This window comes from Phoxinus phoxinus, assembly GCF_949152265.1.
Source record: "Phoxinus phoxinus genome assembly, chromosome: 9".
Lineage (NCBI taxonomy): Eukaryota > Metazoa > Chordata > Actinopteri > Cypriniformes > Leuciscidae > Phoxinus > Phoxinus phoxinus.
The window spans coordinates 22,674,311-22,746,399 of record NC_136884.1 but is presented as its reverse complement, the minus strand read 5'-3'; the positions used below and the strand labels follow the sequence as shown (position 1 = coordinate 22,746,399).

General features: G+C 38.9%; 3 protein-coding genes across 6 annotated transcripts; 2 read left to right on the top strand and 1 right to left on the bottom strand.

The window, feature by feature from the left end:
• The first annotated feature begins 17,214 nt into the window (after window positions 1–17,214).
• Window positions 17,215–49,086, top strand: LOC307004344 (uncharacterized protein). Of its 2 annotated transcripts, XM_079623489.1 has the most exons (4): window positions 17,215–17,315; window positions 17,735–17,817; window positions 18,373–18,528; window positions 47,093–49,086. In XM_079623489.1, the coding sequence occupies exons 3-4, from the start codon at window positions 18,444–18,446 to the stop codon at window positions 47,998–48,000; spliced, it is 993 nt and encodes a 330-aa protein (XP_079479615.1). In that variant the 5' UTR covers window positions 17,215–17,315; window positions 17,735–17,817; window positions 18,373–18,443; the 3' UTR covers window positions 48,001–49,086. The 2 variants fall into 2 exon arrangements, with proteins under 2 accessions (XP_079479615.1, XP_079479616.1); XM_079623490.1 differs by lacking the exons at window positions 17,215–17,315; window positions 17,735–17,817; window positions 18,373–18,528 and adding an exon at window positions 29,428–29,500.
• A 377-nt stretch (window positions 49,087–49,463) lies between these two features.
• LOC307003682 (uncharacterized protein) lies at window positions 49,464–57,354 on the top strand. Of its 3 annotated transcripts, none has more exons than XM_079622400.1 (2): window positions 49,464–56,419; window positions 56,699–57,354. In XM_079622400.1, exon 1 carries the CDS (start codon window positions 50,139–50,141, stop codon window positions 50,730–50,732), a length of 594 nt encoding a protein of 197 aa, XP_079478526.1. In that variant the 5' UTR covers window positions 49,464–50,138; the 3' UTR covers window positions 50,733–56,419; window positions 56,699–57,354. The 3 variants fall into 3 exon arrangements, with proteins under 3 accessions (XP_079478526.1, XP_079478524.1, XP_079478525.1); XM_079622398.1 differs by having other exon boundaries at window positions 49,464–55,817; window positions 56,346–57,027; XM_079622399.1 differs by having other exon boundaries at window positions 56,553–57,027.
• A 1,287-nt stretch (window positions 57,355–58,641) lies between these two features.
• On the bottom strand, window positions 58,642–64,043 carry LOC307004345 (uncharacterized protein). Its single transcript, XM_079623491.1, has 4 exons — window positions 63,595–64,043; window positions 61,252–61,706; window positions 61,019–61,156; window positions 58,642–59,697 (listed from the first exon to the last, which is right to left on the bottom strand). The coding sequence occupies exons 1-3, from the start codon at window positions 63,752–63,754 to the stop codon at window positions 61,025–61,027; spliced, it is 747 nt and encodes a 248-aa protein (XP_079479617.1). The 5' UTR covers window positions 63,755–64,043; the 3' UTR covers window positions 58,642–59,697; window positions 61,019–61,024.
• Window positions 64,044–72,089: the final 8,046 nt, after the last annotated feature.

Below are 72,089 nucleotides of genomic sequence, written 5' to 3'. Positions count from 1 at the left end.
AATGAATATTAATAAAATAAATCAAGCCACAATGTCTCACTTTTTTAGATATTTTTATTCAAAAATATTAATTTCTCTGCTGTGGAAGGACTAGCCTACTTCTTTTTTTACAGATAATTTCTCCAGCCTTTGGAAAAAATCCTCTCACAAGGGACACTTGTTGCTGGAATGCAAAGATATTTTTTAGCCATGACATACAAATGAGGAAAGATTACTGCTCTCTCTTTCCAGTAAGTTAGTGGATCATGAGTTCTGGGCAAATACGCATCGTTGATTTTTTCACTTCCACTGTGGCATCAGCTGTAGCATTGTGTATCATCTGGGTTTGATGGATACGAGTATCAAAAAGTTCCCATAAACTGTCCTGTGTTTCTACTGGTGTTGATGGGTCTGATGTTGACATTTCTATCCCTATCTTTAATCTATCTATATATGTATCTATCTATCTATTAATCTAGCTGTCTATATATATTTATATCTATGTATCTATTAATGTGTCACTATATACTCTGTGTATCTAGCCTATCAGTCAATGTGTTGTGTAAATTTAAATGTAAGCCTAAATATAACTAAACAAATCACACTATAAATGTCACTATATCACCAAAAATCCGCTATCTCAAAATCAAACTCATCTCACAAAAACCCACGAGGTCAATATGCGTTAATTTCACTTTTATACAGATGTGCGATTGTGTGGTCTGTTTCCGACCGTGTCAATCAAACGCTGATTCGGCGGATCACACCTGATGAAACACTTAGTGAAACACTTCGAGGCTTCGTTTGGCCATAGTCACGTGACATGGGTGTTTTGAATCACGCTTCGGATCAGTGTTTCGAAACATCTGCGCTTCGGGATCTCGCAAAGCTTCGGAACGACTGTTTCGCGTCAGCCATCCCTAGAATTAAGAATTAGGGAAAGAAGGAACAACAAATAGCAGACTCAGATTGAACAGAGGATACAACCAGTCTTTACAACGAATACTGCTCTGTTGCCGTTTTCTCTTTTGTTTTCTTTCTTCCTCTGTGCAGATACCACTGGATGACTGTCCTGAGACCCATATGCACCGACCTCCTCACCTGCGTATGAAGCCACAAACTTCCAGAAAACGACTCGACCCACTGCTGAGCCAACTATCACAAAGAAAAAGAAAAGAAAAAAAAACACAACGCAGAGACTCACATACGTTCCGTATGTCATCAGTGGAACCTTCAGTCATCCATACACGATCAAGATTGTCATACTAGTAACCATCATGGACATTGCGCAAAGTAACAAAATCCAACAAAGACATTCTTGATCTTTCAGCAAAATTCCACCAGATGACTGAAAGGTTCACGAACCCTAATTGCATGTTTGTTTCTGTGTCCGCATGCAATTACAGAAGAACTACACAGATCCAAAGCTATGTGCCTGTAACGATCACAAGTTACAAGAATGAACTTTTAAGTGTCTAAATTTGTATTTTGTGAGAGTTTTTAAGAACTCTCAAACGGGGGACTGAAGAATAACAAATTTTAGGAATCTATTTCAGATATGCTTTCTTCATTTTGCTGATTAATGCCCTTCTAAATTCAGAAAAATTTGTGCGTGCTGAAGGTAAGCTTTGAGATATTCTTTCTATATCTTTAGGAGCTAACGTTGAATTGACTGTTTGTGGCTGCATACGGAGGTTGCAGATGGAACTGCATCAACCCATTTTCCCCTATTCTGAGCCTTTTGTCTTGCTCCACAGACTTCAACTGCATTCACATCTTTATTAATGCTTTCATCTGACTGTTGGTCTTCAGAGTCACATTTGGTTGAGGCCTTGTTATGGCCCACCTTGTCTGTGAGACAGGACATTCGAGTGTGCTATTGTTTGTTCTGTTCATTTAATTTAGCAATACACCGAGCTTGTTCTTGGGCGATGGATAAGCTAAATTCTCTGTGGCAGCAAATTATTCCCTTGATGTTATTCTTCCTGATACATGCACCTAACACCTTCTTGCATTCTTTAATAGACCATACTTTTTCTGGGTGAACACCAAATTTCAATGTCAAATCCAATCTAACTGTCTAAGTCACTATGGAGTCCATGTGCTCTCCTAACAATGACTTGAACTCACTGTCTGACCAGAGAGGGGTAGCTTGTCCACCTTTCTCAGTTGTGGGAACCAACTTAGCATTTTTTCCAACCAGTTTGTGATGTTTCTTTGTTACCACACAAACAAATACTAAAACTTCTCTGATCAACAGACACCGCTTAGCTATTGTTAACCTTCCAAATTACCAACACTTCCCACTTCCCTGCCTACAATACCAGAGGAAAACAAAACAAAACATTAGCACGTAATGCTAACCTTCCCTGTCTGAACAGAGGATAGACAAAATAACTAGAACGTAATGCTAATCCTTCTCCGTGAACAGAGGATAAACCAAAATATTAGCAATTTACGCTAATCTTCCCTGCCTAACAAGAAAACAGAGGATAAACCAAAATATTAGCATGTAATGCTAACCTTCTTTGTGAACAGAGGATAAACAAAATAACTAGCACGTAATGCTAATCCTTCTCTGTGAACAGGGGATAACGTAATGCTAACCTTCTCTGTGAAACAAAGGATGACTTTCATCTCTAAAAGAAAACTTTAGAGGATAACTTAGTTAACAAAACCTTGCAGCTGTTTGTTAACGCTTCTCTGACGGCGCAGAGGGTACAAATTTGTACTGGTCTTGAAAGGTTCTTTTCAATTCAATTCAATTCAAATTTATTTGTATAGCGCTTTTCACAATACATATTGTTTCAAAGCAGCTTTACAGAAAATACATTTCAGTAATGTACATACAAAAATACAGTTAGTTAATCATAAATTTAGGGCATAACATATCGCCGGCGCTGCATTTGATCTGATTTAACTGTAGTATAGAAGGTATGAGGTGCATTATGTGAATGCTTGGCTAAAGAGATGCGTCTTTAATCTAGTTTTAAACTGGGAGAGTTTATCAGGAAGGCTATTCCAGAGTTTAGGAGCTAGATGTGAAAACGCCCTCCCTCCTTTAGTGGACTTAGTTATCCTAGGTACGACCAGAAGCCTCGAATTTAGCGATCTTAAAGAGCGCGATGGATTGTAGGGCGATAGAAGATCCCTTAAATACAAAGGAGCTAAACCATTTAGGGCTTTATAGGTCAGTAGCAATACTTTGTAATTGATACGGAACTTAATAGGTAACCAGTGTAGTGATGATAAAATTGGTGTTATATGATCATATTTTCTTGACCTAGTAAGAACTCTAGCGGCTGCATTTTGGACTAACTGTAGCTTATTTATTGAGGATGCAGGACAACCAGCTAATAGAGTATTACAGTAATCTAGTCTCGAGGTCATGAATGCATGAACTAACTTTTCTGCATCAGAAACAGAGAGCATGTTACGTAGCTTAGCAATGTTTCTAAGGTGGAAAAAGGCTGTTCTTGTGACATTTGAAATATGATTTTCAAAAGACAAGTTGTGGTCTAGTATGACACCCAGATCTTTTACTGTAGAGGATAAAGTAGCAGGACGTTCTTCTAGATTAAGGTTGTATTGTAAGAGGTTTTGTGGGCAGTTTTTTGGACTAATCAGTAATACCTCCGTTTTATCTGAATTTAATAGAAGAAAATTACACGTCATCCAATATTTTATATCTTTAACACACTCTGTCATTTTAGATAATTTAGTGTTATCATCTGGTCGTGATGAAATATATAATTGAGTGTCATCAGCATAAAAGTGGAAACTTATTCCATGTTTTCTTATAATATTACCAAGTGGCAGCATATAAATTGAGAATAGCAGAGGGCCTAATACAGATCCTTGCGGTACTCCATAATTTACTGATGTTATCTTTGATTTTTCCCCATTTAAATGGACAAATTGGTAACGGTCTGATAGGTACGATCTAAACCAGCTTAATGCCTGTCCCTGAACACCAGTGTAATTTTGAAGTCGATCTAAGAGTATTTTATGATCTATAGTGTCGAACGCAGCACTAAGATCGAGTAAAACTAGTATTGAGATACAGCCTTGGTCAGAAGCTAAAAGTAAATCATTTGTAATTTTAACGAGTGCAGTTTCTGTGCTATGATGTGGCCTGAATCCTGACTGAAATTTTTCATAGATATCGTTTTCTTGCAAGAAAGAGCACAATTGAGCGGACACAACTTTTTCTAGTATTTTAGACATAAATGGAAGATTTGAAATGGGTCTGTAATTTGCTAGGTTATTTGGATCTAATTGTGGTTTCTTAATAAGAGGTTTTATAACTGCCAGCTTGAAAATTTTTGGAACGTGACCTAAAGATAGAGACGTGTTAATAATATAGAGAAGAGGCTCTTCCACTACAGGTAACACTTCTTTCAGTAATTTAGTTGGTATAGGATCTAATAAACATGTTGTTGGTTTAGATGCAGTGATAAGTTTATTTAGCTCTTCCTGTCCTATAGTTGTAAAGCGCTGTAGTTGTTCTTGAGGGGCAATAATTGAGGCAGAATCATAAGACGCTGTCAAAGATTGTACATTTACAATTGTGTTTCTGATGCTTTCTATTTTCTCAGTGAAGAAATTCATGAAATCATTACTACTAAGATGTAACGGGATATTTTGGTCAGGTGACGTCTGTTTATTTGTTAGTCTAGCCACAGTGTTAAATAAAAACCTTGGATTATTTTGGTTATTTTCTATTAGTTTGCGGAGATGCTCAGCCCTGGCTGCTTTTAGAGCCTTTTTATAACGTGACATACTGTCTTTCCACGCAATTCTAAAGACCTCTAAGTTAGTTTGTTTCCATTTACGGTCTAAGTTACGAGTTTCTCTCTTGATAACATGCGTAGCACTGTTGTACCATGGTGCTTTAGTTTTCTCTCTAACCTTTTTTAATCTAATTGGTGCAACAATTTCTAATGTACTAGAGAAAATGGTGCTCATACTGCTAGTCATTTCCTCTAGTTCACCTGTTAGTTTGGGTTCACTGAGGAGCTGAGATAGATCAGGTAAGCTATTCAAGAATCTATCTACAGTGGTTGGAAGGATTGTTCTGCCTGGTCGATAACGCGGCGCAACATGACACATTTCAGCCGTACGTAGTATGCAAATTACCATGTAATGATCAGTGACATCATCACTTTGCGGTATAATATCTATATTGGTTGGATCGGTTCCATATGATATAATTAAATCTAGAGTATGATTAAGACGATGAGTGGGACCACTAACGTTTTGCTTGACCCCAAAGGAGTTTAATAAATCTGTAAACGCAGCCCCCAACGCATCATTCACGAGTTCACACTTACATATAATTTGAAGGGGTAAAGTTTAATGCGTATTTGGCGTGCTGTCCGGAGGGAGGGCTCCGAGCTCGGAGTTCGGCCCGAACCCAGAGTACTCCCCCCGTATGTAAGTGTTTAGGACTAGAAGCGTGGAGAAGGGGTGGTGGAGGGATGCTGCAAAAACTGTCAATGGGATGAGGTGAGACTGCTGAGTCTATATATACCTATTACCATTGATTGCTGAGTGCTCTCCACTTGTGTTAATTATCTGTGTTAATTATCTGAACGTGCTCCTCTCGAACCTTGTTAATAAAACATAATTTTGTGTTATCAACGTGTATGTTAAAATCTCCAACAATTATTGCCTTATCGACATTGACTAATAGATCTGAGAGAAAATCTGCAAACTCTTTTAGGAAATCCGCATAGGGCCCTGGAGGTCTATATACAGTAGCCAAGGCTAGAGATAATAGGGATTTCTTTCTTACATCTAAAAGCGTCACATTTAGCACAAGTACTTCAAACGAATTAAACCTGTGGCCTGTTTTCTGAGTAACATTAAGAATATCTCTATAGATTGTTGCAACACCGCCGCCACGACCAATCATACGGGGCTCATGCTTATAACGGTATCCTGGTGGAGTGGACTCATTAAGACCAAAATAATCATTCGATTTAAGCCAGGTTTCAGTAAGGCAAAGTACATCGAAGCTATTATCTGTGACCATTTCATTTACAATAACCACCTTAGGTGTAAGCGATCTAATGTTTAGAAGACCTAGTTTTAGACATTGTTTTTGTTCACTAATATTGAGATTTTCTGGTTTAATCACAATTAGATTTTTCTTAGATCCTGCAGTAGATTTATTGTTTGGCCTCACTAAACGAGGAATAGACACAGTTTCTATATAGTGTTCTACACTGGTACTTATATCACTTAATTTGGGACAGCAAAGAATATGATTTGGACTTTGACTTACTAGTCATATGGTGTGTAACGTCTTGGAGATGTTGTCCGACAGAACAGCCGCTCCGATTCTGCTGGGGTGCAGGCCATCAGCACGGTAGAGCCTAGGTCGCTCCCAAAACAGATTCCAATTATTTACAAAGAGCAGTCTCTGTTCATTACACCATGACATTAACCATTAATTTAGTGCAAACAATCTACTGAACCTTTCTTGTCCTTGTCGGTACGTGGGATGCGGTCCAGACACGACGATCTTTGCTTCAGGCAATGTTCTGCGTACCGTCTCGATCAGGCTCCTGTAGTCCCTCTTCAGAACCTCCGTCTGCCGCAGCCTGATGTCGTTCACCCCCGCGTGCAGCACGACAGCTCTGACGCGCTCGTCACCGTTCAGGATCTCGGGGACCTGCGCAGCAACATCGAGAACACGAGCACCAGGAAAGCAGTGAGTGCGCACCATACCTTTACCTGAGGTAGCGTGGACATGCCGGACGATGGAACTGCCGATGATCACAGCGTCGTCGCGTTCCATCTCGCGAAGGGGGGAGAAGCGGTTCCGGGTGGAGATCTCGAAGACCGGGAGGGGCGGAGAGGTCCTTGCTCTCGTCCTGGCACGTGTCTTCCGCTGTGGAATCATTCAGGGTCCATGGTGCTGTGTCGGTGCCGGAGTGAATGACACCAGGGAAGCTCGCGTCCTGTGCAGAGAAACACACGGCGTAGAAGAGGACGGAGTCGAAAAGTTACTAACCACTGACTTGTGAGGATCGGCGCGTGATGCTTCAAGCGCTGATCGTCGGTCTCGCAGCTCGGCCTGCCTCCCCAGCAGATCACGGATCTGCTTCTCCACGGACTCCAGCTCCAGCTGCACCGAATGCAGCTCAAACGTGTCCTCACCTGCACTCAGAGGTAGACACACATCCGATATATTCGCCATTATAACAGATGAACAATAAATTAGCAGTGATACTACCAATATCACTACTAATGTATGACTGAAATCTTTTGGATAGAGGTTAGACTCACCAAACCTTGGTTGTACAGAATTCAGTCTAGATATCTTTTTTCAGCTGGAAGTTCCGCTCTAGATTCCAAAAGATGTAGTCTGGAAAGCAGATCTTTGTTTGAGCTTGAAGTTTTCAATCTGGATTCAAGTTGGAGGAAGCTGGAACTCAGTCAGATCTTTGTTGAGCTTGAAGTTTCAATCTGGATTTAGGTTGGAGGAAGCTGGAACTCTATCCGGGTCACGGCACCAAAACTGTAGGAAACTTTTCCTTCTTCTAAGCAAAGACCAGGAGACGTTTGGATCACGTTCAAGCAGAAGTTATTCTATATTGAGCGCGTCTGCAGTTTTCCAAAACAGTCTGAATCTAAAGCAGATTACATTGAAATGTATCTCCATTCCAAGGAGGAGGGACTACTCAGAGTAGAAAGTAGGGAGGAGTTGATTCTATCCAGTGAAAACCTGTATTGCAGGTTATCTAGATTACTCAAGAGAAACCGAGCAAATCAGCTATTGTATTGCTAATCCAATCATCCTGACTTGATTGCTCAAACCTTAACATTATCATAGAGACAAAGGCACCGCTGTACCTTGAGCTTAATGGTCAGGAAGTGCATAAAGACAAAAGCTAATGTCAGACTCCTGAATTGCTTGACTTAATCTTCATCTATGCCTCAAATGCTAAAATCAGTATTCTTCACCGTGATGTTTATGTAAGAAAGCATATCTGAAATAGATTCCTAAAATTTGTTATTCTCCATGAAGGAATTATGGCTGATAGATGTGTGGCGCCACCTTCATCCAAAAGAGAGAGACTTCACCTTTATGTCACAAGTGCATGGAAGCTACTCACGGTTGGATATTTTTTTGGTGTCCAAAAAGGACACATACCGAGTTAAAAACTGTGTTATTGAGCCAATAACCACTTCAGATCATAGCCCAGTACAAATGACACTTGACTTGGGATTGGAGCCGTGTATGAGGTATTGGAGAATTAATGTTTCATTATTGACAGATGTTAATATAAGAGAAGAAATAAGGTCAGCAATAATGGAATATTTTGCTTTGAACGACAATGGAATGGTCTCACCTACTGTTTTATGGGACGCAGGAAAAGCCACAATAAGGGGGAAAATAATATCTATAGGATCAAAGTTAAAGAAAGACAGACTCAAAAAACAACTAGAATTAGAAACTGAAATCAAGAGATTAGAAAGAAACGATTATTAAATTAAAATATAACAAAACACCAACCAATCACCGACAGGGGCGGGTGTTGTGAGATTTTGCGCTCGTGCACGGCTGCACGCGAAGTCGGAGCTGAAGAAGAAGCCATGTCTATCAATGAACAAGAGAAATTGAACATGGCTGAGTCAATCCCCAAGAGGAGGAGGAGGAGGATTAGGGCGAGGGAATACCATCATGTTTATTCCAAGACACGGCTTCTTCTTCAGCTCCGACTTCGCGTGTAGCTGTGCACGAGCGCAAAACCTCACAACACCCAGCCCCTGTCTGTGATTGGTTGGAACACTGTTTATTTTGGTTTTGAGTTGTTGGTGAAACCATTTGTTTTTGTGTGCGGATCTCGGAGCCTAGGCTGCCTACAGAGACGCGTTTTTTTGACAGCTTGCTTATGGGGCGGGCAGCTAGCGGATTGTTAGGAAAGATTAGATGAATGTGATCATTTATTTTTGGGCCTGAAATCGCTGATACAACCTTTAAAGTTCATCAATACTACTGGTGTCAGGCATGGGATTGGAGATGAAGGATGCAGACGAATAACTACCACTAAATCAAAGATTTAATTTCCAGAAGGCAAAATACAACAAATGTCACTGCAAAAAATACTTTCTTAGTTAGTATTTTTGTTTTGTTTCCAGTCAAAATATCTAAAAATTCTTAAACCAAGAAGCGTTTACTAGAGAAGTAAAATGACATAAGAAATTCTATTTTGTTTTAAGATAAAAAGAAAGTAATTTAAGTAATTTTTGCTTAAAACGAGCAAAATTATCTGCCAATGGGGTAAGCAAAAAATTCTTGGTTTCCATTCGAATTAAGATTTTTTTTCTTGTTTTCCATTCGAATTAAGATTTTTTTGCTTACCCCATTGGCAGATAATTTTGCTTGTTTTAAGCAAAAATTACTTAAATTACTTTCTTTTTATCTTAAAACAAAATAGAATTTCTTATGTCATTTTACTTCTCTAGTAAATGCTTCTTGAATTAATAATTTTTAGATATTTGGACTGGAAACAAAACAAAAATACTAAGTAAGAAAGGCATTATGCTCAAATATACACCAACACTGAAACAAACAAACATTGACCGACAACTGAAGAGTGAAAAGGGAGAACTTAAATACACATATGATAATGGGTGACGACAGGTGACGGTGATGATGAAGATTGACTAATTAAATAAACACAGGTGACAGAACTGAACTATGAAGAAACTAATGACATTGAAAACAAACAGAAAGTCCATGAAACGTGACATAACTCCCCCCTCCCACTAGGCGTGACCCGCGCCGAAGAAGGACCAGGGAGGAGACAATGGAGGGAGGAGCCAAGGAGGAGCAGGATGAGGAGGCGGCCACGGTGATGACGGCTGAGCAGGGGGCCACGGTGATGACGGCAGAGCGAGGGTTAAATGAATCCCCGATAGAGCCGGCCGGACCCAGAGCCGAGGCGATACCGCAGGTCCGGAGGGCCAAAGCGACACCGACGACCAATGGAACCGAGGCGGAACAGGGGATCCGGAGGGCCGCGGCGGAACCAGTGGGAGTGAGGACGATGGAGGAGCAGGAGGGAAAACGGAGCCCGGTGGATCGAAAGGGGCGAATAGGAGCCAGGGTGACGGCTGACCAATGTGATGACTGAGGGACGAGTGAACCTGGTGGATCTGGAGGCCTGACGGGACACGGTGGGGTTGAGGGCACTATGGGTCGAGGAGGAGCTGAAGGGTCGGAGGAGCCAGGTAAAGTCAGAGGTGCAGGGGACATAGGTGAGGACAGGGGATCATCAGCCCAGTGTGCTGATGAGCTGGGCGTGACCAGCGATGAGGGCTTGGTGCTGGGCAGATCCAGTGATGAGGGCTTGGTGCTGGGCAGATCCAGCGATGAGGGCTTTGTGCTGGGCAGATCCAGCGTCAAAAAGGGTGGGCTGGGCGGGACCAGCGTCTAAGAGGGATTCTGCTGGACGGAACCAGCGGTGAAGAGGGCTCTGAGCTGGGCAGGACCAGTGAAGAAGAGGGCTTTTGAGCCGGGCGAGACCGGGGTGACGATCCGCAGTGACGGAGTGATTGACAGCTGCTGTCAGACTCGCTAAAATGGAGAGTGACTGGAGTGACGCAAGTAGCTTTGCAACAGAGCGGTCATTTGAAGTCGAGGACTTTTCTCCTCCACCTTCACCTGAAGTGGAGTGTTGAATTGTCTGTGGACACAGGGCCAGAGCCATATCAATTCCAGCCGCTGGCTTAAACTGCGGTCTTAACTCCCACATCGCGATCAGTTTTTCAAGGCGACCGTTATTTTGAACGTGTCACTTTATGGTTTCCATGGTGACGCGTCATTGCTTGTCACGTGACACACCGCAGCCACAACAGTGCTGAATGAATGATGATCTGCTTTTATGTCATTTTTACTTTTTTATTCAAAATATTCACAAATTTTTTAGCTATGGCATGTAATATCTAATATTGCGATTGTCAAATATATGCAAGTGGATGTGTTTTGTTGTTTAAACACCTTTATAACGATCGCGTTAGTTGGGCACTGCAGCTCACTGTCCCTGGTAGAGAATGTGTGTTGTAGGGAGATTTGACGGAACCAGATGCTTTTATACCAGGACAATTGCTTTTATTGCTTTTAATGCTTTTATTGGCTGCCAAGGGCGTGGTGAGCTAGAACCTGCTTACGTCACCTGCCACCGCTTACGTCACGTACCACCGCAAACATCCAATAGGAAAATTCAACTGCAGTAGCCACCGTTCAACCTGAAGAGGGCAGCACCATAGCGTTTTTACACCATATATTGTAGAATTAAAACACTTTATACCCAAATGTCAAAAAAGTTACTCGAATCAATGAACAGCACTAATAAAGCCCCATTCTTACAGATCATTAACTAAAAAAAGTTGGTTTAGGGTTTAGTTACCCTTTAAGGGTGAGGTTCCAGACTGTGCAATCCAAATGGGCAATAACTGTCACAACCACGCCAGACTCCACCCTCACACAATCACAGTGCACTCCCTCTCCTGATTACTGTTCACACACACCTGCACGTCATCAGTCCTGCAATCACCTCCAGCACTTAAGCCCCACTCTCACTCTCAGGCCACATCCACACGAAGCCAGAGCTTTCCCTATCCAATGTTTTTTTTTTTTTCCTCTGTCAAATTTTTTTTCCGTATTCCAATTTTTTTTTGTCGTCTCAAGAAATATATGCATACACACGAAACCACTGAGACCGACTCAAAGCGATGTAGTATACATCCCAGACCAGTATGTGGCGCTGTAATTCTGCCACAGAAATGCACTAAAACAGAGAAGAAGACTTAGAGCATGCGCATAAACCTTGCGCGCTGTAACTGTTATACAATAATATTAGGCACAGCACTAGCTTCTTTCTTTTCTTTTCTTTTCTTTTTTTACTTTTCTTTTTTTTTTACCAAGAACTTTATTAAACAATATGAACAACCATAAATGGCCTGGTACAAAATAGTGATGAGTCACGATATTCGATTAGTTAGCGGACGCATAAAGCTTGCCACAAAGAACCGGCAAAAGTATTCATTATGAATGTGTCAAATACAGCAAGGAGACATTTTAATTGTTTATTAATAAACTAGTGTTTTCTGTCAATCTCGGCTGCAAAGAGGCTGACGATGCTGAGCCTATAGTGCCTATAGTGCACAGTCACACTTCATACAGATTACATAAGAGAGTTGTCGTTTCTTTTCGTTTTGAATTATTTTGTTTAAAAGTAGACATTTAAGGCTTTATATATATTTCTGAGTTTCGGTTCATTTATGAGAACGAGCAATGCAAGTTATATCGCGCTGGTGCGTTCATGTCCTGATTTTATTGTCTATATTTTCTTCTTATTTATTAAACTCAGGCAATTAGTTGATGAAACATTGATTAAAATTAAGATACAATTTATACAAAACGAAATTCACCTTAAAGAAAGGCTTTATACTAAACGAAACGTAATGTGGTCAGCATTATGTCTCCCGATATAGGCCTATTGCGCATCTTATGATTAGGCTACTCATGATGTTCACTTTTCATAATCAACAGATGCAATTAAAAAATAACATTATTTAAACAAATATGAAACTAAATACGTTTTCTTTAATGGTCTACAACACGTAGGCCTACAGTACAGATAAATTTAATAGAGTGGAATTTGAGCGAACGCCGTTGTACCGGTGAGCATGTGGGGCAGGGGTGCGTTTTTTGAATAATAATAAAATAATTCCCTGCGAATGTCGAATATTATTTTTGCTTGAAATGCCAATCCCTACAAAATATGAAATGTCTTAATCCGATAACAGACAAGCATCATAGCATAAGAAAGAAAATATAAAGAAATAATGAAGTAAAATAAAGAAATAAAATAAAAATTCAAGTAAATATTAAATAAAGAAATAAAAAGAGGCTCAGTAGCTTCTGCAGCAGGAACACAAGCATGTAGATGGTGTTGCTGTTAGTCGACACGTGGGGTGATGACATCATCGTTTTACAAAATATATGGATTGGCTGTTCACACGAAAACGCAAGCGTGTCGGTTTCAGATTTATCCACTCTGGGACCTGGTTTAAAAAAATAGCGGTTTCAGTCTCCCAAAACGCCGGATCCGTCTGGACGAAACGCAGATACGATACAAAATTTGTACATATACAGCTAAACACGTCTCCGTGTGGACAGGGCCTCAGTCATTGTCCGGTATCGTTTGCATCTAGACGCTAACGGTGTGCTTACCTCTAGGACTCCAAAGCTATTTACCTGTTTCATTTACATCTTGTGATCTCTCCAAGTCTTCCTTGTTGTTCCTCGTCTCCAGTGTTTCCTCCTGAGTCTGCTCCATTCCTGTGTGTCTCTATCCGATCTCCATCTGCAAGTATACGAACTGTGTCATTCAAGTCTGAATCGTCTGGATCTCTACTCACCCACTTACCTTCACCTGCACTGCCGGTGCCGATCACTCATCTGGTTGTTCAAAATAAACTCTCATTACCCGCATCCGTGTGTCTGTCCCTTCTGTCTTGTAACAATAACTGACTGAAGGTATATTTTAAATATAATTACTTGATTATCTCTGTCTTTTTATAATAAAATATTGTATGTCTGTCACATCCAAAATTATCCATTCAATTATCAATTACTGTCAGGCTTGGGAATTTAAAAAAAAATAACATTTATCATAAAGCTTAGAAACATACAACATGTATAACTGAATAATATAAACATAGTTGGTTGGTCAATTTCTTGGCTATTTTCTCCCTAGCAAAACGTGGATGTATGTACCAAAATGTACCGAAGTAGAATTCATCAGGTTTGGCCTTGATTTCTTGGATCAGCTCATCATTCCCTCCATACTCTCTCCACGGTGAAGTCGCTCCTTGTATCCGTTACCAGATCACACCAAGCTAAGCCAGTGACCATCAGCTGACCCTGGACTTGCCAGTGGTAGGCGTGTTTTTTTCCCCGTAGTTTTGCTTGACCCCCAGTAAAATGAGTGTGTGAGGCACTTAACCTCTACTAGGCCACAGGGAGGTTCTTCGTTTGGGTCCACCACTTTACCATCTGGACTGGTGTGGAGCATCGGGGTGGATGATGAGACAGCATGGAAGAACATTAACATCAAAGGTCTCAGCATAGCGACGAAGAGCCTCTGGCTCAAGCTCCACTCCTCTACGCATTGCTTTGGTCTGGGTGGCACCTTTAATGGTCCGGCCAGCAAGCGTCTTTGCCGTGGACTCTGATCTGACATGAGCAGCTTCATGGAACTTGCTTGCTGTAAGACGGAGGCGACGCATGCTGAACCAGAGTGGGCTTTTGGATTGATCACTTGTTCTCTCCTCAACGATCCCTGATATTTCAGTGGTCACCTCCAGACTCTGCATATGCAGGAGTTCAGCCCAGCTACCAGGGACAAAATGAAATGGTGGAAGTGTGTATTGTGGGACAGGTAATGGGGGAAATTGTGGTGCATATGGATGAATAAGCACATCCTTTGGCAGCACAGCTGGACACTGGTAAGACAGCAGGGAATCTTTTGGGACCTCTCCAAATTTAGAGGACACCATGTTTACAGGAGACATTCCATTAATAATTTTGGCAATAAGCAGTTGTGGTCGAAGGAAAATGAGGGATAATGCTCCAGCAATCATGTCTTTGTCAGGCAAAGGTCCTTAAACAAAAATGTTCATGCCTCAGTGTGTTAATTCTTATCTAATGTGAAGATGTATTGTATTAGTATTTGGAGATGGAGACTACCTCCATATGCTCTGTACAGAGTAGACTGCACACAGCTCCTACCAGAGGCTTTCGGCTTGCTCATCCACTGGTTCAGGAGCGATGTCCTGACAAAACATGTATATATATTGCACTTGATTGTAATCTGATTTGCACATCATGCACTGTACATACATTTTTATTTAGTATTAACTGTTGTCAAAATTAAAACTGTTTGAGTTGTTTTCTTTCATTTTTTTTCTTTTTACCTGGGTGCGTGGCCTATGGCAGGCCTGCTGTTTGCTTGTGCAAGCAATGGCAGCTGGAACATTTTTGGTTCCTAATGTACTGTAATGTGCTGTCTGGTAAAGTAGGGCAACCAGGTGCAGCACAAGTACAAGTATAAGCTGCCATTTGAGTTGGATAGTTTGACTCAAGCGTGATCTGAAGAAAGTGATATAAAGACTCATATTTCACATCTTTATTTAACCTTTGTGTGTTGTTAATTTACCGTGTACACTGGGGCTTTTTGGGGTCTCTAGAGACACTAAAATGTTTTTGTAACATGATTTTTTTTAATGTAATATCACTCACTTCATTAATGATTTTTGTCAAAAATTTGTTTTTGTTTTATTATTTATTTGCCTTAATTTCATTATTTTCATGTTTAGATAAAATAGCAAAGTTAAATTAAATTCATTGTAAATATGTACAATTCTTAGTTTAATTCATGGTGGTAACATGAAAAATTAGCCATAATCTAGTGTAAGATTGCTGCACTCTCCTGGACAACTAAATAACATGCAATTAAAAAAAAAAGCCACTAGATATTACACATAAAATCAAACATTTCAATTTATTCATTGATTTTGTGGGTGTAGATATAGTAAGTGTGAGCTTAATCATCAAGTGAAATGCCATTTTAATGAATGGAACATTGTTTTGTTTTTCTAACTATAGCTTTGATCTGGTTATCAGAAAATATACCATTCATCAAGCTAAATCCAGTATGTATTTACCTCAAGCTGATGTGGTTCCTCACGCTTTCTTAATGACCTATAACATCTGGCCCTAATTACCACTGTCCCTCCAATAATATTTGAGACTGAACTGTCCAAATTAAAACTCTGGTTAAAACTATTTTTTTTATAGAACCAACAAAAGATAAATTGTAAATTGGCTATCGTTAATATAATACATACCTTGGTGATAAATTAATTGCTCAAAAAAGAATTTGTAACCTTTGTCCAATTTTGATCTTTTCACATCTCTCTGAAAACTGTCAACAAAACGGACAACATCTGCTATTCGTACTTTTGGCAAATAAGTGAATGACTGCGAGAAAACACGCTGTTCACAGTCCATTTTGAGAATGAATGGCGATCGTAGCGGGCGGCGGCGCCACCGTAAGTATCGCTACCTTCACTTCGTGTAGGCCTATATAAAGCACAGCAAACTTCAACTAGTCGTTTAAATTGCACCTTGGGAAGTTTTTAAACTGTCTTTTACTAATTGTTATCATTTGTTGATTGCAATAAATTAAATAAACCCTCATAAATGCATCTGGGGGCTAACACAATTTATTTATTTTTTTTCAAATATATCCTGGTGTGATTGTTCTTAAATTCTTGTTCGTTTAAATAAGCCAAATCATTTAAGACCTGATCCATGTGTTGATTTAATACATAAGTACAATTTGGATTAAACAAAATTGTATGGACAAAAGTGGTTAAATTACATTTGGTTCGACTAGGTTACTGTAAATGAGGGGGAAAAAACACTTAACATTCTTTTACGGAATATAATAAGCAACCAATTTGATGTTCTAAAAAAAAAATATTTACAAATATACATACTGGCGAAATATTATACACAATATTTTTTTTTATGTTTTGATTGCAAGGTGTGCTTGTGCTGGTTTTTATATAATAATAATATACACTACTGTTCAAAAGTTTGGTATTAGTAAGGTTCTAAGGTTAGGTAGACCTTTAAGTAATGTACTAGTACTACATTTATCTGAAAAACAGTAATATTGTGAAATATTTTTATCAACTGTTTTCTATTTTAATGTTTTAAAAAACTATTGTGATGGCAGAGCTCATTACTCTAGATTTCAGTGTCACACGACCCTTCAGAAATTATTCTAATACTTATTTCTGATTATGATCACAGTTGAAAATGGTTGTGCTGCTTAATGAAGTGTGGAAATCATTATGGAGCATATGTTTTCAGGATTGTTTATGAATAGCAAGTACAAAAGAACAATATTTATTTACAATTATATATTTTTCTTAACATTATAAATGTCTTTGCTGTCATTTGTGATCAATTTAAGGCATCATTGACCTTGCCTGCTATAAAAGTATAACATTTCTTAAATAATAGTGATTCCAAACTTTTGTCATGCAAATCTTAAGTGATGAAAATGCCATGTCATGTTTTAAAATCGATCCATGTTTAAAGGTTTCATTTTTCAAGCGTTCAAGTCAGAAGTGCCTGTGGCTATTCTTTACAACTACAAATTTCACTGTCACAAGCGATTAGTTGATTTGCACCAAATATAGCTTCATACCATAAGTGATTTTATCTAGAAAGCAAAAATGTATGTATGTTTTTTTTTGTTTTGTTTTTTTGCAGTCACAATGCAATCACTGGGTCTTACCAGGCCAAACATACATTACAAACATAGGATACACTGTCGTGAAAAAAAGAGCAGAGGATACACACACAATAATTATTAACCTTGTTTATTGTATAGTAAAAAGTTTTATACTATAAATGCATCAACATTTTTTTTTAAAAGGTCTTTAAAAATAAAACACTCCTGACCCATACATTTCTGCACCCAAACATGACGTTTTATTTTATACAGAATCAACATAATTAGATGTGGTACACAGTTACTTTCAGGATTTTATTAGACAACGGGTGACAGGAATTAAACTCCAATAACCTCTGACGATTTATATAAATTGTATGTGTTTTTGTGTTTAAATATCGATGCATTCTTTTGTGATTTAGGAACAGGACTTTTATTTTGGTCTGGATTAGTGACGTCAGGAGGCTGCGACGCGACCCTGCGTCTGTCATACAGCTAAAGAAAGGTTTGTGTTTTTAAGTCCTTAAATCATGCAATGTAATAGTTTTTATCAGCGATGTAAAATGAATAGGATATTATTGAATGTACCATTGCAATGATTATTCTACCATAGTGTTTAAAGTGCATCCACATGTGTAACAGAAAAGGTGCGTCTCATTTCGCTCCTTAAATCATGAACCAGTTTACAGTAACCATGAATTCGGTCATTTTAGCAAGTAGTGATGGTAAAGAGTCAATTAAAGCAATTGTTTCGCATGATGATTCACTGTTTAGAAGCGCTCGAATCATCGCACGGTGACGACATCTGCTGGTCAAAACTGTAATACAACGAGAACACAAACATGTGTAATGATAACTTTTACAAACAAGTATTTTCATTAAAATGTAATCTATTAACTGTAAATGCAAATGATAAAATACCAAATATAAATCATAAGTAAGTTTAGAGCTAATAAGGTCATTTAAGGCTGTCACTCCAGTGCGCTTATTGAGACACACACACAGAGATTTAATTTGGATTTATTTTTCTTTCTGTTATTTATTCTCATCTTAAATATAGGCAGAGTATCCAAAAACACAGAAAAACTCCTGGTGATGCAACTGAGATCCATGTGACACACTATTATAAAGATGGCGTTTATTAAAGAGGAGAGTGAAGACATCAGGATTGAAGAAGCATTCGGCTTAAAACATGAAGATACTGAGGAACAAACAGGTTAGTTTTCATTCTCAAACCCAACTCAGTCATTTGGTCCTTATGTCAACTACAGCATCAAGGCAAAATTTGTATAGAGCACTTCACAATACACAGTTTACAACATATTACACATCAAGTAGTCATTATTTCAAAAGTGGGGGGGACAGAATGTCAAGTCTTATACCAGTTTTTTTTTTCCTGACCTTTTGTCTACTTGATGGGTTATATTTTGTTCATATCTTCTTGCTTAATTGGCTTAATATATGCTATTTATGTAAGCAGTGTATTTTTGACCCCAAATGATGTTTGCTAAAAAAAAACATTTCCCCCTTCATCTAAATGGCATGAGACTTGATGTGGTGGTTGACATTTGCTAGCTCTACAAACAAACAAATTAATTGGAATAATATCTAGTTGTATGTTAGCGTGAAACAAAAGTCCACTTAGGATGTTCGGGGTCTCCAGAGACCCCAGACAATTTATAAATAAAATAAAATAAAAGATTTTTTATTTATAAAAACCTATTTAAAAAAATATATTTTTACATTTTATTTATATACAGTATCTCACAAAAGTGAGTACACCCTTCATACTATAGAAATTAAACTTGGATATATTTTAGAGTAGTCAATGTGCTGCTTGTATAGCGGAATTTACTGTCCTCTGAAAATAACTCCACATACAGCCATTATTGTCAAAATAGCTGGCAACAAAAGTGAGTACACCCTAAGTGACCATGTCAAAACTGTGCCCAAAGTGTTAATATTTTGTGTGAGCACCATTGTTATCTAGTACTGCCTTGCTGGGATCCTCTTCCACTCCTCCATAATGACATCAGGGAGCAGCTGGATGTTAGACACGTGGCACCTCTCCAACTTCCGCTTGAGGACGCCCCACAGGTGCCCAATAGGGTTCAGGTCTGGACTATAGTATCCAGCTGCAGACCCGCAGCACCACCAGTTTCAGAACCCCAGCGCCAGAACCGGATGTAAGGGGCGGAGCTTACTTTCTAACCCCAGCGCCAGAACCGGAAGTGAGGTGCGGAGCTTACGTTCTAAACCGAGTAACGCGTTTTGGAGCGTAATTTGCTTAGACACGAAACGGTATACTTTTATTACACACGAAACGTCATACTTAATACGTATGTTATAATGATACATTAAGATACAGAAACATTGGGCTTCACCATATTTTTAATATCGTGGTCCGTTGTATGCATTTATATTTACTATGGTTCTTTTTTTATAATAATTTTTACAATGTATTTACCTACATATTGTAAATACAGTTGTTATGATAACACATTTATTTCTATTTGTATATAGGACAGTTAAGCTGTCATTTGTAACTATACAAGAATATAGAAACTATTTAGCTATTTTAGTAAAATGTTCTTATTAAAGTGGTACTACTTACAAGCATGAGTATGTTGTTTGTGCACCACAAATTGACACTTACCAATCAGGTATTTCAAATAATTGTAAACTAGCATGAGAGAAAATGCCACAAACTATTGTAAAGTGACACATAACATTGTTAAAGTAATTATGAAAACTGTCACCAATCATTCAGAAGTGTGCTGGACCTTGACACTGGCTTTTCACAATGCAGAGTAGTGTACATCTGTAGATCCTATATTATAATGTGGATACAGCAAGTCAAATATTTGAACAAAACATTCGGGAATCTCCAGAAGGAATATAACGTTATATTAAATTAATTTGTAGTTATTGTAGACTAATCCCCAATGTTTAGTCAATGGTAGCTTGTAAAATGTATACACCTTTTTCAGTAAGCAGAGACAGAAAAGAGACTCAACAAATATGTAAGTTAAAGTAATGAATATTTAGAATAAAAAAGGAAAAATTACATAAAAGCAGATCATCATTCATTCAGCGCTAGGCATGTCGCGATAGTCGATAAATCGATTAATCGCACGATAAAAAAAATGACCTCGATAATTTTTCTAGCCGCGATAACTTCATTTGCATACTTGTTTGTTATCCGCGACTGAATGAAAACTCTCGTTTCCTTAGCGTAGGAGAAGTGAACCCTCTTGTCAGTTGCATTGTCTTTTGTGTGGGGAGGCGGCGCTTGTCAGTCACATGGACTTTGTGTGGGAAGGCGGGAGTGCTTGAGGCGACTGCCGAGTAGAGCGAAAAGACGAGACGCAAGTTGTGACATGGAATTGGTTTCAAAGCCAAACGCGACAGCTGCAGTGCGGGAGCACTTCGGATTCAAACCGAATGACCGTGGTGAACTTAACCTGAGCGAGCCGGTATGTCGCATTTGTTGTAAAATAGTATCGTCTAAAACCGGTAACCAGTGTTGTGCATGAACGCGTTCAATGAACGACGTTCACTGAACGCGTTCATATTTTCGCCGAACGCTGAACTGAACGAATCACTTTTCATACAATGAACGTGAACGAGAGATTTTTCGAGAGAACTCATCTGATTTTTTGTACATAGCATAGCCTATTTGTTAGGATTTTAGTATCATAATGATTAGGCTAATAAATGCACGCACAATTATCCGTGAACTTGATTTGAACAAATGCCTTTCAACTTGTGTGTGCAAAATTCAGAATTAAATTAATGTGCAGAAATTTGTACAAATAGAGAGTAGGATAGGCTATGTAGGCCTACTATACTATAGCCATTTAAAAAAGCGCGTTTCATATTTGTTCAAATATTATAATGTTATTTTTTTTCCCATTTATGTTGATTTATGAAAAGTGAACAGCACGACCGAGTAAGATAGGATGCGCAATATGAGACATGGAGCGGGTCAGACATGATTTTGACCGTTGAAGTTGAAGATGTTATAGAAAGCCTTTCTTTAAAGTGAATTTCGTTTTGTATAAATTGTATCTTAATTTTAATCAATTTTTCATCAACCAATTGCCTGTATTTAATGAATAGGCCGACGAAACAAATATAACGGAGGCGCCCGCGCGCTCACTTGCGCACGTGAACTAGGGCACATCCCAACTTAACGAAACTCAGTGTATGCCTCACACAGACATGACAAATACACCAAATACACAAAGCTTGAAATGTCTTTAAACGAAATAATTCAAAAAGAAAAAGGCTACTCTCTGATTATGTAATCCATTATTAGGCTTATTTATGTGCATTTCTCTCTATAAGCGCGTTCACACGGAGATGGTGATCGTCAACTTCATCTTTGCAGCCGAGTCGACACTTTTAGAGAAAACACTTGTTTATTAATAAAAATCAATACACGCGTCACTGGATTTACAGATGCACGCACACATATTATTTCGAAATAACGAGATATTGTGTTGAAATAACATTATTAATAATAATAGCCTACATCTTTGTTAAAAGAATTTAACAAATAAACGTGAACTAGTTCATTTTTAGATATGTGAACTTAGTTAATAAAAAATAAAAAAAGAACTATGAACATGAACTTCATTATCATCTGTGTGAACTGAGAGTCCATTGCTTTTATTGTTTTTGGTTGTTTTGTTCATTGTTATTGTGGATATTGAAAATGTTTTCCATTTTCAGCGTTAAATAGTCTTTGGAAATAAACGTTTATTGAATTTTGAAAGGTGTATGTGCATTATTATGCCATTATCATTATTCTAGATGAAAATGGTCTCAGATCGACAATATTATCGTTTATCGCGATAATTTCTTGGACAATTTATCGTCCAGCAAAATTTGTTATCGTGACAGGCCTATTCAGCGCTGTGTTGTGGTTGCGCTGTGTCACGTGACAAGCAGTGACGCGTCACCTTGGAAACCATAAAGTGACAGATTGGAAATAACGGTCGCCTTGAAAAACTCACGCTGGGGGGTCAATTAGAATATTTTAAACTTACGTGTGAAAGGGTTAACATTCTTCAAATTAGTGAAAATTCTGTCATCGTTTACATGCTTGTCTCATTGTAAATAACTCTGTCCCTCACTTCCGGTTCTGGCGCTGGGGTTCTGAAACTGGTGGTGCTGCGGGTCTGCAGCTGGATATATCTCGGTCTGGAGACATACTTGGCCACTCCATCACCTTCACCTTCCTCAGCAAGCCGGTTGTTATCTTGACTGTGTGTTTGGGGTCGTTATCATGCCGTTCGGCCCAGTTTCTGAAGGGAGAGCATCATGTTCTGCTTCAGAATGTCGCAGTACATGTTGGAATCCATGTTTCCCTCAATGAAGCACAGCTCCCCAGTACCAGCAGCACTCATGCAGCCCCAGACCATGATGCTACCACCACCATGCTTGACTGTAGGCAAGACAAAATTTTCTTGGTACTCCTTACCAGGGCGTCACCACACATGCTGGACACCATCTGAGCCATTACCAGTACCAGCTCGACTCGCCTCGTCTCGCTTTTCGCTCCGTTTTCCATTGCAGATAGTACCTCCACAATAGTACCTGGTCGTCATAGCGACGCGAAACACACTCGCTACCCACACACACAGGACAATGGAGAAAATCGAGTGTATGCATTAATAATAATAATAATATGTTTATTTTATATAGCGTCTTTCTAAAGACTCAAGGTCGCTTTACAATAAATTACAAAAACACATGACATAGAAACATGACATAAAAACATGACATAGAAACTGTGAAGATATAGAATCAGAACATAGATCAGGGGTCGGGAAAAACACGTGACAAAAAGATATGTTTTAATGTGGGTTTTGAAGTCATGTATTGATGAGAGATTACGGATATGTTGTGGAATGGAATTCCAGAGAGTTGGGGCAGCGGTGCAAAATGCTCTACCACCAAACGATGCTAGTTTGTGCCGTGGGATCATCAACAGACCGGTATCCGAAGATCTAAGTGTGCGAACAGGGGAGTATGTATGGATGAGATCAGAAATATAGTTGGGGGCAAGACCATGGTGTGCTTTAAATGTAATAAGGAGTATCTTGTACTGAATGCGATAGCGAATGGGTAACCAATGTAGACTGTGTAAAATTGGAGTAATGTGGGAAGATTTCCTTGAGTGAGTGAGGACTCTGGCGGCAGAGTTCTGGATATATTGAATTTTATTTAAAGGAACACTTCACCTCTGGAAAGATGAATGTGTATTTAAAATGGGTCATTTATGTAGAAGAAATGTGAAATTATTTTTGAATTTGGAGCCTTCTAGACTGAGAAAAGCCAGAAAATGTATTTTTGGCTTATGGGGATGAAAGACAACAACTCCCAGAATGCACTTGCTTCGCTGTCCTAGGAGGCCACGCCTACCGGTAAGAGATCGCAGTAAACAACAAGGCTATGCTACTAGTGAGTCTCCGTGAGTCTGCCCAGTATTTTGATGTCGCCCAAAATGTCCAGGATTCGGCTTTTGCGTTCTACAGTCGCCATTCCTCATGTTTACTGTGACGAGCAGGAACGAGACTGACGGCCGCGGAGAACGATGCGAGACCGGTGGCGTGATTACTGATGAGTGGCGCCGACGCCTGTGAGACGCACCGGTCTTGTATCTCTCACGGAGGAGCGGGAATTTTCCTAGCAATGTTAAAACGCACATCAAACGATCACTTGTTTAGCGTTTATGTAAACACTACATTCAGATTCACCAATCGGAATGAATTCAGTTAGATTGAAACAAAAGGTGTGCATGTAAACTATGAATGCGACTGCAGAAAGCAAAAGCCGAATCCCGGACATTTTGGACCATCTCGACGGCCGGACATGTCCGGGAAAAAGAGGATGGTCACCGCTACTACTCAGCTTTCTCCACAGAATAAGAAACTGTTAGCTTAGCTTCCAAATAAAGAATGGCTGACACTAACTATATGTACATTCTGTGAGTGAGATCCCTCTATGGGCGGGTTGAAAACATGCGGAACAGCGCCTTCTAGTGGATAAATGATGAGCTAGTGTTTGTAGTCTTACCCTTATTCAAAGAAATTTGACTTCCTGCTTTTTATGACGCAAAATTACGATTTTTGCGTCATAAAAAGCAGGAAGTGGAACACTTAAATCCTTATTTCTCCCATCTCAGGGGAAAATAAGGGAATAAACCATGACCATTCGAAAATGTGACTGGGTTTCTAAAGATACAAAATCTAATGCAAATGGGTGAAGTGTTCCTTTAATGATGAATTGGGTAAGCCATAGAAAAGTGAATTGCAGTAGTCAAGCCGTGAACTGATGAAAGCGTGAACTAGGGTCTCAGCATCACTGGTGTTAAGAGAAGGACGTAAGCGTGCAATATTGCATTAGTAATTGGTATATCACGCAATCTCTGGCCAAACTATTTAAAATTCCCGGGGTTATTCAGGATACTCCGTCTGGCGCGTGCAATGATGACGCAGTGAATAGTGACGATTCTCTCTGACCAATCAGCAGTCTGCTGTGTTTCACGTCACATTTTAGTATCACTTCAGCTCGCTCAGAACCTCGCCGAAGGTGATACGAAAAAATTATCTGGAAGCAGGTACCGATACAACTTTTACACAGTGGAAAACCAAACAAGGGCGAGGCGAGCCGGTACTGTGTAGTGGAAAAGCGCCATCAGTCTTATCAGACCACAGGACGTGGTTCCAGTAATTCATGCTCTTGGAGAGGTTGCTTTCAACAAATTGTTTGCGGGCTTTCTTGTGAGCCAGCTTCAGAAGAGACTTCCTTCTGGGACGACGGCCATGCAAACCGACTTGTTGCAGTGTGTGGCGTATGGTCTGAGCACTGACAAGCTGACCTTCCGCTTCTGCAACCTCTAAAGCAATGCTGGCAGCACTCATGCGTCTGTGTTTTGAAGCCAGCTTCTGCACCTAACGCTCAGCACGAGGACTCAACTTCTTTGATTGACCCTTGCGAGGCCTGTTCCAAGTGGAACCTGTCTTGGAAAACCTCTGTATGACCCTGGCCTGTACGGTAACTCAGTTTCAGGGTTGTGAAATTGTTACCAATCTTCTTATAGCCTACGCCATCTTTTTGGAGAGTACCAATTCTAATTCTCAAATCCTTAGAGAGTTCTTTGCCATGAGGTCCCATGTTGAACATCCAGTGGTCAGTATGAAAGAGTTGTACTCAAAGCACAAATTTGAACTGCTCTAATACAAGATACACAAATTTGTATGGTCCTGTTAAGCAGACAAAAACATGAACATGATGAATAGGACATGTGGCTTTGCATAGTTAAACGACGCACAGTTATTATCACTTAGGGTGTACTCACTTTTGTTGCCAGCTATTTTGACAATAATGGCTGTATGTTGAGTTATTTTCAGAGGACAGTAAAGTATATACTGCTATACAAGCAGCACATTGACTACTCTAAAATATATCCAAGTTTCATTTCTATAGTGTTTCCCTTGAAGAAGATATATTAGAATGTTAGCTGAAATATGAGGGGTGTACTCACTTTCATGAAATACTGTACATTTAAAGAATACAGTGATATTACATTTGTTAAAAAAAAAAAAAACATGTTACAAATAACATTTTATTGTCTGTGGTCAACAGCCTGAGTACATCCCAAACAAATAGCTTAGAAGGCTTCAAGCAATAAGAAAGAAAGAAAGAAAGAACGATGTTCTGTACTGTATATTGCACATGGTGTTTTGTTGTACGATATTGTTTACATATTTAAAATTGATTTTTGTATACGTTATATTCGGCGTTAGGAAGGTTACTTTGGAATTGTAATAGGTTACATATTACAAGTTACCTTATTTAAAAAGTGTTGTAACTATTTTTATTAAAGTTACTTTAATAATTACTTTATTAAAGTAATGTAACTGATTACATTTGATTACTTTTCTAAATTTCTAAACAAATGTTTTCAACTGTTAATCATTTTCAAACTTTTAAACCTGGCAGGGTTAACTTACAGTAGTACTTTAAAGCACAGCCACCACAAAGTCAGACTTTAGCACCTCTTTTTACTTTGTCATGAAAAGTGATGATTATAGCATTATTTCTGTCAGGACCACTACCATCAAAGATTATTAAGAATTATTACATTTAAGTGTGAAAGGGTTAAGGGCCAATATTTGGCCACATGATTTCCAGGGGCATTTAAAAAAATAAAATTTTAAATGGCCAAATTAAATCAAAGAAGGCGGGTCTTACTGTCACAATGCAACGAGAGTTTGTGGAAAGATTTAAATAGATATAACTATTAGACAACTGTTTTACGATAGAAATGTTCAGCGGCCGACAGTTATAGACTATGTGATGCAAACGACTCAACTTTTTGTGAAATTTTTCTGTTTTGAATTGAAAATATGCGATTATGATTAATGTAGTTCATAAGTGAATGTGACGAGACAAGAAACGTTTGCGTTTGACATAGACATGCAAATAAGAGTGAATGTGTGCACATTTTAAAATAAAATATTTCCAAATGGATTACTTCATAACTACAATTAGACCTAGAAATTCTTTTACCATTCTTGTTTATTTATTCCCTTAAATTCATTTTAATCCTTTAATTTATTGAATTTATTATTATTTATTAAGTAATAAATCCCTCCCCCACGTCTGCCACCCAGCACACTCAAATCAAAGTCAAACTCCACCTATGATTATAAGTGAAATATAAGGAACATATTATAACAATTTTAAATCATTAATGTGATGCCTCGTTCAAAATGCCATTTAAATGTTGTTATTTCGAGAGAGAGAAAATCCTATTCACAATCTAATTAAAATAATAATTTACAAAAATATTTAATAAAAAGGACTTGTTAGATCCATTTACTCCATTTTCATTATTTTATGTTCTCTGCAAACACACTGCGTTTCTGCAGGTATTCGTATAAGTATTACTCAATGGAGCACTTTGATTTATTATTATTACTAAAACTTAACTAAATTACAGTGACTTGAGTGATACAACAATCGTCTTATTTCATGCATATTTTGTACAGCCTGCAATTTTCAAGTGATAAAAAAAAAAGGTTTTAATTTAAAATGCACTAAAAATGTGAAATTACAGTTTATTGGTGGTTATTCAGGTTTGTAACATTTTAACTGTTTTAACAGTCATAACTAAAATGTGACCCATGTTTTAATGGAAATTTTCATAATAATTGAAAAAGACAAAGAGGTCTTGCAAAATGTTTTCATGTTTTTACTTCATGTGCATTTACAAAAAACTTGGCTATATTTTTATTGGATTTTTTTTGCAGATTATATTAAATAAAAAAAAAATATATTGAATGGTAATTCATTTGTATATGCTGGGCATGGGCATTACTTTAAAAAACAACAGCAACAGTGACAAAAGCCAGAGGATAGTTCACCCACCTGTTCTGATGCACCAGCATGCATATTAAGTCTCCATAAATATTTATATATAATCGATTATGTATTTTTAATAAATGTCCTATTTATTATATTAGTACAATTTAAATAGTATCAAATGCAGTTAATGCTTATTTTGGTGTTTACCAGCTTCACTTGTTCGCCATCTAAGCACTTTACTGGAACCAACAACAACAACAAAAAATTAACTTTTTAACAAATATTGTGTTTTCCTGTAGTGTCAACAGTTTTTTGTTTTGTTGGTTAGTGTAAACAGCATTTCCCAACATGTTTGGATATAGTTTCTACACCAAAGTGACTGTTGCAATTCCATTTAACCTTGGTGTCAGAAGTACTCCAAGGCACTTGTCAGAAATGGAACCGTTTTGAATCCCTGTCTGGGATTTGTTGTCGCATCATGTCGTGCAGCATCCAGTGTAAACTGTATTGCTGAATGGGTTCTATTGTATTTAATCTCTTCGCACAGCTTTGTTGATTCATGGATACTTCAGGTTGTTTCACGTAAAAGAAAAAGATCATTAGTAATTAACTTAGGGGCCGCTAAGCACTTTATGGCTTTGACTCGATTGTTCCTGTCTGCTGGCTGATCGATTGCTCCTGTCTGCCCTGCTGATACTGCTGAGTTGCGTCTGTAAGCCTCGTATATTTTTCTGTTTTGAATCTCATTTTACTATCATTCACCGTTGTTTAAGCTAAATATAACTTACTCAACATCACACATGTGATCGCTAGCTTCAATCTAATTCATTAGCTTAAAACGCTAGTTTTTCGCTAGCCTGTTAGCGTGCCATTCATGCGCTCTTTCTTTATTTAATTTGCTCGCGCCAGTCACTAAACACGGTAAGTCATGTCTTCTCCTCTTATTGTCACTTGCACCTCATATATATATATATATATATATATATTTTTTTTTTTTTTCTTTTACTTTTCAGTAAATGTCATGTAGTTTTTAAGTGTTTAACTCCGTTAATGAGAATGGCATATTTAATCTAATGGCGCTTTTCCATTACCAGTACCAGCTCGACTCGACTCAGCTCGTCTCAGCTCAGCTCGGCTCGGCTCGCGTTTCGCTCCGTTTTCCATTGCATAGTACTTCCACAATAGTACCTGGTGGTCGTCATAGCGACGCGACACACACCCGCTACCCACACACACAGGACAATGGAGGAAATCGAGTGTATGCTGTTTTACATAATATTAGTAATGGGTATATCACGCAATCTCTGGCAAAACTATTTAAAAATGCCGGGGTTATTCAGGATACTCCGTCTGGCGCGTGCAATGATGGCGCAGTGAATGGTGACGATTCTCGCTGACCAATCAGCAGTCTCCCGTGTGTCACGTCACGTTTTAGTATCGCCTCAGCTCGACTCGGCTCGCTTAGAACCTCGCCGGAGGTGATACGAAAAAAAGTACCTGGAAGCAGGTACTGGTACAACTTTTACACAGTGGAAAACCAAACAGAGGCGAGTCGAGTCGAGGTGAGGCGAGCCAAGGCGAGCTGGTACTGTGCAGTGGAAAAGCGCCATAAATGTTTATATCAGAAATAAAACATAGTTTAAATCATTGTTTTATATAAACTGCAGCCTTTTTATGATTAGGACTCATAATGAAGATTTACAGTTTTACTTCATCTGCCGTTAGATCAGTTTCACTAAACGGCCCAACGCGCTCGCTGGCGCGGACATTTAAGATGTGGATATTTGCTTCAAGTGATAGGCTTGGTGAGTGAAATTATATTTGTATTATCTTTCTGTATATGTATAATTTTATTTCGATTTTCTGTCTAAAAGTGACCAAAAATATATTTAACTCCAGCTCACCATCTGTCTCCAAAACGTTCGTACGCATGGGTCAGAGTTTGCGTGCAGGTGCGCACATTATCCCGTCAAGTTTGTTTTTATAAATCACAACTTATGCGTCGGAAGTGGCGTACGCCTCTTTCTGGGCCTGTTTTGTGCGTACGCAACGGTTATAAATGAGGCCCCTGACCTGTTGAAAAGAGATGGTATTCATCCCTCCTGGGATGATGCTGCTCTTCTCTCTAGAAATATGGCACATAAAACATGACAATCTGGTGCTCAGGTCAGGAAGCAGACAGACTGGCTTAACCGACCGTCTGCTAGCTGTCTAACGTCCAAGGGCGCCGTAAAGGGGTGGAAGGTTAGGACGATTCTAAGGGCCCAGGCTGATTTAGGGCCCAGAAGAGCAGACCCCCTTTTTCTTTTCTAATTTCTTTTCTCTTTTTTATACATACATTAAATGTGCTAGGGCCTCTAATGCACCAAATGCGTATTTTGTCCGTTTTGACCATATATTTAATATTTAAAAAACAAATAATGTATTTACTGTTTCAGATACACCCCTCCCTCTCACAATGGTTCATTCCACCTGCGCTGTCCAAGCTACGATCGCTAGTGTAGCGTGAGCGTCTGCTTAAGCGCAGACGCACGCAGGCATGTCACATCAAAAGTCAGGGCATCAAAAACGGAAAGAGAAGACAGAGAACGAGGAAATCGACAGTATGTCACACAGTTTTTCAAAAAGAAAGGTAGCTTGCCCTATTCATGTATTCCAAAACTTTCAGAGTTACTTATTTTTGTTGCTACATGACCTGCTTTTATATAGCTAGCTTAGTAAAATAATTACCGAATTATAATTGACATCCAACAATAATAACATCTCTGCTGTCTCCGGGTTATCATGTCTCGTAGTCGACACAGATTCAGCGGCTGTTGCACACCCGCGTCCTCCTTCCCCCACGTCCCCCGTCCCTGTCTCAGCCGAACAAGGTGAGCCTGAGCGCGAAACTTCACGAAGATTGAAGCCTCTAAACACGTCTTATCTACTGTGTTCGCCACATGATGATAACTTTACAAAACAAAAAGTAATCTACACGCTTCAAAAATTACAATTTACAAAATCAGTTTGCCGTGTCGTGTGTTCTGTGAAGTGACAGACAGTCCTGCTGCTACGATCGATGCTGTCAAACTTGACGTTCTTAATATGAATGCCCCAGAAAAAATAATATAAAATTGAATAAAACATGTGTCTGTAGTAACCATTGGCTATAAGGAGTTTACAAAATAGATATATTTAATACTTCTACTACTTGCTTTATAATATTATTAAGTAGCCTATATTACATAGTTTAATATTATATATTAAGAAAACTAAATAGGCCAATCAAAATAATATGGTTATTGTGTGTGTGTGTGTGTGTGTGTGTGTGTGTGTGTGCGTGCGTGCGTGTGTGTGTCTTGATTTTGAGCCCTTTTGGCCTAGCTAGTTTTATTCCTGGACTGATTTAATTATGGGTTAGTTCTAGCTGATGTTTCCTGATTGAGCAGTTTGACCCAGCTAAAGCTTGTTCATGTAAAGTATATGTCAATATGTGTACAATTATGTTCTGTTGTGCTTGCAATTGAGATAATAAATGTTCTCCCTTTTATGTAAACAAGTACACATTTCTATATTTTTTTCTTGTTTTTGTAGGCTTTGTAGCCTACTCATCTTTAGACATTTTAACTATGCAATTTGCTAAGTATATTTTTAAAAGTATACAGGGCATGTTTATTGGGTTAAATTTTATCTGTAAAAAATGTAGGGGGCCCAGAAATTTTGATTTCCATAGGGCCCAGAATTTCTGGCGGCACCCCTGCTAACGTCACCCAGGTCAGATAAATCCCATCACATAGAGACTATTTCACCTAGATATCATCATATAGAGACTGTGTCTGTTCCTAGAATTAGGAAATACAACAAAATATCAAAGCCATCTAAGGGTAAAAATGTAATTGATGTTCAACAAATAAAAAACAGATATAATACAAATGACCAAATCATAAAACTCGGGTTGCTGAATATTCGATCTTTCACATCAAAAGCACTTATTGTTAATGATATGATTACAGACCATAACCTAGATGTGCTGTGTTTGACAGAAACCTGGCTAAAACAAAACAATTACATTACTTTAAACGAGTCCACACCCCAAGATTACGGTTATAAACATGAACCTCGTCTGAAAGGCAAAGGGGGAGGTGTTGTTGTAATTTATAGTAATATTTTCAGAATTACTAAGAAGTCTAGTTTTAAATATAATAATTTTGAAGTGTTGGTGCTTAATATAACAATATCTAGTGTAAATGATAAATCATGTTTGAGATTTGTACTGGCTACTGTATACAGGCCACCAGGGCACCATACAGACTTCAAAGAATTAGCGGATTTTCTATCAGAATTAGTATTGGCTGCAGATAAAGTACTAATTGTTGGTGATTTTAATATACACATAGATAATGAAAAAGATGCATAGGGATTGGCATTTAAAGACATTGTAAACTCAATTGGAGTTAGACAACACGTGTCAGGACCGACTCATTGTCGTAATCATACTCTAGATCTAATACCATCACATGGAATAGATGTTGATGCCGTTGAAATACTGCAGCAGAGCGATGACATCTCAGATCATTATCTAGTCTCATGTAAATTACATTTAGTCAAGGCTGCAAAGCCGACTCCGTGTTATAAATATGTTAGACCTATAACTTCTGCCACTAAAGATTGCTTTATCAATAATCTTCCTAATCAGTTTTATCATCTCAGCATCCCGGATAGCTTAGAAGAACTTGATATTGCAACAGAAACTTTTAACTCTCTCTTTTCCAGCACTTTAGACACAGTTGCTCCGCTGCGCTTAAAGAAGATTAAAGAACATAGTCCAACGCCGTGGCACAACGAGCACACTCAGGCCCTTAAGAGAGCAGCCAGAAAACTGGAGCACAACTGGAAGAAAACAAAACTAGAGGTATTTCGCATTTCATGGAAAGAGAGCTCGATTGCTTACAGAGAGGCTTTAAAATCTGCTAGATCTGCTTATTTTTCACTATTAACTATTTCACTAACCCTATTAGAAGAAAATGAACATACTCCTAGGTATTTATTTGAAACAGTAGCTAAACTAACGAAAAAGAAAGCTTCAAGCCCAGAAGTTTCCCAGCAACACAGCAGTAATGGCTTTATGAACTTCTTCACTTATAAGATTGATAATATCAGGGACAAAATTATAACCATGCAACCGTCTACTTACAGTATCGCATCAGGAAGTGCATTGTAGTCTCCCTGAGGAAAAATTCGACTCATTTATTGCTGTAGGAGAGGAAGAATTTTCTAAACTCGTTAATTAATCTAATTCGACAACATGTATGTTAGACCCTATACCGACTAAGCTACTGAAAGAGATGCTTCCAGATGTCATAGACCCTTTTATTAATATCATTAATTTGTCTTTGTCTCTAGGATACGTACCAAAAACCTTTAAGCTGGCTATGACTAAACCGCTTGTTAAAAAAACGCAACTTGATCCTACGGAATTAGTCAATTACAGGCCGATCTCGAATCTGCCTTTTCTGTCAAAGATACCAGAAAAAGCAGTATCCTCACAACTACGTTCCTTTCTAAAAAGAAATGATATCTGCGAGGATTTTCAGTCCGGATTTAGACCGTACCACAGTACCGAGACAGCTCTCGTTAGAGTCACAAATGATTTGCTCTTATCATCCGATCGTGGTTGTATCTCTCTATTTGTATTACTTGATCTTAGTGCTGCATTTGACACTATTGACCACAACATTCTTTTAAATAGACTCGAACATTATGTTGGCATTAGTGGAATTGCACTAGCATGGTTTAAATCATACTTATCTGACCGTTATCAGTTTGTAGCAGTAAATGAAGAGATGTTTTATCAATCACAAGTTCAGTATGGCGTACCACAAGGCTCAGTACTAGGACCGCTGCTGTTCACTCTGTACATGCTACCATTAGGAGATATCATTAGGAAACATGGAATTAGCTTTCACTGTTATGCCGACGATACTCAGCTGTATATTTCTTCAAAACCTAACGAAACCTACCAATTCACAAAATTAACAGAATGCATAGCTGATATAAAAAATTGGATGACTAGTAATTTCCTACTACTAAATTCAGAAAAAACAGAGATTCTAATTATTGGACAAACTTCCACACGTACAGATGGTACTCAACCAGAATGAGACTTTTACCGCCGCCGTTCCCGCGGCGGTAAAATTGCGGGGGTGTATTTGCTGCCTTTGACCGCTAAGAGGCGCTACAATCGCAGACTTTGAAAAGTGTCAGTTTATTCTCTCTATTGCGTAATCTGCCGCCGCGCCGCGGTTTATTGAGAGTGATTGAAATGTGTTAAAACAGATCAATTCAAGTTACACATGTAGTTAAATGAATTCATATAATCACAAGACTGAAATTAAATGTAGGCCTAATACATTTAATAAATAATAAAAACATTTCAACACAAAACATTGCAATAGAAAAATATTAGGCTACATCAATGAGGCTTTGCAAGAGCAACATCTTTTCAGCGGACCGACGGTAGCGCAATGGACAACGCAACAGCACGAGCTTCATGGAGCTTCAAACGATGCGAGATCGAATCTCACTAGCTTTGGCTGACAGCGTTAAATGTTTTACCATTCTTGATGCTTAGATAGGTAACTGTTTATTGAAGTCAAGCATTTTGTTTAATTATCAATGGCACATTACAACATACATTTGCTACTTTCCAGAGCCGCTGCACAGACGACAAAACTGATGAAGGATGATTATCAGCCGATCGCGTCAGAAAATGAAAATGACGAAGCTATCTTTAATCTGCTAAATTATTGTTTTGTGAATCATCCACAAAATTGAGATGACTGACAATTGATACCCGCCATAGCAAAGGAAGAAATTTTTAAAAACAGATCCTGGACATTTCAAGGTTTAAATAAAGTGTCGGGGGCAGTTTATTTATTTAAAACAGGGTTGCATCGAGTTAGAGTTTAATAAGTAAGAAACAGAATCTTATTCTTGCGACATTTTAAATCTGTATTGCCAAAGAAATTGCAGCTAAATAAACAATTAAAAAAGTAGGCTAGTCTACAAAACGAAAATAGTTCAAAGCAACATAAATTAAGATTTTCTTTGCTTCTCTCTCGCGCTGGATCTCTTTTATTTTAGTTTATTTAGTCTCCCTGCACTGCGCGCGCCGGGGTCTCTCTCGACATTAAACAAGATTTTAGGGTAAAACCGCATTATACAGCTGATAATACTGATGTCGCTGTGTGTCATCCATACAAATCACGAAAAAAAAAAACTGTAACAAATGATTGAGTCTTGCTTCAAACAGAATGCCTGGTTGAATTCACCGTACAATAAAACGAGGTGGATCGCGAATAAAAGCGCTCTGTATCTGCTGCTCATCGCATTCGTTTAGTTGGCAAGAACGCGTTTCGTCGATAGTTCATGTTTAGATAATGCCAGATTGTTGACAAACACACTACTCAAACGTGTTAAAATTATACAAAACCAGTTGAAACAAATGGATTGAACACTTCAACTGAAAGTGTGTGTGAGACCTCTTTAAATACAATACATAAAACTACAATATTTATAATTTAAGGGCCTACATTTGGACACATCGAGAGATTTATCTTTAAAAGTATTTTGCCTTTGCCTGGTCATCAGGCTTACTCTCCATATGAAAGACAGAACATTTAACACCTCCTGAACCCCCAACCCCCCACAGGCGATCTGAGTCTGAGACCGACTCAAAACAAAGAGAAGTCGCAATTCACACTTAATTCCAGACATAGCATTAGGCTAGTAAAGTGTTGATAATGAAATAATTAAATTATTTAGGCTACATGTAGGCTAGTAGACTAATATTTCTGTCATGTAAGTTTATTACTAAACATTTAATTATTTCAATAATTGAAGAAATAAAACACTACCTCGGTTTGGGCCAGCTTTTTCCAAGCAAACCTAAATACAAACGCATGTTCATTTGTTCAAACGCATGTTCATTTGTTGTCATGAATACAATGTTCAACTCAATGTTAAATTCCACGGGGATCTTTGGATCCTTACAACCAGGGTGCGCGATTTGTGAATTAGCAATTATTATTATTTTATATATAAATCTCAAACCACAGTGCTTGCTGTTGCTAAACTAAATAACATTTATATAATAATTATGAACTTAAATGAAACAATATCGCAACATTTCAACAAATAAATTATCGGATCTATTTTTACAATTTAATTCAGGGCGATTTAGCCTAGACTACATTTAATTATAGCGAGATTTTCACCCTTGTCCGTTCATCATTGGGAAGCGCTCACAGCTTGAGTAGATCCTCTGCACCTCTCGGTTTCATACGATTACCTAATCAGATAATATTTATTAAATATTTAGAAATGTAAAGGCTTTAGACATAGCCGATTTCTTATCGTGACTGAGTGGAGGAAAGTGGCTTTCGGTTCAGTTTTGTGACGCGCAGTTCCCGGAGACAGAGACGACAGATTTTTGAATAAAAGTTTGAATATGAATAAAAGTTTACAGTTTTGAACAATGTAGGCTACTCTACTCTGATCTGTATGACTAAAAAACTACGGAGTAGCCTATTAGGGCCTAAGTTATTTTAGGTGTCTGTTATGAGAAAAATAAATCCAAATGAACGCGGCACCGCGTCTGCCGAACACTAATTCAACATGCCAGAATAAAACGCGACTTTAGAACAATAGATAGCGCCACTCGGCGTGGTGTGCCAAAATAGGCTACTTAATTATAAACTTCAATATTTCATTCAAAATAATCTCAAAACGCTTTGTGACATTTTGAAAGCCGTGCATGCATTAAGGCCACTGGAACCATGAACTGAAACTGGTTCTGATTTTATTGTTTGTCGTTTAAACGTGCCTGTTGCATATCTTTACATTATATATTTTAAATGGTCTATTGGTGAAGTAATTTATAGCATTGATTACTGTGGAGGGAGGGGGGATTAAAATAATTCAGCAGAAGCAGGGATGTTTAGACCAGAAGGAAATCCCCGTTCCCCCTGGCAAATCGCACCTTGCTTAAAACCATGTTTTACAAACTCTTTATAGGAACCCAAAAAAAAGGCTATCCTGTATAAAAAAAAAAGTTGTTTGTTTGATTGTCTGCATTAATTATAGGCTATGACATGCATTAATAGGCTAATATAAAATGTACAATAATCTTTGTTTGTACGGGATTCGAACCCGCGTCATTCAAATGACTGATACGTAAGTTCTACCACTCGGCCATGAATTTACTCATTTAGAAATGCCCGGTTTATCCAATCTGTTCCAGAGAAGCGCTCATCACTCTATCGTCTCATTCCTCAATAGAGTAGTAAACAAATAATCAGCTTCTTTGCACCTAATTTATTTTTGTTCGTTATTTTTGTTATTATTATTATTTTATCACGCTGCTCCCAACGGGCAATAGGCTTATGTCGCCCACCGACGTCTAGGCTACAATTATGAAATAAAGGCTATATTGTTCTCGTCTCTATTTTTAAATTATGATTCTATTTTTCTGTCCTAAACAATGTTCTATAGTAGCCTATTTCATCTGTTAATTGACATTAACCCCGCTTACATTTCAAAATATGGCAATAGCTGCTGTTTTGCACAATGTCCCTCTGCGCCACCTGGCGGTCATTTCGCGAATGACTTTGAAATGCGACTGGATTATTTTTACCGCGGTAGTTTTGCCGCGGTGCCTGTCGCGGCGGTAATAGGCATTCTGGTTGAGTACCATCTGTAATAACCTAGAGTACTGTCTAACACTTGATGGCTGCTCTGTTAAGTCTTTGTCGTCGGTTAGGATCCTTGGTGTGCTCTTTGATACCAATCTTTCATTTGAAAGTCACGTGTCTAGTATCTGTAAAATCGCATTTTTCCATCTAAAAAATATATCTAAATTACGCAATATGCTCTCATTGACAAATGCGGAACAATTAGTTCATGCGTTCATGACCTCAAGGCTAGATTATTGTAATGCTCTACTGGGTGGTTGCCCTGCACGCTTAATAAACAAACTACAGCTAGTGCAAAAAGCAGCAGCTCGAGTTCTTACCAGAACCAGGAAGTATGACCATATTAGCCCCGTTCTGTCAACACTGCATTGATCACTACATCATAAGAAGAATGGCATCTACGCTAATTTTAGTGTCTTTGTTTATCCCGAGGTTTTCCCGCAGCCTGCCAGATTCAGGCTGTATCCAGATCTGACGAAGGACCTTCGCCTGGACCCGATAACAACGCAGTGCTGAAATGCCAACTAGCCTCTCCCTATGGAGGATCCCTTTACCACTCTACAGATAAAGCGTTGTCGGGATATTTTCGGTTTCGCTTATCTACCCCGAAGTGATAACATTCTGTCTAAAAATGTTTAAGACCAGACAAGTAGTTTGTTAAGGCTTGGTTTGTAGGGAATTACAAACCTGCGCACATATATTAAAATGCGTATAACTATAGAATTAATTCTTAATGCGCACGTGAGCGCCATCAGCTAGGGTTGCCACCCGTCCCTTAAAATACGGAATCGTCCCGTATTTACAAGTAAGATGATGCGTCCCGTATCAAATCAATAAGGGACGCGATTTGTCCCGTATTTTACATTAGGCCCACATATAGTTGAATAAAAACATAAGGATTTTGCAGTATGGATAATACTAATAGCAAATATAAAGAAATCAATTTCATAGTAGAGAAGCTCATTGCGTGCTTGCATTTTAGCGTCTTTGTTTCTATAGCGACTGAGTCTCGTGAACATGCGCTGTAAACCTGCACGTTTTTAACCCCTTGTGCGCTGTTCGGGTCTTTTCAACCCCAAATGACGTTTGCTGAAATAAATAAAAAATTATCTTTGTCCAAATGGCGTCAGACTTTGCACGGTTGACAACACTTTCTAGATCTACAATTTTTTTTTAAATAAATTTGAATAATATCTGGTTTTTTTATGTTAGTGTGTGTGTGTGTGTGTGTGTGTGTGTGGGGGGGTTGTTTCACTTGTGTTGTTTCAACAAAATGTCATTCTGAAACAACATAATAGTATTTTTTTAGGATTTATAGTTTTAGGAGGATTTATTATATATTTTTTAATTTAGGCTATATAAATAAATATTTTTTATACAAAAACAGTAAAAAAAAAGAGAAGTTAAATTCACTTTATAAAAGACCCACATTTCTAACGTTCATGGATATGGATAATTTGACATGGTTTAGTGTAAGATTTTTGCCCATCTTTTGGAAAATGCCGTTTTAAAAGTAAAGAAATTATCACTTTAGTAGATGGCTGCAGAGCTACACCATTTGCTATTTGACTAAAATACATATTTTCACTAGTTTTTAGTTGGATTCATATCTACATATTATAACAATAAAAATTACTTTGTCAAAGTTGAGCATTTTTTGTACTGACAAAAATCTGTTTTTCAATAATGTTACATTATGATTAGAATCAAATTACATCAAGGCCGGACCCTGTTTAGAAGATTGACAAAATTCATCCTCAAAATCAGAAACAACGCAAAACACACATAAACAGTGGCAAAGTGGCAGACTACAGATGATATAAAAAAAAGATGTTTGAAATTGGAAAAAGTCGAAAAGCTCTATTGGGGGTGGGGGGGTGTCCCTTATTTTGCCACACTGAAGGTGGCAACCCTACCATCAGCGTTTCTACAGGTTCGCCTTTAAAGTCTGTGTAGAGAGAACTGTGTCGTCTTAGCGGTCTCTAATTTAATAACTAATGATCGTTGCGACGGAAGTGAATCAATCAAAACTAACTTTAGCTGGAAAATATCTTTATTCAAGAACTGCTATAAAGCCAAAACAATCTCTGTTACCTTAAATTATCCGTTTATCACTGTAAAGCTGCTTTGAAACAATCTACATTGTTAAAAGCGCTATATAAATTAAGATGACTTGACTTGACTTGGCTAACACGACACCGTTCTAACAGAAAACCCTTAACGCACTCCGGCCGCCCATCCGCACAAAGTGCCTGGTGTCTCGAACGCACTCCCTGAAATAGGTTTGAAGGTGCAAACGATTATCCGTTTTCTCTGCGCAAACCTCAAAATGCAAACCCGTAAAAATGCAGACGGGGCGCACATGCGCATCACGTGTTCGGTCGATAGGTATGCGTGTTTGATTATATATGTGCGCAGGCGTGTAGTCCTTCACAAATCAACCCTCAACAAACTACTTGTTAGGCCTTAAAAATATATAATTCAGAAATGTTGTCGCGTCTGCGTAGCCACGTGAACCGGAATTATCCCGACAACGTTTTATCTGTGCACATGCACACAAGGGATAGACTTCGTCCGCATCTGACTGTGGAGGTGCTGGAGGAATTCCAACCAGGGTTCGCCAGGCATAGAACTTGTCTGGGGAGCAAAATGGACACTCATATCCCATCCTGGGAGGGGAATGGCACTGCAAGCGAGACACTTTCAGCTAGTACACAGGAGGACACAGGCTCTTGTAACGATTCTAGCTCAAATAAAGGGAATATAATTTTAATAACTGATCATGAATATGTGACACGAAGTGCAAGTGACAACAGGAGAGGACATTACTCACCATGTTTGTTGACTGATCCTACTTACCACAGTTGTTTGATAGACTCGTAAAAGGCACGAGCACGGATGGCAGATTAACAGGCTAGCAAGATACTAGCGTGTTGTGCTAGCGATAACAATTTAGATAAAAGCTAGTGATGTCAGATTAATGTGATAATATCTGATATGTTGATGAGTTTAAGCCCGCACTCGATCGGCCCAAAGTAGGCATCCAACCAGGGGGGAAGGTCTCTGCGTGTTACTGTCTTTCCGCATGCCAAAGTAATTTTGATTAAACGCAATACATTTTCTCATATGTATTCTCTCGTTATTTTATCTGACTCCATAAATTAAAAGGTTTTATGGTATCTGTGCATCATTAAATGTAAGCGAATGTTTGACTATTCCTTTTAACTATTTAATGAAAACAATGTTAAAGTCCATTAGATTAAAATCAAATGTTTACAATTTATTATGTCAGGTAAATGTATCATGCCAATTTCATAATCAGTTCAAAGATAATCAATACAATAACATTGAATGCTCTAGAATAAAGAGAAAAAATACGAACCTAACATTAATATACATGATGCTTAGAGTTTTGGTCACTCTTAGCATCATGGGCCAACTTTGAGTTACAAAATGCCCAGAGCCTCCAGTTACATTTCATTATGTAGCTTTTCACATGGAAACATTTGCAAAGAATGGTAATTTTTGAGAAAAGGAGGGTGTAACCCTCCTTTGTGTAGCCTGGATCCGCCCTCCTACGTACTTCCGCTCAATTTTAATTTTCATTCAGTACTAGGTCTGGGATTGTGGTGTATTCTTTGGTTTTCTGAAATCAAAATATCACTGGTCCAATCAGCGAACAGAGGGAGTGGCTGAGAACGATGACGTTGATGTCGTGCGTTAGTTTGAGTTGTAGTTCAGTAATGGCATGGAGAAAGATGCGAGCGATCACTGACTACAAAGCATTTGCGTCAGATCCGAACTGAGCGCAGCGGTGTATTGTTAATGATTAGACCCAGCTTCGACAGTTGACTGAATACATTATCACTGTCCTCAGTGTCAAACATAGGCGTCGATTTCGGTGGGGACGCGTACCCACCAGGTTTCGTCATGAGTAATTTTGTACCCACCACTTTTTTTTCTTTTTTTTTACCTCGAGCTCAATTTAGTCGTTCTGCTGCTGCACTGGGTACACGCTTCTCTGTTCATAACACTGCAACAACTGTAACATTGGGATACGTTTGGGGGAGGGGTGGTTGGGCACGCGGCATGAAAACCGTGGGGACTCAACCCACAGCCGCTCCGCTGCCCTGCTGAAAATGTGAAGTAGAAACGCTTAATAATGTCAGATAACGTCCAAAATAATTTGAATTTGGGTTAGATTTTTTTTACCGTTTTCAGTGGTTATGAGGAGCAATATGAGAGAGAAATTTGGTAATCATTGTTTAGGTACATTAAACCACGCCATGTCATATTGTCAACATGGTACTTGTGAAGCAGAATAGTGGGTCATGTCTAATGCTTTTTAAAAACTTAAGGTTTTCTTCTTCATAAAACGAGTCAGACATCATCACATGTTTGTATAAAGTTTTATTTATTTACATTAGTAAGCTACAGGACATCGTCTTTCAAAACGTGACCTGCGCGAAAGAGAAAAAAAAAGAAAGAATGCGTCACTGTACCCAGCACATTTCAAACCAAACTGACGCCCATAAATATATGTTTAGAATTTGTAATTGTTCCGTGAATTCTTAAATTCGAAGAACAAAACCTGCAGCTCTCGTTGACAGACATCTTATTCTAAACACAGTCCTCTGATCATTCGGATACGTGTTTATGGCCGGTTCAGGCACATGACATACGTCATGACTAAACGTTAGCGATTGGTTATGGCAGATCCTGAGTGGCTCTGGGCAGATCCAATAGTTTTAAACTTCAACAGAGTACCCGCCTACAAGGAAGTTAACCTTTTCAATGGAGAGAGGCCAGACTCTCTGTACAAATGAAATGTACGAGAGTCTGGTAGAACCAGGCTATCCTCTGTGTGCATGTTATCTCTAAACTCTTAAAAACCTTATTACCTTTTTCTTTTACTTATTTGGAAATTACACATTTGTACCAGTGAGACATTTCAAATGATACCAAACATGTATAATACTTGATGATAATTATTCACATTAAACCATATAGATTCTTGTGTGAGTTTTGGTGATCTCAGCATAAGGGAGAAAGAGTGGGGGATGAGGGGAAGAAATGTAGATTAGGATGATTCGGAAGTGAGACTTTTGTTTCGCTAGTGCACAAGGGTGAGTTAAAATGTTAAATTCCATCAAGGTCCTGTCTTCTCAGGGTCTGGTCGATCCTCAACCAGACTGTCCAGCATTTTTTATTTCTCAATTCTTATATGAGTAAGTTATATTTAGCAAAATAAACATCAAGGAATGATACTAAATAAAGATTCAAAACAGAAAGGTATACGGAGCTTATAGACGCAAACCAGCAGCAAGGCAGACATAAATCGATCCGCAGACAGGAGCAATCAATCAAACAGTAGCCTCAATCGATCAAGATCAGCTGCATGACTGCCCCCTACTTATCATGTCTTTCTTGTGGCAGATAATCCCTTGGGTTCCGGCATGCTGCCACTTTTACTTGCAGGATCCCGGCATGCTGCCACTTGATCTTGCAGGATCCCTTTGACCCATGTTCTCAGTGGCCACATCAGTAGATTGAGATCATGCATCTTATGTTTAGAGGTTTTTGGTCCAATAATAAAAGGGGACCTACTATGCAAAATTCACTTTTATAAGGTGTTTTAAAGGGATACTTCACCTCTGTATTTAAAATGGGTCATTTATGTAGTAGAAATGTGAAATTATTTTTGAATTCGGAGCCTTCTATTATTAACCTTTATTTAACCAGGTAAGCACATAGAGGACTCATTCTGATTAAAAACGGCGACCTGGCCAAGATAAAGCGTCATGGTGCAAACAACAAAGTTACACATAAAAGACAAGATAGTGTAATACAGGTTACAAACTGTTGTTCAGTAAAAGCATCATACAAAATAAATCGAAAATACACACTAAAACAGTTTTCCTATTGGATCAATAATACAGGGTTTCCGCGGAGTCATAAAAAGTCATAAAAATGTCCGGATTTTCCGTACAAGGTCATAAATTACATTTAGCCACGTCTTAAATTCATATGCTCGCTCATTCATTGGTTCTACCATTGCATTTTCCCCCAGAAAATGCGCTGGCGGCATAATATTAAATGCGCCAAAAGCGGAACGAAAAAACTAATTTGAACCGCGTGCCACACGGACCGTTTATCCGCTCGGCTCAAAGTCCAAACGGCAGCGCAGCGCGAGCTCACTAGAGCTGATGCGTTTACTCTTATCAGTCACGAGATCTAGTGAGAAGCGCTTGTTATGGCACAAATGTCTCAGTGATTTAAACCAGTTTAAAGGCAGATGAAACAGCGCTGACAAACAGGACTGTGCGCAACGATACAGTCAGAAGGCTTTTCTACAAATTCCCATAATTTACCATGGATTTACTATAACGTTAACCTATTAATATTAACTGCACCATGTGGGATATACATATTGAATTGTATTATATTATTATTGTAGACAATGTATTAAAGGACTAATGGAATATAATTACAGTATTTAATCATGTATTTAGGCTAACGTTACTGTTTTTCATACATTTCATGAAGATATCAAAGTCAACACAAACCTGTTTCAAGACTTGACCCCCATTAGCACATGCAGAAACTAAGAAATTAGTTTTCCAATAAAGATATTTCTTTTGTTAAGTACCTAATGTCAAATGTTTGTATGTTCTACCTTAGATTTGTGAAATGTTCCCCTGTTTGGCAAGTGTTTGTCATGATATGTTCTGACAATAAAGAGTACCGGTAGTCTAAAACCACAATTAACGCTCTACAACTTTCACTTAGGAGCAAAAATATGCCTTTAAACTGGAAAGAAATAAAGATTTGACATTTATCGTGATAATTATCTATATCGACTAATATAGAAGTTATTTTTCGTAATTTGTGTAATAGGTCATAAATTTAAATCATAATGGTCATAAAAAGGTCTTAAAAAGTCTTAAATTTGACTGACTAAACCCTGCAGAAACCCTGATAATAAAAACGTACTAGATAATTAAACAATAACGTACGGAGTAAGACGATGAAGTAATTGCACTAGTTTGCACGGGAGAAAATGGTAATGCTAACATGAACAATGGTGTGACACTAGGTTAGATATCAGACTTTTGAAAGCGGATAACAGTAGAATTGATTCAAGCCTTAAAGATTTTTGCAGTTCGTTCCAGTCATTAGCGGCAGAAAACTGAAATGAAAAACGGCCGAAGGAAGTACGGACATTGGTAGTAGTTAATGAGATAAACCTACTTGATCGCAGATTACTAGAGGGAGAAGCTACTGAAATTAGGTTTCTCAAGTATGTAGGGCCTTTGTCTAAAATAATTTTATAGATGAAATAGAACCAGTGTCTTTGTCGTCGGATGTGAAGGGAAGGCCAACCAATGAGTGTATAGAGGTTACAGTGATGAGTACTAAATGGGGCGTTGGTAGCAAAGCGTATAGCACTGTGATATAATACATCTAGCTTTCTAATGAGAGTGTTAGAGGCGGATCTGTAGACCACGTCACCAAAGTCTAAGATGGGAAGGATAGTCGCGTTCACAAGAGCATGTTTAGCGGGGATAGTAAAAGAGGCCCTGTTACGAAAAAGAAAACCAATCCTGGATTTTATTTTAGATTGGAGTTTGCTAATGTGGGTATGGAAAGAGAGTGAAGAATCTAACCAAATACCTAGGTATTTATAAAGAATAGTATCATCTGCATATAGATTTATCGAAGAGTCACCTGCGGCCAGGGCCACATCATTGATGTATACCGAAAATAGTATCGGGCCAAGATACTAGACTTTTCTAGACTGAGAAAAGACAGAAAATGTATTTTTGGCTCATGAGGATGAAAGACAACAACTCCCAGAATGCACTTGCTTCGCTGCCCTACGAGGCCACTCCCAAGCCACGCCTACCGGTAAGAGCGCAGTTAAACAACTAGGCTAGGCTACTAGTTAACTCGAAACTTAAAAGACTCCGTTTTATCGTGAGTCTCCGTGACAAGTCTGCCCGGAATTGGTCCAAAATGTCCGGGATTCGGCTTTTGCGTTCTACAGTCGCCATTAATTATGTTTACTGTGGCGAGCTGGACAAGGCTGAGGGCCGCGGTAGAACGACGCGAGGCCGGTAGCGTGATTACTGATGAGCGGCACCTGTGAGACGCACCGGTCTCGTATCTCTCAGTGAGGAGCATGAATTTTCTTAGCAATGCTAAAACGCACATCAACCGATCACTTGTTTAGCGTTCATGTAAACACTACATTCAGATTCACCAATCGGAATGAATTCAGTTAGATTAAAACAAAAGGGTGGCATGTAAACAATGAATGGCAACTGTAGAAAGCAAAAGCCGAAAATCCTTTTTCCAGAAAAAAAAAACATAAATCTCTCGTCTCAGGGGGACATGAGGGAGGGAAGCATGGTAATTCGAAAATACTACAGGTTTTCTACTGATACAAAGCTTAATGCTAAATGCTGAAGTATCTCTTTAACACATGTGTGTCCACAGTCCACAGTGTGTGTAAACAACCATCCTATAATGGTAATAATCCACCCAATACTTTTTATAATCCCCATAAATCATAAACACTCTCCATACGAGCGATTCCAGATTTCCCTCTACTCTTATGTAAGATGACTGGTGACCCATGACTGGTGACGATCTGCCCTATTAGCATAGATCCCGCCCTGAGTGAGCCGCAGTAGTCTGCCATTTTTGTTTCTCAGCTAGAGATTGGATGTAACGAACATAAGAGTCTCCATAGATTCCCGTCATTCGAGCCACTAAGGATGCAGTGGATTCATTTTATTGTGTACCCTAAAAATGAGCTAAATTCGTATATGTTTGTAAATCATTGTACACTGGACTGCTTTGCACAAAAAGTTGCTTCTCCCAATGGATCAATAGCAACTAGTGATTCAACTTCATATCCAGTGTACGTAAGTACCGCACTTTATAGTGTGCATGTTTGCAAAATCGCCTTTCAGAATGTTCTTATGTGGCTAAAGCTACCATGGTCTCTCACTGTATTCACAGAGACCAGAGCTTATTTTTAACCTGATAATGCTCACTGCCTGTACAATTCAGAAGAAAACTTTTATTACTTCTTAAAAATAAAACTAATGACATTACTCTGATCTCTGTGAATTCAGTCAGATAAAATAGTACTTTTAGCCACATTAGCCATCCAGCATGCTAACAAGCACATTCAAAAAAAGCAATTTGCGTACATTCGCAAAATATAATGTGCAGTATTTACATGTTCTGAATATGAAGTTGGACAAACAGTTGGTATTGGTCCATCCTTGAGAATTGTACTCGCTGTGGGAGGTTCTCTACACTCCAGTTGTTGCTGCAGGAGTATCAATCCAAACTACCACAAGCTGTACAGGCTCTGCCCTCTTCTGAAAAGGGACCCAAATATATCAGTGAAATCTAATGATAATGTCCCCCAGTTAAAGTGTATACAAGCAGAAAAGCAGAGGATAGAGGATCCCATACTTGTGTTGATGAAATGGTGAAACGATTTCATGTTGTCCAAAGATCTAATAGCACTAGAAGAGGCTTTGATGATTTAATGCTTTCAGGTTGGTTTGATGTGCTGTAGGTTTCTTTGTGACAATAAACCGGTTAACTTGTATTTGTCTTTTTATTTTTATTTTATGGATTTAGACCTAATGGCACTGAAAGAGGAGTGTCAAGAAATGGAAGAGACAAGTCAGTATGAAAAACATAATGATTTCATGACTGGAGAAAAATCCACACAGACTGAAAAGGCTTCCCTACAAAAAGGATCTCAGAAGACCGAATCCAACAGTTATTTCACCTGCCGTCAGTGTGAAAAGAGTTTCAATCAAAAACAAAACCTTGAAGTCCACATGAGAATTCACACTGGAGAGAAGCCTTTCACCTGCCAGCAGTGTGGGAAAAGTTTCACTCAAAAACAAAACCTTAAAGTACACATGAGAGTTCACACTGGAGAGAAGCCTTACACCTGCCAAGAGTGTGGACAGAGTTTTACACATAAAGGAAACCTTAATACCCACATGAGAAGTCACACTGGAGAGAGCTCTTTCACCTGCCAGCTGTGTGGGAAGAGCTTCTCACGAAAAGAAAGTCTTCAGACTCACATGAGAATTCACACAGGAGAGAAGCCGTTCACATGTGGTCAGTGTGGAAAGAGTTTCAGATGTAAAGTAAACCTTAATTGCCACATGAGGATTCACTCAAGAGAGAAAAGTTTAATATGTCATCAGTGTGGAATTAGTTTCACAGAAAGCAATCACCTTAAGAATCATGTAGTAACTCACATCGGAGAGAAGCCCTTCATGTGCCATCACTGTGGAAAGACTTGCTCAAACAAGGCAATTCTTGAGGTTCACATAAGAGTTCACACTGGAGAAAGACCTTTCATCTGTCCTCAGTGTGGAAAGAGTTTCACGCTTAAAGGAAACCTTAACATTCACATGAGGCTTCACACTGGAGAGAGGCCTTTCACTTGTCTTCAGTGTGAAACGAGTTTCACATTTCACACAGACCTGAAACGTCATTTGCAAACTCATTCTGAAAAGAAATTGTAGTGTTCCTCAGTGTGGATTCCTCAGGTTTACAAAAAAGAGCATTCGCTCTGGAAGAATACTATTTAATTTTGATCAGTGTAATAAAAAATGGTCATAAAAATTATAGATAGACCTGAAATCTCACGAAGATGTGAAACCTTCTTTGTGTGGAGTTTGAACTTTATTGGTAATTTAAAATGGCAACAAAAATTATGAATCATTGTAATTTGTGTAAAGATGTAATTCATTTATTTGATTTTATATTTGATTATTTAATACAACGAAAGCAACATATTGAATAAATTACCTTCCCTATTGCAATGAAATTCCACAACGTAAATTAATATAAAAAATAAAGTATATAGACTGAACACGTTATATTGCAGCCTTCTGATAAAATGCTTTAACTATGGTGCTAGAATTGACTCAGAATTAATGTATCTACAAAATATTAATAAATGCATAAGGTAATTCACATTCATCACAAATAGCTCGTATTTGCAAACAGCAATTCACACATTCAGAAACTACACTGTCACTACACCGGACACGAGTGGCAGGAGCAAAAGACAATAGAACCCATTATTATTAGTGATGCTGCGCTTGCACTGCATGTTGCGTGATGCGACACAACGAATCCCCGACAATAACTTGATGCTTTTTGAATGTTTCTGCATGTACAGACTGATTGTTGAATCTGCATTTGAAAATTGTCACGTGTATGAATCACCTTGTATTTGTACATTTTTAGACTTTCTTGACGGGGCTCAATTTGTATGTGGGTTTGTCCAGGGCTGCATTTCCCAAAAGCATCGTAAGTCTAAGTTGATCGTAGAACAATTGCAATCAGTGGTCTCTACAACCAAATTACGCTTACAATGCTTTTGGGAAACGCAGCCCAGAGCTGTTAAAAAAGAGTTGCAACAACCTTTGATCTCACCACCACACTGTTACCCAGTTAAAGGGATAGTTCATGAAAATTGAAATGAAAATTCTGTCAGTAATTACTCACCCTCAAGTTGTTCCAACCCCGTAAGACTTTCGTTCATCTTCGGAACACAAATTAAGATATTTTTGATGAAACCTGAGAGCTGTCTCACTCCTCCATATAGGCTTCTTAAGGGATTGAAACTTGTCGGCCCATAAAGTTATTAAAGACATCGTTAAAATAGTCCAAGTGAGTACAGGGGCTCAACTATAAGTTTATCATGCAAACAAAACTAACGACTTTATTCCACAATTCATTATATTCTCCGTGGGCCTGAGTGTGTTTACGTAGTATATCTGCGCAGCGCGTCTGTGTTGTACGTCACACACATCACACACATGACCAGCATCGGCCAATAGTGAGCCTACGTGGTGACGTGCAACACAGACGCGCTGCTCAGATATACTAAGTACACACATAGTGCAGCAGATTAATGGCATATTTCAAGAGAATCGATTAAATTGGTATAGAAGCATGAAATTTGGCACATCTACTCTCCAAGGGTCATTTTTTGGGAAAGAGGCGTTGGCCACCCAAAAATTCAACATGGCGGCCATTTTTCATTTTTCTGTCAAATGCTCATTATGTCAATTGTTCAAACAGTGATGTAGGCATAACATTTTGTGAAAATACTCTCTTCAGAATGTTTTTTTGGAAACCAGTGCTTGTCCCTCAAAAATTCAAGATGGCAACCATTTTTCAAGATGGCCTCCATTTTTCTTGAATCCTTACATCTTTTTTTCAAATAGTGATGCTATCATGAAAATTGGTACAAATATTCTTCTAGGAACATTATCATGGAAAAAGGTGTGTGCCACTCAAAAATTCAAGATGGCCACCATTTCTGTCAGAGCTCGATTTAAGGAAGGTTTTGTTTAATAAAGTGAACGTCATTACACAACCAGGGCACACTGGTAACTTCACTGCTGTGGAACTCAGCATGGGGTTCAGTGTCAGCTGATCTCGTTTTACTTACACTGTAGTTATTGAGTAGTAGTAATAGTATAGCTAAGTTTAGTGTCCCAAATGCTGTCTTAATAGCCCCTCATCAATTAGCTAGTAATAGATGTAGTTAGATAGCCGCACCTGAATTGACAGGTTGTGCAAAGAGGGAGCAGCATCCCACAGACATTCCAAAGATAGAGAAACTCCATTCCCAGTATACATTGGTATGTCTGTGTTCGCCAAAACCAGGAAGAGAAGCCTGGTTAAAATGCTTCATGAACATGGTATGAGTATCTCATATGAACGGGTGCTGGAGATATCAGCACAACTGGGAGATGCCACAGTAAGCAAGTATGTTGAGGAGGGTGTGGTCTGTCCACCGGTGCTACGGAAAGGGAACTGTCTGCAAGACCTAGGCAATCCATTTGAAGAAGAGAGTCGTGATCTGTATTCTATAGACACAAGAGATATTGCGAATCCCAGCTCTGTGGAACTCCTACAGACATACCTTAAGAAGGGACAGACAAAAGCCCAGGACTTTGCACAAGGTCTGCAAGAGAACCCAACCACATTCTATGATCCAATCAAGAGAAATAGAGTCGACTTCTTCAGCCAAGAAACCATTGCTGTTGAGCAATCAAAGCAGAAGTTGGTGAAGGAGGATTGCCAACTATCCTCCAAACTCTTTATCTCCTGTCAGAGCAGAGAATGTGACCTGCAGGAGTTCTTCCAACATGAGAATCTGCCCTACCCAGCTGCACTGAGTGATGGTGGAAAACTTTATCCTGTCCCAGAAATCGCAGCTGGCCTACATCCTTGAAACCTACATCACATCCCCAGAAAAAGAACCAGACACGGAAGTCATCATCATAGATGATTCAGCTTTGGTCCATACACTACCACCAAAAAAAGCGAAGACATTTGAGGACTATGCAGCACTGGATGTTCTACCCAGTATACATGCTTATGCCATGAAGTACAAGAGCACACATATTGTGTTTGATGTGTACAATCCATCAAGCCTCAAAATGGAAACAAGATCTTAAAGAGGCCAGGGAGGTCGACGCCAAGTGACAAACAAGAATAAAGTTCCATCAAATTGGCGCAATTTCCTGAGACATAATGATAACAACACAGACCTCTTCCACTTACTGGCTGACAATATTGATCAAATGACTGTGCCAAACATAGTTGTTGTAACCAAGGGACCTGATGTCTTGAGTACATCTGAAACCTGTCTCGAACGTCTAGACAAATCTTTGAGGCAGCTGATAGCCGCATCTTTGTACATGCCAAACATGCCACAGAGGAGGGCAGCAAATTCATAATGATCAAAGCCAATGACACTGAAATTCTTGTTATAGCACTGAGCATCTTCCCATCCCTCATGGATCTTGGTCTCCAGCAGCTGTGTGTTGCATTTGGGCATGGTGTGAGCCTACGGTGGAATGGTGTTCATGTCCATGTTATTGGGCCGGTTAAGACCAATTCTATTCTTTCACGCCTTTACAGGTTGTGATACTGTATCAGCCTTTCGCAACAAAGGCAAAAAGACTGCCTGGCAAACCTGGGACATTTTCCCTGAGGCCTCTCTCATTTTCAGCAAACAAAGTCAATACCCTCCTGTTCTGACTGATAGTGACATGGAGATCCTTGAGAACTGTGTGGTCCTGTTGTATGATCGATCAAGCACAGCTGTTAGTGTAGATGAGGCTAGACTTGACATGTTTTCCCGAAAGCACAGGCCATATGAAGCCATTCCTCCAACAAGAGCAGCTCTGCTTCAACATACTAAACGTGCTGCATACCAGGCAAGCTGCATATGGGGTCAAGCAACCCAATGTCAGCCAGAAGCAGAGAGTCCTGCTGACTGGGGATGGAAAAAGCTTGGTGAACAATGGGGGGTCTTCTGGACAGCAAATGCACCAGTTGCAGAAAGTTGTGAACAACTAGCCAAAGTGTGGCTGCAAATCAGAGTGCCGTGGAAGATGCAAATGTTTTAGATTGGGTTTCACTTGCACAGAACTGTGCAATTGCAAATGTGAATAAAAAAGTAAGTAGCCTTGCGGTGGGCAGAGAGCCGATTTCCTGATTCTGGACCGTGATGCATATATACACCTTCCTGGATATGTTGCCCCCAATACAACACTTGCTGACTGCCAAGCAGGGAGGCATTGGCTACCATTTTTAACAGTCTTTATTATGACTCGGCAGGGCACAACCTCTCAATCTCAGGTTGGACACTCTAACCACAAGGCCTTTTGAGCTGGTAAAAATGTGAATATATAAAAAAATATATGTTTTTTTTCTCAATCCTGCCTTTTAACTCAGTCCCAACAGAGTACACTATTAAAACAACACCCACCTTGAAAAATGAACCTTAAATTTTTGCGTGTGGCCATTAGAGTATTTTTGCTTACATGCATGTGTGGATCAGTGTACGTCCTACCGAAATGGTGGCCATCTTGAAAATGGTCACCATCTTGAATTTTTGAGTGGCACATACCTTTTTCCAAAAGAGTGTTCCTTGAAGAGTATTTCTGCCTAATTTTATGCTTGCATCACCATTTGAACAATGGTGGCCATCTTTAAAAATGGCGACCATCTTGAATTTTCAAGGGACAAGCATCTTTTTCCATTAACATGTTCTTTAGAGAGTATTTGTATCAAATGTTATGCTTGGATCACTGTTTAAATAATTGATATATTAAGCATTGAATAGCAAATGGCGGCCATCTTGAAAATTGGCCGCCATATTGAATTTTTGAGTGGCCAACTCCTTTTTCCAAAATAGTGGCCCTTAGAGAGTATCTGTGCCAAATTTCATGCTTCTATACCAAAGTGAACGATTTTTTTTACTAATCTGCCGCACTGTCAGGCCCACTGAGAATATAATGAATAGTGGAATAAAGTAGTTTTGTTTGTTTTTTTGCGCAAAAAATATTCTCGTCGCTTGATAAACATATGGTTGAGCCACTGTAGTCACTTGGACTATTTTAACGATGTCTTTAATAACTTTCTGGGTCGGCAAGTTTCAATCCCTTAAGAAGCCTATATGGAGGAGTGAGACCGCTCTCAGATTTCATCAAAAATATCTTAATTTGTGTTCCGAAGATGAACGAAAGTCTTACGGGGTTGGAACAATATGAGGGTGAGTAATTACTGACAGAATTTTTGGGTGAACTATCCCTTTAACGTAGCTCTCACTAGTTCCAAACAAAGCCGTGCTGTCCACCTGTTTGAATGGATTTAAGTGGGACAGACCGCAGCAGCGATTTTCAGTCAAAATTAAAAGGATAATTCACCCAAAAATGTAATAAATGTCATTAAGTACTCACATTCGTCATTCTAAAACTGTAAGACTTTTGTTCATCTTCAAAATGCAAATGAAGATATTTTAAATTAAATCTGAGATTTCTCTCTCCATTGACACAACTTTGTTGCTACAAAAAGTTCATGAAGAGACTTTATATGATGACCAGATTTAATTTAGGCTTTTATTCACATATAAACATTGATCAGCGAACATAAGCTCAACCGTACTTGCTTGAAGCACGAGAACAAACCTCATTGGTTCTTGCGGAAGCTCAAAGGGGCTGCGTAACACATGAATATGAACTTTATTGGTTCTTGCAATTCAAGCACACATGCTTGAGCTTTTGTTTACCATATCTGATGTAAATGTTGAGGAATATAGCGTATAGAGTGATCATGTCTCTTCAGAAAACTAAACCACTTGATTCATATGGGTTAGTTTTATCTGTTTCAAATATGAACAGAAGTCTTAAGGGTTTGGAACAACATGATGGTGAGTACATGATGACAGAATTTGTTTGAGAGGTGAACTAACTCTCATGCACAATCTGAATTTATTCCATTTACAGTATTTTTTTCTGGGGATTGATGAAGAGAACGTTTATCAGTTGTTCTGTTTAATTTTTAAAAGAATACTGTACAAACAAATGTTTAATCTCAAAACAAAAGCAAACGTTTGCATTAATATTTTTGAGTTATGAAATTGTTCAACCAACAAATTACACACTTAGAGAAACTTAATTAGTAGCGAAACACACATTTGTAAGTTGATTACTCTTACAAAGTCATTGTTCCAGTTTAAATTCAATATAATTGAGTAGTGGCCCTGGCCCTAGAGTTGAGCTCCAAGCCTGATCAAATTTACCTGCCTATAGCTTTCTATTAATCCTGAAGATTAGCTTGTTCAAGTGTTTTTGATTAGGTTTGGAGCTAAATTCTCCATGATAGTGGATCTCGGGGGCCAGAGTGGGCCACCCCTGGTTTAGTGAACCAGAGAAGTTCTCTGCCCTATGACCAGCTACAACTCCTCCTTCCACCAAATGCTGGTGTGACGTATCCCAATCTTTCAGAAAGGAGGAACCAAATTAAATATTCTGAATGATCAATCCACAATCTGACCTTTGATGCAGCCTGGAATCATAATCATAATGATGGTTCATTTGGCCAGAGTTTGGGTTCCTTGACACTGTCACCTTTGCCTTGCTTACTTGGGGACACTTAATATTCAGTAATATTATTGATTTGACTGCACATTTTGGATGAGAACAGAACTTGAACTGAATTGAGCTGGATGAAGGCATCACTGTTTTCTGCATAACTGCTTTATAGCTTATTTGAATCTGTTTCATAATTTATGTTTTTTGCAGCATCGCCAGTGATATTGAACTGAATTGAATCAACATTGAACTGACTCAAAATGAATAATGACATTATTGTCTTCTGTAGAGCTGCTTATAGCTGAATTGAACTAATTTCATAACTGATTAATTGTACTGTCACTGAACTGAATAAACACTGACCTGACTAATGTCACTATTGTCTTTTTTTAGAGCTGCTTTCACAGCAGAATTGAATTCTGTTAGCATCATTGATCATTATTTTCCTGTTTATCACTGTAAAGTTGCTTTGACATAATCTGTATTGTATAAAACACTAAATAAATAAAGCTCACTTGACTACTGTATACTGTCACTGTAATGATGTGGAGGACGCAGAAGAATCCATTTGCAGCTTTATTAGAATAGTCAACAGGCCGGGTAAATCAGGGGCAGACAGAACAACGGAGATAATCACAGAACAGAAGTAGATAACAGGCAAGGGTCGAGGCAGGCGGCAGGAATCACAGTCCAATGAACAATCCGGGTCGAGACAGGCAGCAGAACAATCAGAGGTCGATATAACAGTCCGAGTCGAGGTAGGCAGCAGAAGAATCAGAAGTCGATATAAACAATCCAAAGTCAGTAACAGTTCAGCAAACACAGGGAAACCGCTCAGAAATTGTACGCCGGGGCAATGCAATACTTCGCAATGAACTTGAGAGTGAACGGGGTTTATATGGGTGAGTGTGGATGAGCTGCAGGTGTTTATGTAATCAGTCCCAGGTAAGCGGCATGATGGGATATTGAGTTTGTGATGGTTCATATTCTGGTGAAAGTGTCCTAAAGAGGTGAAGAGGATGTGAAGTGGAAGCCTGCTCTGTAACAGTCACATTGGCTGCGTCCGAAACCGCGTACTTCCCTACTATATAGTATGGAAAAAGAGTAGGCGAGCGAAAAAGTATGTACGAAGCATAAAAGAGTAGGCGAGAATTACCTGGGTGACGTACTAATTATCGCGAGATTCGGACTTAAGTGCGTTCGAATATGCCTACTTTCCTACTATATAGTAGGCGAACAGTACGTGAAGGAAGCAGTACGTTCGAAACATCAGTATTCATAAAAGAGTAGGCGAGGAGTTCCCGGATGGCTTACTGCTTCCAGACAGATTTTCGAGTGCAGTCCGATGGATACTCTTCTATCCCAGGAGGCCACGCGAGAGGATACGTCATTATCAAACATCACGGAGATCAGCGACGCGGGGGGGTTCAAATGTGAGTAAACACGGTTCCTTGTGTTAAAATTGCATGTGTTAAACTACTAGAGTAAACGTTTTAACTGTTGAAGGTTTAAAGGAGTTAGAGACAGTAGAATATAGTTGTGATTTTGCTGTAAAAACACGTTTTATTATGTATAGCTCTAGCTGACAGGGGAGCTCCAGTAAGGACACGTAAGTTACGTCTCTAAAGGGGATTTACATAAACCATAAACATCTTAAAGACGCTTATGATGCTTATTTTAAACGTCTATTTACATCTGACAGGAACATCTTTTATAAGTATTGCAGAAGAGCACATCACAACATGAAATATACATCTGAGTGGTATGTGTATGTGCTATTATTGTAGAAGAAATCTATAAAGTAACTAAACATAAGTTAGGCTATCTATTTTATTTGTCCATTAGTACTGTTGATAAATTGAGGAACATATATGTTGGATAAAAAGTTAAAATAACCTCAACATGTAAATGTAGTGTTGAGCAATCACAGAGGTTACTTGAATCTTGTCTGGATGTTACAGGGACAGAAGAACAGATGTGTGTTTATCCGGTGGAGAGAGGCTCATGAAGCTGATGCTGTCATCAAAGGCTTTGAGTGAGTATACTACAGAAATGAATAACAACAACTATTTAAATATTAAGTTGTAGTTTATTTTAATTATTGTAATTTCAAACAGAGCTATTACAGCACTTTTCTGATTCTTGATTTCTGTGCATTTGCTGCACAGCTGTTGTGGTGGAGCAGGACCTGCAAGGAAAGATGATGGTGGCATTTGTGAAAAAAAGCGTTCTTGTCTTCTAAATAATACTGAAATCAAATGACATTGTGCTGTTAAAATGACTGCTTTTGTGTTATGTTTGTGCATTTTTGTAGGATGTGAAATGTCAGCAGACTGGTGTGAGCACTGAGGATGAGGAGCACAGAGCTGAATCCTGGAGATGGTGCCATGGACGAGACCCTCCATCACTCCACCGGCCCTTACGAGACCCTCCATCACTCCACCGGCCCTTATTGCCTCAGATTGCACAACACATCACGCAACAACCTCCGGCACGGCTCACCTCTGGCGTCCGCTGGTTCATCAGAATAAAGCCGCAGAATGGGAACCGCTGTGTTGAGATGGCAGTAGATGTGGTTCAGCGCCTGTAGTCTACATACATGATTGTAGTTTGAATAAAGCTTTGTTTCATGTGTTGACTTGTACCGGTATATGCATTTGTTTATTGTGTGATGGTGACTTTCATTCATTCTTTTACTAATTTATTAATATTTATCATTGTTGTCAGTAAATAAAATATAATTATTTAATTAATGCTTTAATTAATTGTTTGAGTGAAAGTGTAGATATGTTTACAATACACATCTAGAGTGTATTCATGCATAGCTGTGTCATGACATACATTACATTTTGTTTGTTTTATTGATTTTTTTCAGTAAAAAGTATTATAATTAAGTATTGGTCAGTATTTATCGTTGTTATTATTGTATGTTTTGGAGTGGGATAGCAATGCAATTCATTCTGGGGTAGTATCAAATTTTTATTTTTAATAAAATCAACAGTTTTCTCCAAAGCTGAATCTTATATTATTATAATACACATTATAATACACTTAAAAAATGCATTTTTTTGTTATTTGTAGGCCTAGCCTGAGGGATGAAAAAGAGGAAAACAGCAGTAAGCCACTTTTGCTTGTGGATAAAAATGTTTGGATATAAAATTAAGAAATTAACAAAATATTCAAGAGACAATTTTGGGATTTCGTAATAAAAATAAATAATATCGTTAGGATAAAACGGTGGGTCACATAAGTAGGCTAGGGTTAAATATATAAGAACTTAAATCAACCCTAAATGTATTCACAAAATAAATGGGCAGCAGTTTCTTCAAAAAGACCATAAAATGAGTAAGTTTAATCAATAGCAAGATATTTGATAAATGAACGTGTCGTTCAAATCTTTTAAGTTGTTGCACTTGTGATAACGCGTCGTAGGTCACATGATAACGTCAACATGGCAGATGTCCGTTTCGCATTCATACTTAACGAGATTTGGCTATAAAGTACCTACTCTTTTAGCGCTCGTTAAGTAAGTACTTATTGAAATTAAGTACCTACTCATTGGGTATGCGGTTTCGGACGCAGCCATCGCCACCCACAACCTAGTCTCGCCTAGCCAGACCTTCTGCACCATCTCGATAGCTGTAATAGTAAAAACGTAGTAAAAGTTTTAGAGAGAGTTCCACATGTAATACTAGCTATTTCATATGCATGCATGTCAGCCAATCACAGCAGTGGGCGTTTACACTGAAGTCTCACAGCCAATCACAGCAGTGGGCGTTTACACTGATGTCTCACAGCCAATCACAGCGGTGGGCGTATACACTGAAGTCTCACAGCAGAACTTGCCTTCTTATGGGTGAGGAAGGCTTGCAAGATGTTAGTGAAACGGTTTGGTAGCATGTCTAGCCACTGGAGTTTATCGGCGAACCAGTATTTTGTGCATGCTTTACAGCACAGGCAAGAGGAAAGGATTTAATATATTAAATTAAATATTTTTATTTGAAAGGAAAAAATATTTTAAATTAAATAATTATGTACAGTTTAATAGTAACAGTAGTTAACATTTAGTGTTTTTCAAATCTGAGCAAGATAAAATATCAATGCAAGTCAATAAATTAACTTAAAAAAACACTAAAATACAATGCAATACAATAAAATACAACATGTTTGGTATTTTAATGAACAAATGGAAATAATAAAATAATAAAATATAATAAAAGTGCAATAATATGTATATGCATAACCATGTGCAAGGAATGTCTTTGTGCTATAAAACAGTATTTGAGGTCTGGGCATGTCATTTGCCAGTGAAGTCATGTTTTCTTTTCCTCAATCCACCTCTGCTTCTCAGCCTCATAGAATGGAGACTGCTGAAAGTCTCTCCGTGAAATTTCTGCACTCATTCCCTTTGCCTGATAAAGGGAAAACACTTTAGCAAGACAGTAAATGTATTTGCCTGCCACTCCAGGGAAACCAGCGTGAATATGAGGACTGTTTGGTCCTTGTTTCAGTGGAAGGTGGCAGAATCTGCACAGACGACCAGTAGGATGCTCTGCTACTGACTTCCTCTTGCTTCTCTCCTCAATCACCCTCTTCATTTCTGCCCCTCTCCGCTTAGAGGCCTCCAGTTCCCGCTGAAAAAAAGGAGTCTCTGCAAAGTCTTCAAAAGGCATTCTGGGGTTGGTCAGGCCCTCTGCTGAATATGTGTCAAATACTTTCTTGGAGCCCATGTATCGAGACTTAGGCTGACCACAGGCTAAACCGAGTGTGCTTTTTTTGCAGCATATGCTGTTGTTGCTGCTGAACTGCCTGCTGCTTCTCTATGATGTCCTTCACCATCTTCTCAAGCGCTGCCTGGTCCAGAGAGACAGCCTCAGGAACACTCTTTGCGGGTGGATTGACTGGGGCAGATGGCAGTACTGTCACTGGGACACTGATGGTTTCACTGCCTGAGTGAAGACGCTGCCATAACTGCTGTGTCTCCAGGAGCTTTTCTGGGCTGGTGTTAAGTGAAGCATTAGTGTTCTTTTTTTTAGCAAGGTGTTTTATGTACCTGCTTATGTGCTGCTTTGTAGTTGAGTGCAGAAGGCTGTTGGGGTCAGTGCAGGCACTCTGTACCATAGCAGCATATTCAGCATCCACCTTTGTAAGGAGGTCCTTACTCCCATGGTGCTTGGCCATCAATGGCATTTCTCATTGGATCTGTCCATCTGTTATGGTCCAACACAAAGACTCGACCACCTGTCTTAATGGGTCCAGTCCGACCAGCACAGGGAAAAGCAGCAATAGGCAGTGATGGTGTGCTTGGCAGTTCTAAAAGAGATTCACAAAATTATTAAATGATAGTGTTAAAGGGCACCTATTATGACATTTAAAATGTTCCTAATATTGTTTAGGGAGTCCCCAACAACAGTTTTACGTGCATGCAATGTCAAAAAACACTTTTGTTTTCGTATAATATGCATTTATTTTTACCTGATTTGCTCACCGACTCCCAAATGATTCGTTCAACGACTCATTTTTCCAAACCCCTCCTTTGCGCGACGCTAATCTGCGATTGGTCAGATGACCCAGCAGTGTTTACAGAGATAATACTTATTGTTTAACACGGAGTACAATGATGCTTTTATCAATTAAATCGTGTTATAGTCCACTCCTTTGTAGTTTGTAGTAAAAAACTAAAAATAAGATAAAGAATTTAATGTTACCGAGCATAGCCCAGAGTTCATATTGTAAAAGCACAATCAGTCTTTGTTTGCATTAGCCCGATGCATAAACATAACGTTTTTACAAAAAAAAAAAAATGCAGAACGTTACTACGAGGTATTACTCTATTCTTTAAGACAACCCCGAAAACAACGACAAACACTTCACATATCTCAATACAATTGCCATTGAAGACCTAGAAGCTAAACGGTGCTTACACAACAAACAAAATAATTATTAAGCATGCTACATAAAACATAAAAGCAACAACTATTAATAACACTTACAGGTTGTGATACGGAGGAGGAAGCTGATGCAAATACACTTGGAACTGAACCTTCCTTCAATATCAGCCGGCTCGCGAATCCAAGTTTGATTGCATTTAAAAAGCAATCGTCTTCAAAATGGCGCGAACAAAGCACAATGCTCGGACTATTCTGTGGTATAGTTATATGAATTGTAGCCACTTAGTCTTCAAATGCTCCTCCTTGGGCAGATGAAAAAAGTTGGCTTTTGAGTCGCACTTCAGAACACAGCGTCTCGTCGCCATGATGTTTTCAAGTTTTCCCTGGCCTTGGAGCGCAATAAGTGGGCGTATCGTATTCAAATAACTTGACAAGTTGACGTCATCTAGTCAGAGAAAAAGCTTCGGTCTTCTAACGATTCATAAAAATGACTCCGAGTCGACTCTTACTTTTGAAAGACAATAACTTTATATACGGTGCACTTTCATATTTCAAACTATGCAGGATGTTTTTGTTCACTTAGATCTATGTTACACACTACATGAAAGGTAAATTTCAAAATTCCATAATAGGTGCCCTTTAAAATAAAATAATAAAAGTGTAATAAAAGTGTTTGTGATTTGTGTGCATAGATTAGGCAGACAGATTACACACATTGACGCCTGTATGAATAATATAATTACCTGCATCTAAAAGAATGTGTGTTCCTTCACTGTCACAGCACTCGGAGTAGAAAAAACAGTGAAAATGACAGTCTGTGGGGTGGCCTCTGGTTCAGCAGCAAGAGGGGTCTCAGCAGAAGAGGAATCCTCTAAGCATTTCTGAAATTGAGAAAATTAGTGTAAGATGCGAGTGAGAATTATAAAGTTGTTGTTTTTTATCAAAAGTCTGTTATCAAAGAAGTTTAAAGGCTTACCTGAGATGGATATGAGAACTCAATGCCAGATGAAAACTCTTCTTGCTTCTCTAGGTCTGTCTTCCTGCATTTGTGTTTGTCAAAGTCAAGAGGCACAGGTAGACAGCTTGGCTCCACATACTGTAGGCCAAACCTCTCTCTTGTGTCCCTGCTGGAGATGTGCAAGGCTGGATATTTGGGTTGCCCTGTCACTCTTATAGATAACCTGTTTAACTCCATCATCAAAACAGGGTCAAACACTCCAGGTAAGACAAGCCCAGGCTGCTTCAGGTCCACCAGCCGCTGATAAGTCCAGCGTGCCACACCATGGAACAGCTCAGGAGAGACGCGATTGCCCGTTACCCAATGAGCCTGGTGGAAATGAAACCCCTCCTGCTGTGAAGTGCCTCTGACAGGGATCCAGATGGGCACAGCAGCTCCTTCACCCTTGACATTATTCAGTTGTAGACAGGGCCCTGTACCGGTTCAAGGAACAAAAACGAAAACAAAATCAATTTTAATCGTTCTGAACAGAAGCGTTTATTTAAAATGACTGTTAATAACGTTATTTTATCGTAAGCTATACGAAGTAATGCTAACTATTTTTTGTTTTAGTTTTACAATGTTATTGCATTAAACGATCGAGTTTTATTAGCAGACTGAAATTGGTTATGTGATGCAAGGATGTGTTGCGCAGTGTTTGCTTTGAAATTAGCAGTTGACGGTGCATTAAAAGAGCAATGATTGTCCAGTTTATATAATTTTTATTAATGTAATTTCTAAAACAATTCGTGTTGCAAAGAAAAATCCAAATAATTGTATCACTCTTCTGAAAAGAATTAGACATAAGAGGGCCAATTTCGATTGTCTAACGGTCCAGTAAAACAGGTCAATATTATGTAATTCAGGTATTTCTGTTGTGGTTTTAACAATGTTATGTAATAAATGTTCAAGTTTAATTATCATGTGTTATCTTATTTTTTAGTTAAAATTTGTCTTATTTATCCATATTTGTTTAAAGTATAGGCTAAATTAAAATAACATTATTAACCTATATTTTTTCTAATCAAACCGTTTTCGGAACGGTAATGTTTAACGAGGAACGCAAAAACGGAAACGTTTTTAAGCCCTGGTTGTAGGGTTCTACCAGGCTCAATTCCACAGAACTTGTATGCGTTCTTCAGTTTCTCCAGGTCACTATGATCTACTACAGAGAAGGCAGAAGAGAGGAACTGGCAGAAGGAGTTATACAGAGGATGGTGCTCCGAAACGCATTCCCTGGTGAATCGCCGCATACAGTGAAACAAGTCTAGTTTAACCACCATGTCCTCATTGTACTTGATTTGTGATGAGATGTGATTATTCTTACCTGTCCACCCACTGGTACTTGGCCTTGGGTATGCCAGCAGCACTGTAGCGATTGGCCATCCCACAGTACACTGATGTTAAGGACTGCTCACTCTCACGCCCGTTTCACTGCGTTTGCGGTGCGTATTTTTTTCCGTACCCATGTTAACAGGTTAGAGCTTTCACACTGCACACGGATGCGGTCCGGCAATCCGTTCCAGTTGCGGTGCGTATACAGCAGTGCAGCGATCGTTTACGCACAGAGTCTATTTTCTGCTGTGCTGCATCGCACTGCAGCGTATTGTTCACATTGAAATAAATATAGATTGACAAGAAACTGTAATAATTTGATCATATAGCTACTCATAATTACAGTTAATGTGTTCTAGGCCTACATTTACTAAATTACAGGATCAAGAAATTAAAAACGTTTTAAACGAGAATATAAATATATGTTATTGCTGCATGTTGTTCTATTTAAACATGCATATGTGTGTTGCCCTTTTTATTTATTTTGTTTATCGTCACATTCAACCGTCATGTCATGCGAATTTATTATATGTAAATGAACTTCTGAATATGTAGTTGTAGCCTATATCTGAATTCATAAGTAAATCATATTATATAGTTTTATTTTTTTATATACAGCAGTTAAACAGGGTGTAATTATAAGTTTGTTATAGTTATGTAGGCTAGTTATAATTAATTTTGACTATGTAATTGTAAATCAAAATGTTTAACTTTTTGGTGCTACAGCCAGCCTTATTTATAGCAGAGGAAAAATACTCGTTTTAATGTAGTGGCATGTACTAACAATAATTAATATATCAAATGTTAATTTCCAAAAAGGTCCTTTGTCTTCTGGGGGCTAGCACTCTCTTACGGTTCTTATATTTTTTTTCAGTCTTAAAATATGCATTTATAATCTTTGTATTCTAATTTAAAATATAGGCCTATGTGTATTATATGCCAGATGAAAGGGTCACTTTTCTAGCAACTTTGCGTGTGTGATCTGACCTGAACACCTGTCCAAAAGTGCCTTGAAGGAGCTGAGTGAGAGCTGTCTCTTGCCGCTGATATCCCTGAAGCAGGCACTCCACCAGATAATGTGCAGACACAGACACTCCATGACACCCATCAGTGTCTTCGTAACCCCCAAACGGTGCAGGTGTGTCATCCTTCCTCAATGCCCCTGTGATGGTTTTCTGGTCATACAGCCCTGCTTCAGCACCCCTGACATTCTGCACAATGAGAAGGTAAGCCAGGTGGGCTCTTGCAAACTTAAGGTGAAGCACCTCAGACAGCTGGTTGGCCATGTCATTAGGGGATTGTCCAGAGCGCCTCAGTTCATCTTCACCGTTTTACAGATTGCCTTTGTGGTGGCAATTTTATGATATTCATTGATCTTTAGTAAAATATAGAGGATTCAAAAAATGTCATATGTGTCTCTCACTTGTAGTGAGAGAAGATTCTGTTTATGTACCTGGGGAGGCAGAAGGAGATTACCTCCTAATTTCTCGTTTTACTTCCTTATTAACCTGCCTCTTTTCTAAATATGTTCCTTGGTAAAAAAAAAAAACCTGTTTCTTCTCATTTAAAACACATTTCAATGATTTTGTCACCCAAGGCTTATTATTTGAGTAGATTCTTTCCTAGGTATCACAGACTCTTCACAAAAGTGAATATAAGAACTCACAACATCAGCTAGGTCATCATTATCTACTCAAGAAGTTTTAAAAATATCCCATTCAGTCCGATCAAAATAGTCTTGTAACTGTAAGATATTATCGTCAGTCCATCTTTGAAAAGACGCAGTGACTGGCCTTGTTCTCTGCAACACTGGTTTATAACACGGTTGCAAAAAAACTGCATTATGGTCTGCACAACCAATTGGGGGTCTGGAAAAGGATCTATATGCGTTCGGTATTGACCCATAACATAAATCAAGTGTTTTTTGATTACGTGTAGGACAGTCAATATATTGCTGGAAATTTAAAACTCCCTCCAAGGAACATTTGTTAAAATCCCCCATAATAAAATGGGGAGCATCCGGTGAACGCAACTGACTGATGATATCCACTACCTTCTGAACATCAGATTTCAGGTGAATATATACCACTGAAACAAAAAGTTGCTGAAATTCTCTTGGCAAATAAAAAGGCCGGATAGATACAGTCAGTAGTTCTATATCAGCAGTACACATTTCCTCACGTACAATCACTGTCTTTGCCCATCGATTGTTCACGTACAAACAGACACCTCCTCCTTGAGACTTCCCTGTGACTGAAGGGTCACGGTCCAGCCGTAGAGGTGCCCCAAACCCGTCCAGAGATAGATCGGTGTCACAATCCTTCCCGTTTAACCAGGTCTCTGTCAATTCAATCATACAAGCATCTCTGTACTCCCGCAAACAGCGCACATTTGCCTGGAACTCATTCATTTTTCTTCGTAAGGATTGTACATTCGCCAGAATTATACTGGGCAGTGGGATGCGCTTAAACCCAAAAAATTTTAGCTTCAGTCGAATTCCTCCGCGCTTCCCCCTCTTCCTCGTCTTGATATTAAAATCCCAATTTTGTATTTCCTTGCAAGTCCGTACTCCAGCTCGCCACAGTCCTTGGATAATTTCCACGCAATTGGAGCAACAATTCCCGGCTGTATTGTAGTGTTGGATATCGTGAGAATTCCTGAGCACTCCAAACAACCCAGAAAAATGTCCAAAACGTCAAAAGCCAAAACCAATCCATTCCGTCTGATGAATCTTCAATATATTAAAGAAAACAGTGCTCCAGGTAACTGAGTTTCAACATAAACAACATAAACAAAACAAAACAAGGAACGAGAGACAACTTTGTGTATGTTACTAAGCACACCAAACACACGAGGCACACGCTACCGGTCGCTACAAGAGCAGCGCCCCTCCCCTCGTAAGGCGGAAAATGAAAATGAAACGAAATAAATGAATAAATCAAGCCTTTATTACATAACACTAGGCTATATCATACTGCACCCCTAGTTCCTACGTCTATGGCCCAATGACGCTACTATGAGCATTTACTAGCTACTTTTAAAAAATGCGGGTCAAGAAGCGGGTCGGGTGCAATATTTTCTTTATTTTTTTTTACGTAAATAGATAATGTAGGTATTATTAGCCTATTTCTGATAAAAAAAAATAATCTAATATACTTTTTGTTTGTAGAAATTAGTATATATGCAAACACTCAGGACCGCTACAGACCTTTTCTGTTGACAGTGAAAAAGACAAAGATCAACCGCGGGAAATGTAACAAAAGAATAACGCAAAATTCAGTGCGGTCAATATCACCGTCTATGGCCGAAATAGGTAAATATGTTCATTTGTTTTTTTGCCTTATGTGTAATTTATATGAAAAACATTTTAAATGAAAACACAGACACTTTTAGGAAAAGTCAGGTACCAGCAGGATTTTTTTATTTATTTTTATTGCAGTTATTGCAGATATAAAATTAAAAATGGTCAAAATGACCGCCATGGCCGTTCTAGTGTTAAGAAACATGTATTCGTTACTTAAATGAGCCCTTTGTTTCTGCCTTACATTAATACAATATTAGCTAACTGTAATTTGTATATACATTTCTGAAACGCATAACTGATAACATCACTTTGAATCGATAAGTATTGTGAAAAGCGCTATGCAAATAAATGTAACTAAATTTAAATTTATTATCACAGATTGTATAATAAATTAAAACATATGTTGGCCATAGTAACATCTTCAGATTAGTTATAAAAACATCTTACTGTGTGGTGTCTCAGGTGTTTGAGGGGCTGGTCTGAGCGTCGATGGGGGAACAGCAACAGAAGGACCACCTGAGAGAACAAGCATCATATTTATATTGCATCATTTATTTATTTATTAACTTAATTACAATATTTGTTACCACTGCTGTACAGCCTTGAATAAACTTATAACACCCATATGGGCCACAGTGTAGACATTGTTTAGGAGGAAAAAAAACTGAATATGAAAATCAGCCTGCTGTGACTTTGAATTCATCCATTTTTACTCCTTGGTGACTGACGTAACCCAGGAATGAAGTCTGTCTGACTTGAAATTCACATTTCTCTGCCTTGACGTATAGTTGGTTTGCGAGTAGACGAGAAAGGACTCTCTTGACATGGCTGATATGTTCATCCTCAGATTTTGAGTAAAATGTTGTCAATGTAAGCTATTACATACTGGTTCAGAAAGTCTCGGAAGATCTCATTAATGAACGACTGGAAAACAGCTGGAGAGTTGGCAAGTCCATATGGCATAACCTGCTACTCATAGTGCCCTCTAGTGGTGATCTAGCCCTCACCATGATGCCAGGAAATAATGGGGTCATGAATGGATAGCCATGGAAATCCAACAATCACTCATGTTTAGGGGAGTCGATGATCGATTCTGGGGCAGCTTTGAACCTCATACATAAGGAACTTATCAAGAAGTATGACATTCCCACCCAACCATGTAATCCTTCTATCAAGATCAAAGCCATTGATGATAACACAATTGGAGAGGAAATTACCCATCAGACTAAGCCATTAACACTCCAAGGGGGTTTGTTTCATCAAGAATTAATCTCCCTGTACGTCATTGACTCCCCTAAACATGAAGTGATTGTCAGATTTCCATGGCTATCCATTCAGGACCCCATTATTTCCTGGCATCATGGTGAGCTGACCAATTGGTCTTATTTCTGTGAAAACCATTGTTTTTTCCAAGTCCCCCAACTAGTGACCAACAGGAAGTGAGTTGGCTATAGTGGGGTGGAAAAGGTTCACCCAAACCTTTGTGCTTTGATTGCGTTGTTTTGTACTAAAATTTGTGTTTTATTTATATTTTTTGGTATTATTTTTGTTATTTGTCCTCCCAACAGCTTTGCTGTTCGGGGGGGATCGTTTGTTTTTGTTTTTTGGTAAAATGGACAGATTAACGGTTACAGATAAGGACTTGGCACGAGAAACATGGCAGCAAACAAAAAATGGACTGGACAAAAAATAACGAGAAAAGGATTACCATGAAAAGAAACGCAAAAGGTCCTGCACAAAAGAAGCAAAGATTGTGATTGATTTGACGGAGGTACAGGACGGGAGAGCGGAGGATATTTTAAAAGCATTGACGGATAAGATGGAAGTAGAGGTCTGTACTCCTGCGGGACCCACGGGTCGCGACGCAAAACAGTGTGGGACAAATTTTGAAAGGTCATTGCGGCAGCGGGCGGGATGATGGAGGTGCACTTGCGGGTGCGGGTGGGAGGGATGATACGCTGCACTCCCACAAATTAAATATGAGTGTAAAGTCAAATATATAAATGATTAAAGTAGCGTACATAATTTGTAGTTGTGAGGGAGATTCTGTTTGGCAGCAATAAAAAAAGTTTTAAACAGCCTAAACTTGTGGATGTTGTCGTTTGGGGTAGGGCGGGGCCTAATCTCACGCACACTTGTTTAGAGACAATTCCTTCCCGGCAAGCTTCAAGTTCAAAATAGACAGCATGGACGATGTGTCCCAGCCTCCAGCGCACCGTCCGAACGGGCTTTCAGCATTTGTGGTCGCATACTGGAGCAAAGACGCAGTGTGCTGAAGCCCTCATCAGTAAACGACCTACTTTTCCTTCATGGTTAGCCTATTCAAAGAACCCGATAGCCTAAGGAGCAGCTGCTTGTTTTACCTTTATTTTGATCATTTTCATTTAGACATGCTGGTAGCGACCTGCTGAGTTTTTATTATTATTATTATTATTATTATTAAAAGGTAGGCCCAGGCTATTTTCAGTTTAACACCTGCACTGAGGCTCAAAGCCCAAATCGTTTTAATTTTATTTTGAATGTTCATGGCTAGCCTATAATGTGACCAGAACATTATCTAATTTATAATTATATATATTAGATAGATAATATTATTACCTAATCGAATTAATTTTATATTTTTTGTTTTTGGTTACTGTTAGCCTATTGTGAATATTATGCTATTCGTAATATGGGACCGTTTCGTGTTTTGTGATCACATTTTAAATGTTTAACTGGCCTGTGATATAGTCTAGTCTAGGCTAGATAAGAATGATCCGTTTTACAAATGTTCCTATGTGTAGGCCATACCTAATGTTAAACAGAGCTTGACTAGATACCAGCTAAAGACAGAATAAACATGCTTCACACAGGTTGCAGTGAGAACACACAATCAGTTGTTTATTGGTACAGGTGCAGCTTAAATAGAACATCACATGGCATGGACACATGACAAACACACCTGAGAGGAATCCACAATAATTGGGAGCATACTCAACCAATCAATCAATTAACTCCCCCACTTGCTCACACATTATTCACAGAGAAAAAAAAAAAAAAAAAAAAAAAAAAAAAACATAATGGAAACCAACTGCATTACATCTTGGCTTGGCTATAACCCAAACAAGAACCTGGAAAAGGTAAGTAGCTTCACTTTTGTGGCTGGTTTAGTCATTAGGTCAGCAACCATCTGATCTGTTGGGCAATACTCCAAAAACACTTCACCATTGTTTACAGTTGATCTCACAAAATGGTATTTAATATCAATATGCTTACATCTCTGTCTGCTAACAGGATTCTTTGCCAATGCAATTGTACCTTGGTTGTCTTCATAGATCATAGGTACACCATACTGATAATCATCAAGATGTTCAAGCAATTGTGTCAAGTACAAACACTCTTGTACAGTGGCAGCTAATGCCATGTACTCAGCCTCACATGTTGACAATGCTACAGTTGGCTGCTTTTTGGTCTTCCAAGAAATCAGAGGACCATTCTTACATAGGCTAACACAATAACCAGATGTACTACGTCGGTCATTTGCATCACCTGCCCAATCTGCATCACTGTAAGTCACCAACCTTAACCCTTCATCACATTTCCTGTAACAGAGCATCTTGTCATTTGTACCTTTCAGATATTTTAGTACATGCTTTACAGTTGTCCACTGCTCTTCTGTTGGCTCACTAAAATACTGGGACAATTTGCTAACAACATAACTCAGATCAGGTCTAGTGCATGAGGTTAGGTAGATTAGGCTACCCACTGCCTCTCTGTATTTCCTGGGGTCACTCAGCTTTTCATCACCATCGGTGTAATTCAACTTTGGTTCACAAGGTGTCAACCTGGGTTTACAATCTTGCATGTCAAATCTTTCCAGCAGTTTGCCAACATAACTCTGCTGTGACATAGTCACACCCCCATCACACTGATCAAAAGTTATACCTAGAAAATTCTTCAGTCTTCCCAAATCTTTCATCTGGAATTTCCCAGTAAGCATCTCTTTGACAGTTTTTAAAGCTCTCTCATCACTGGCAGCAATAACCAAGTCATCAACCCATATCAATATTATCACTTTCTCATGTTCTGTTTCTCTCTTGTAAACGCAATGATCAGCTGGGTTTTGTACAAAGATGTTTTCACACAGATAGTTTCGACCTGATTGCTTTAGCCCATACAATGATTTCTCAAGTTTACACACCATTTTCTCATTTGTCTGAGATTTCACATCATACCCCTCTGGCTGTTCCATGTACATTTCATAATCAATCGGTGCATGTAGGTAGGCTGTTTTAACATCCATCTGATGGAGGATCAGATTCTCCTGAGCAGCTTTCTGCATTAACACTCTCACACTGGTAAGGTTGGCAGTAGGAGAAAAAGTTTCTCCATAATCTACACCCATCTCCTGACTATATCCCCTGGCGACATAGCGAGCCTTATACTTGTCAGATCCATCAGCATTGGTTTTGATAGCATACACCCATCTACCCCCCACTGCTTTCTTGCCCTCAGGTAGGGTGGTCAAAGTAAATGTGGTGTTATCCCTCAGTGATTTCATCTCCTCATCCATTGCATCTACCCACTCTCTTGAGTTGGATGAAGTCACAGCTTCTCTGAAAGTCTGAGGTACATTGAAAACTATCTTATAGCAATAATCAATGCTGATCTGCACCTGATCACTCTCTACCCCATAGAAATCTGGCCTCTTTCTCTCTCTACCAGGGTATCTCCTCTCTCTACTCAGGGTATCTGGAGAATACGATTCTGGCTTGACCTCAGCTGACTGTAGACTTATCTGGCTTGGGCCTAGCCTAGTCTCTGGAATGTCACACTGCTTGGGGTTATCAGGGTTAGGTCTGGTTGTGCTATTCTGTACATCAACGTCATCATCATCAGACACGTCATCAGTCTCCTGTCCCTCAATATTGGACATAAACCTCACCAATCTATGTTTCATCACCTTTCTACTGTCAGGATAGTAGACCATATAGGCTGGGCTGTTTTTATCATACCCAACGAAGATGCCTTTGTCAGACCTTGAGTCTAGCTTCTTCCTGTCCTGTCTATAGGTATAACAAACAGTACCAAACTTCTGCATCCTGGACATATTGGGTTTCCTTCCTGTCAGCATAAAGTAAGGTGTCTGTTTGGTGCGATTATTGAAATATCTATTCCTCACCACCGCTGCTGTCTGGACTGCATACGGCCATAGCTCCTGGGGTAACTGACTTTCTAAGAGCATACATCTAGCCATATCAAAAAGGGTTCTCCAGTTGCGCTCAGCAGTGCCATTTTGGTGTGGTGAGTATGGTGCTGATGTCTCATGTCTGATTCGGTTCCTGCGAAGTAGTACTTGATAACCCTGTCCAGTAAACTCACCACCATTATCAGACCTGATACATGTAACATTCCCATATGGGGCTGTGTCAGCTAGGAACCTCTCTGTGGCGTCCACTGTGTCACTTTTGTGCTTCAGAAAGTACACAAACACTGCACTTGAGTGGTCATCAGTAAAGGAAAGTGCGTACCTATACTCTTCTCTAGACTTTGGGTCAATGGGGCCTGCCAAGTCAGTGTGTATCAACTCTAGAGCTGACTTGGCTCTCACATCAAGCTTTCTGTTCCTACTCTGAGTGAATTTACCTTGGACACACACATCACATTGCATAGACTTGGGTACTTTACCCTTGATTGACATACCATCCACAACATTCTCTAACTTCTAAACATCATTAAAATTGCAGTGTCCCAAAATCTCATGCCACTTCTGAATATCATGGCAACTCATACATTGATCATCACAGTCATTGTTCACTGGCACAGTAGGCAAATAGAACAGCTTGTTATGTTCATGATTAAGAAAACGTGTACCGTCTTTATACTGTAGGACATCTTCACCCTCCTTGAAGATCACTGTTGCCCCGCTGGAAGTTGCAGCTCTCACGGAGAAGATGTCTTGGGGATAGGAGGGGATGTACAGCGCCTGCTTCAGTGTGGCACTGAGGTGCCGCCCCCTGCTGTCAACCAGACATACCTCTGCTTCTCCTCTGCCCTCTGCGACCCCCTTGCACCTTGTGCCATCGGCCAGCTCTATGCAGTGCGTCTCAGCCTGGAATTGGTCATCGAAGCTCTTGAACCTGGTCAGGTCGGTGATGATATGCGATGTCGCACCGGTGTCCACCATCAACCCCTTTCT

Coding starts and splice junctions, on each gene's coding strand:
- LOC307004344 (XM_079623489.1), top strand. CDS start 18,444: ATGGCGTTTATTAAAGAGGAGAGTGAAGACATCAGGATTGAAGAAGCA. Junction 18,529..47,092: donor AGATACTGAGGAACAAACAG/GTTAGTTTTCAT, acceptor TTATGGATTTAG/ACCTAATGGCACTGAAAGAG.
- LOC307003682 (XM_079622400.1), top strand. CDS start 50,139: ATGTCTGTGTTCGCCAAAACCAGGAAGAGAAGCCTGGTTAAAATGCTT.
- LOC307004345 (XM_079623491.1), bottom strand. CDS start 63,754: ATGACACACCTGCACCGTTTGGGGGTTACGAAGACACTGATGGGTGTC. Junction 61,707..63,594: donor ACTTTTGGACAGGTGTTCAG/GTCAGATCACAC, acceptor GAACCGGTACAG/GGCCCTGTCTACAACTGAAT. Junction 61,157..61,251: donor AGTTCTCATATCCATCTCAG/GTAAGCCTTTAA, acceptor TCTCAATTTCAG/AAATGCTTAGAGGATTCCTC.